Source organism: Peromyscus eremicus, chromosome 3, assembly GCF_949786415.1.
Source record: "Peromyscus eremicus chromosome 3, PerEre_H2_v1, whole genome shotgun sequence".
NCBI lineage: Eukaryota > Metazoa > Chordata > Mammalia > Rodentia > Cricetidae > Peromyscus > Peromyscus eremicus.
Genome location: NC_081418.1, coordinates 70827508 through 70888455, shown reverse-complemented (window position 1 = coordinate 70888455; position 60948 = coordinate 70827508). Strand labels below are relative to the sequence as shown.

Genomic DNA, 60948 nt, shown 5'->3' with positions numbered 1-60948 from the left:
ACTCTCAGCACCTACTCTGACATGAGTATAGAGATTACTCACTATAGGCACACATCCAGACTGTTATCACTGTTCAGGTACAATTGTTTCCCACGTTCTTTGATGTACATGTTATTCAGAAGGCTATCTAAGAATGAGTTCTGCTGTCATTCCTGGTGGCTGATGATAGTCAGAGTTCTGTATGGTGCCTATTGTAAAGGTCTGCTGAGGTATGCTTTATGGATTAAAACACAACTGATTTCTAAAATATTCTTTGTGTACTTGATAGGGAAATGTATGCACTCATTAGACTGAACCACAGGCTGGGGGTGCAGTTCAGTGGTAAAGAATGCAAGGCCCCAAAGTCTATCTCCAGTACCAAGAAATGAGCTGGGAACCAGGCACAGAAGCACAGCCAAAATGCCTGCTCTCAGGAGGCTGAGGAACAAGCTGAGGGCAGTCTAACTACATGGAGATTCTGAAACTATCCCAGATCATGCAGTTAAGAGTCTATCTGCAAAAACAAACAAAACCAAATCTTGGCAAGCTGAAACAACTCAATTTTTCTGTATCTTGACTCATTTATTTATTTAGTCAGGAAAATTTAAAACTTTTCCATTATGATGACACACTTGTCAATTTCTTCTAACAGTTTACATGTTAACACAGATCATCAAGGAGAGTTTTCAGTATTTACCATTATATAGAAACTCTTCTCTAAATAATGCTGCTTCGATGGTTTACTTTGTGTGATGTTGGTACACATTGTTAGTTTGGTTATTATTGCCTGGATATAGTTCTCTATCCTTTTAATTCCGTCCATACCCTTAACGCATGTTGTTTATCAATATCATTCTAATATTTCACCTACTTCCAGTTTATTCTTACAGATAATAATTACTGGTATGTCTGTATTTTATTTTTGTCTCCTTATTTTGAATTATTTACTCTGCTTTATCTATGTTTTTGCTACCCCCTCCCACTCTTAAATAAAATTACACCTTATTCTTTTCCTTGGTTCAAATGCTACAGCTTCCTATTCTTTTTTAAAATTTAAATGTATTTTATTATTATTTCTTTTAATTATGTGTATGTGTGTAGATATGTGCATTTGAGTGCCGGTACCCTCTGCGGCCAGACGTGTTGGCTCCCTCTGCCTATACCCTCCCCCAAAGCTGAAGTCACAGATGGTTGTGAACTGTCTGACATGGGTGCTGGGAACTGAACTGACCAGTATGTGCTCTTAACCCCTGAGCCAACTCTCCAGTCCCTAATTTTCTATTCTTTATGTGGCTACCTCAAATAGTGGTGGTTTTTGCAACAGGGTCTGTCTAGTAGCCCAGAACTCACTATGTAAATCAGGTTGGCCTGTAACTCACAGAGTCACCTGCTTCTGCCTCTTGAGTGCTGGGATTAAAGAAGTGGTATACCTGGCTTTGTTTTTTAAACTAAAAAATTGTTCTGTGTTCTTCTGAAAGCAAGAAGAATGTACAAAACACCAGATGGGCTTTGGAGTCAACCTCTTGGAATTCCCAATCTGTTGGAATCTTGGTTTGCCATTTGCTAGAAATAGAGGTCTGGAGAAACTTCCTCCTATCTCATTTCCCAGCTGTGAAGTGAAGTGGCTGCTAGGCTTACACAGACCACCTGCTGCTAGGTGCAAACACCTGCACCACACTAAGTGCTTTAGAAATGGCAGTCTTTTAGATACAACAGATGTATGTTCAAATTTTATCCGAGCAAAGGGGAGAAAGGGAGGTTGGTGGGTGGGGTATTATTGAGATTCTAAATTTGGCAGAAGAGTTTGAATGAAGAAGAAACTTTTTAGCCCTAACTATAATGTTTGAAACTAAGAATAATCACTTTGCTTTAGTAACAACTTAGTTAAAGTACTACTAAACTTACCCTTTATGATATATACACAGGCAAGGCAGTCGTGCTATGGTATCTCCCTGCTGCAATTCTTCAAGGCATATTGCACATTCCCCAGCATCTTTACTCAGAACATCCTCTGTGAAGAAAACAATGAATTCAGTACAAGAAAACTAGCCATCAAACTGAAAAACAAAACCCACCAAAGAATGACTTCCTCTACCTGTACAACTATACAAAACCCAGCACCTGTAATTGAAGTACTGTTCCCACTGAGTGACGCTCATCAGATCTGCTTCTGGACAGTGCCTTGCATTCCCATTGCACTGAGGCATAAGAGTAAGCCACGACAGACTACCATAGTTCTCAACTTACACAAGGTTCTGATCCCAAAAGATCAACAACTCAGTCATTTGTAATTTGTAGTTAATATTCTTTCTGCTATATATCAATATTAGTGTAGTGTCCAAGATAGTTCAAAAAAGTTTAGTAGAGTATGGCTGAAAAGACATGAATATAAACCACCACTCTAAGGTTTTTAATTAAAGGAAACAAAGAGAAATCACCACAGGAAACTGCTAAAAAGCTGCTTATCTTAAAAAAAAGAAAAAAGAAAGAAAAGGGCAGAAGGCTATCAGTGCTCTTGCTTAAATTCTGAAAGCAACTTTAGAAGCTTGAGAGTTTGAGACTGGGTACAGGAGGGAACTCTTCACAGCCCTTAATGCCACACCAACCCTAGACAGTGATCTGAGTGGCTTCCAGACAGCACTGAGGGTATTTTGAAAACTCTGTGGCGTTTTCAAGGGAAAACCCCTTATTCCAAAGCAGATATGCCTTCAAAGGGTTCTGAAATTGTCATTTAAATTGTTTCAATGTTATTTTATTTATTTGTTTGTTTGTTTGTTTTTTGAGACAGAGTCTTACTGTGCAGCCCTGGCTGACCTAGACTCACTATGTACACCAAGCTGACCTCAAGTTTACAGAGATCCTCCTCCGCCTCTGCCTCCTGAGTGCTAGGAATAAAGATGTGCAACACTACACCCAGACGAATGTTCAATTTTAACCCTGCTTGAACTAGCACGTTAGCTAGATATCCTTTGTGCCCTTTAAAAATGCTGAAAATCATGCCATCACTGCAGAGTACGAATAAGAGACTTGCAGACAATAGTGTGGCTCCCTCTCAATGATTCATTCTGAGACAGCAGATGGAGGGAAAATAGTCTATTTTGGTCCACAGAAAAGCCTGGTAATGAACAACTTCCGTGAGGAGGAAAAAAAAAAAAAAAGGTATCAGCTCTCAAAAGCTAATGCATTATGATCAGCAACAACTACTGCAGAGATAAAGTATTATACCATTTCCTTCACGTTCCTGAACTTCATTGTTTCTCTGTTGACCCTGGAGGGGCCATTATCATCAACCCTTGAGGACCCCAGCCTTTCCCTTTTTCTGTTTTCTCCCTTTATCTCCACTGAAGTCTTAGTGTCTAGCCTATCATTTAAGGACCCATTTCACAGTCAAAGCACTAAATAGACAGATAGCAGGGAGAGCAAAAGGTTTCATCCCCAGCATTGCAAAATAGAGAGAGAAAACAAACACTTCGTAAAGGTCTGTAATTCTAAAAAATACAGTATATTCCTACCACATAGAGTGTATCTGCAAAGATAAATCAAACAAATGTATGAATGAATTTTCTAATAAACTTCAAAAATGAAGCACTATTTTTTTATGCAACCCATAACTGATTATGACATTACTGGTTTTATATAACCCCAAATAAGAAAAATATACTCCCATAAGTTATGACACACAATCCTAGTATACAGAAAGCTTAGGTAGGAGGACTGCAAGTTCAAGGCTAGCCTGGGTCATACAGAGACCTTGTCTCAAAAGATAATTAAAAGCAATCAAAACTGCAGCACACAATGATCTTAAAACATAGCAGTCTCTTCTAGCTAACACTGTGTTCAGACTTCAGTAGAAAACAACTCTCAAGTCTCATCACAAAATAAGATGAATGAGATGAGCATGTGAAAAACCAATGCCATTATCATTTTCCTGTAACTCCACATTACAGATTCACCATGAAATAGAAATATGTAGAACTTTAACACGCTCTGAATATATTGAGAGAAAAATAAATGACTTCTAACACTTCTAGGCTAACCTATAACCAAGGCTCATTTCTTTATTACAATAAGCATTTTTTAAAAAACTTTGCTATGACAATTTTAGTATTTATTAAAGCTAAAATATCTAATTGAAGTTTTTATTTAAAAATAGTATTTTATTCTACATATAAAACTCACACAATAAAGGCAAATCCAACCTATAAAATTATATTAAGAATATAAGGATTAAAAATAAGAATTATATTTTAAGAATTCTATATAATGAATGCTGTTTGTTTTCAACTTGATGGGGGCAAGTATGAACTCTCAGATACTTTCTACCTTAATTCAGAATGCAGTATCAAAGCCAGTTATTTTGATCTTTAATTCTATTCAGTTCCAGTACAATCACAACTGTACTTTCAGTATCAAGACAAGCACACCCACACACAAACACCCCAGACAGCAGCTTACAGCCAAAGCTCGACCTCTGCTGGTAACAGCTTCCTGTAAAACTCCGTCAGACAATTAAAAGCCAATGTTAACACTCCAGCTACTCAATGCTCAAATGTAATCTGCTAAGTGAATAAATTAGAATATATTCATTCTTAAAGTAAAACCTCATAATCACTGTCTCAAGCAAAAAATGCTCAGTTTTTCAAAATTTAAAGCCCCCCTATAAAATCTACCCGAAAATATTTTTACTTAAAAAAAAAAAAAAAAAAAAGTCACCATGCAATGTGAAAACTGAACTGCATTTTTCAAATGTCCACCACAGGGCAAACACATCTGGAGCAGTTAAGAGTGAAATTGGTACAGTGCATACCATTCTACCTCTCTGGCTCCTTATTATCTGTGTATTAATTGTGACATTCAGATAAGGGAAAGCTAAGATGATGACTTTTAACAAGAGGTGGGTACCAGAATCCCTTAGGGGGGCATTCAATCTCAACACAGAAACAGGTATCTGAGCTTCTCAGAGTTTTACAACATACACCTGCTTCAGAAAGGGGATTGGTCATTAAAGAAGGGAGAGGCCGGAACAGCAGGTCAGAGTAGGAAGTTGAGTTGGGCACTGTGGACATTCCTATAACCACACCCATAAGGCCAAGATGAGAGGAGGGTATTCACCGACAGCTAGGATACATGGTGAGAATGGGGGTGGGGGGAGGGTGAGACCACCCACAAAAATTTATGAGTTGCTCATGGTGGCACACTACTCCCAGCAATTGGGAGGCAGAGGTAAGAGTATCTCTCCATGAGTTCAAGGTCATCCTGGTCTACAATAGTGAGTTCGAGGACAGCCCAAACTACATAGTGAGATCCTGTCTCAAAAACAAAAACAGAACTAAATTAAAAAGTTGAAAATTGAAAACTTAATACAGATTTCCATTTTGCTAGTAGTTTAATAATCAACCTCTGAAACATCCTATTACTTGTCTCTAGTATCAACATAGGAAATATATTCAAAATATTACAGTTAAGATTTTAAAGAATTATGTAAAATACTTTGTAAGTTACAAAACACTCCATGAAATTTGTTTTATTAGTAGGAAAGATTTTATGGAGTTCTTCAAAAAACAAAGCCAGTTAGCATCCTGTTCCTTTTCCTCCTCATGCTGATACTCCAGTTGTTCAAAGAAATCCATGTTGAAGGAACATCTGACACACTTCTGACCTAGCCATCTTTGCACACCTCCTGGCCAGACTAGAACAAAAGCATGCAGATGAGTATGCCCAATACTGCCTATGCTGTGGCTTCATTCCCATGAGGCAATACAAACCTCACTTTATTACATTCTTTTGGACATACTTGTATTTTATGTTAATCTTATACAGTAAAGATGGTTATCTACATTTACACAGGCGTAAAAAGCCTCAAGGAAGTTAAGCAACTTAACATAAGCACTAAATTAGCTGTGTTCTAGGACCAAAACTTGGATTTAGGTTGGCTAATTAAATAGGTTTTTGCCTACTTCATGAATTTTGCTATAAGGCATAATTTTCCCTCATTTTTAAAAAGTTTCACATTAAAGTAGCATAAATATTGATGCAAATGAACAATTTTAGACAACCTTAAGTGTGTGACATTCTCAAACTGGAGAGGACCACATATTTAGAGAAAGTATTCTTTTTTTTAAAAAAAACTGTGTGTGCTAGTGCCCTCAGGTCAGAGGTCTTGGATCCCCCAAAGCTGGAGTCCTATGCAGTTGTGAGTGGCCTGATACAGGTGCTAAGAATTGAACTGGGGTCTTCTGTAAGAGCAGCCCATTCTGAACCACAGAAGTATTTCTCTCCAGCCCCTGGGGAAAGTGTTCTTGAGACTGGTCACACATCATCGTTAGGCCTTAACAACACATTGTAAAGGTGGCAGTACAAAGTCCTCACATTCCACTGCTTCAGCAGCTTAAAAGCAATCCTGGCCAACAATATGTTCTATTATAAAAGCAATAGTATTATCTATGCCATCTACAGTGGCCACATACCGACTGGAATCAGCTCTTGAATTTTCAACTTGTGGTAAAATATCAAACCTCAAAATATATGTTAATGAACATACATTTAAAAGCTCATTATAAACTTCTGTAAATGGATATTTCACTTACAGCTTCTCAAGCTCTTTAAGTTTGCATTGTCCAAAGAGATTACTTACAATTCAAGCAGCCAACTATGCAAAATTAAATATTTAGCAGGTCCAAGCACATATCCATATAGTTATTGTGGCTCAAGACAACATGAAGAAAAGCAGACAGCCAAAAATCTCCAAAAGCCAAAACAAAACCAAGGCCGAGTGTGAGGCAGCCAGGATTCCATGCACAAGTCTAAATCACCACAGTCACTTTCAGACAAGCATCCAAACAGGAGGTTCATCTTTCCAGCCAATACGATGCCGAGCACTATCACGGATCAGGCGTTTTACCTGAAGCTTTACTTTTTCTTGACCCCTCAATGATAGCAGAAGAAAACAAAAGCAGCTGAAATGTGAAATAATCCCTAGAAAAATCAAGAATTAAAAAAAAAAAAAAAATCACAATATTAGTAGAAAGCAATTACTCAAATAATGAAAAGTGGGAGCTCTTATTAATATTTTCAGATATTATCTCTTAATTAGTTTAAAGAGTTAATACTAATATTTGACAGTTCAGATCCATAAGCTGTTGTTTTATTTAAACACTGTAACACAGCTTATAAATGATATTTAACAAAGTGAGGCTGATTTTTAAGTTAAATATATCAATAAAAATATGGTATTAACCTTTATTAGTGTGCTTCAAACTGGAAATCCCTGGTGAGTGTTGGTTCTTGACCCATTCAGAATCGTGTTCTGGCTCACCTTGCAATGACTAGCTTCTCTGCCCCAACGCCTCCAAAGTCAGCATGTGTATGCTTTCTTTTGTGTAAATATAACTAAGAATGGAGTCTATTAATCATGCAGCTACCCTTCAACTGTACTATTACAATCTAAAAATAAGATCAACTCCTTAGCTTTCAGTGATGGCTCAGTTCTAAAATCCTAAGCATGCAGGATTGGACGCCAACTTGAGCTACACAGTAATGTAGTCCACATGTCTCAAAGGCAAACAAAAATATTATTTAAAAGCAGAATTTTTAATAACTTAAAAATTATATGCCTGGAAATACTTGGGAAATTCACACTTGACATCTCCAAGAAAATGTGACCAAAGTGAAATGGACTTGGATCTGGAATGGGAAAACTGGAACAGAAAGGATGAAGAGATGGTTTTCAATCACATTTCCATTCCCAAGGTGACCTAAAAGCAAACTCAAAACAAAGTACTGAATAAAACTAAGTTCCTTACAGGCTGCAAACAGCCATGCAAGGCACCTAAGGAATGAGCACCCTGTGGCATTGTTTCCTAATCTTCCAAACTTTTAATCTAGGTTCCTTTTCTTTCCCACAAAAAGAAAACATATAAAATGACAATTATTTGCTATATTGTAATCAAATACTGTCATAAATGGCACTCTATTCGTAAAACCTTAAACTGTTGAAGATGGAAAAAAAAACAACCAACCAACAACAACAACAAAAAAAACCACAAAAAAAAAAAAAAAAAAAGATCAAACTATGCTTTGAACTAAGATTCAGGTTCATCTGTTCTGAATCACTACTACAGAGGGGAAAATCAGTTACTGAAAAAACAAAAATCCATTATTTCTACAGGATTTTCAAGCTTAATTTATTACTGTGTACTTTTAAAATTATAATAATGTATAAAGGTAGGCTCAAAATGGCAATAAATTTGAATACAGAAACAAAAAACCCAAGCTTAAGCCCATTAAAACAAAACTACCACATGTGTATAGCTAAGACAGCTTCAGGTTTGATTCTAAACTTGTAGTTTATTTAGGAGCATTTGGAGGTGGCAGCTACCTCATAAAGCAGTGGCAAGACATGACTAATACTTGACTATTAGTATTGCACCTGGCATGGGGCAGGTTATACTGAGATGATTAATGGTCTACTAAACACACACACACACACACACACACACACACACACACACACACACACACCAAAAACTGTTTTAGATAACCTTAAGTGTGTGAAATTCTCAGGCTGACGAGGACCACATATTTAGAAAAAGTATTTTTTTTAAATGTAATTTCTTAACACTATGTGTGTATGTGTACCTGTACATGTAGAAATGCAACAATAGAAAACAAATCCAGAAAAGAACTTTAATCCCTCTAGGACTACAACGTATGATTATTATCAAGAATGCAAAAGTACATATAACCTTGACTGAGCGTGACTACAAGACATATATAAAAGTTCAGAATTATGTACAGAATGGTCATGTAAAGTATATGTAGAAAGAACATATGAATATGTCTACATAAACATGAATGGGGACATAGATTAGCAGTAGAGAACATTCATGAGACCCTGAGTTTTATGTAAAACAAAAAACAAAAACAAAACAAAACAGACACACACGTAAATACTCTCTATGCTGGAAGGAGTGTAAGAAACACAAGCCATCTCTGGAGAGAACTGGGGCTTGCTAAGGTGAGAGGGGGCTTTTCACTGGCTATTTTCTGTCTCTGCATTGTAACCATGCAAACATACCTATTCAGAAAGAAAAGAACATTTTAAAACAGAGTAAGAACAAAGATGGCAGTCAAAAGCAATCAAAGCAACCCCATTTGGAAGGCCATTCTCCCTGGGTCTTAAACTGGTGCTTCTGTATCCTTAGGGCATCTTCTTAATGGACACCCGTACAGCAGAATCAGTTCCAGAGCTAAGGGAGGATGTGCCTCATACAAGAGGCATGGCTTCCTGGAGCTCCTCTTCATCACAGCCACTCACTGACGTGACAGCCAAGGCTTCAGGACAGACAAAAGGCTTTTCTGTCTGTTGGTATTTCATGAGTAACAGAATCCTTTGATTTTGACCCCAGACCAGAGTTTCACATGTTATACCAGAGTTCACACAACTATGGCAGGTTAACTGGTTATGGCAAGGTAAACAAAGCATTTACAGGTTGAGAAGTGCTTATCAAAATAATATCAAATGACTAGGGTAGAGCACTTGCTTAGTATGCACAAACTGGGCTGTGATCCACAGTACTGCAAAATCATCATCACCATCAAACGATGACATTAAAACAGAATATGGCTAAAACCTTATATGAGACAGTTAAAAAAGAAAAGAAAAAATATATATATGCGGCATTAGGGACTAGAGACATGGCTCAACAGTTGAGAGCACTTGTTCTTAAAGATGACCTGGTTTCAGTTCCCAGATCCCACACAGTGGCTAACTACCATTGGTAATTCCAGTTCCAGAGACTATGATGCCATCTTCTGGCCTCCATGGGTACCAGGCATGCATGTGGTATACATAAATATGCAGGCAAAACACTCACAATAAACCAAAAATATAACAGAAAAGATCCAAACATAGTTGTGTGTAATTGGCCATCTCAACAGTTCAGGAGGTGGATGGGGGGTATAAGGGAAGTTCAAGTTCAGGTCTAACTATACAGAGAATTCAAGTCCAGCTTCAGTTACATGAGACCTGTCTTTAAAAAGTTCTAATACAAAAAGGATGCTCAAATAAACTGCATAATATTTGTGCAAATAACACAGCTATGAAATATATAGAGCCAAAGGCTAGAGGTGGCTCAGTGTGCAAAGCGCTCAGTGTGCAAGCATTAAGAAGCAAGCATAAGGAATGGAGTTTGGATTCCCAACACCCATGTAAAAGCAGAGCCGGCGAGGTGGAGACAGCAGGTCCCTGGAGTTCTCTGGTTAGCTAGTCTAGATGAATTGATGAGTTACAGTAAGAGCCTGTCTCGAAAGATAAAATGGAGATCAAGTAACAGAAGAGAACATTAACTTTTGGACCCTATACATATGCATACATGTGTAAAAACACCTGCACATACATGAACATGTACACATAATCAAAATATATAAAACCAGAAAAATTCCTATTAGGCTATTAGCACCAACACAACTGAAGTGACTTTAGATCCAAGAAAAATTGGTAAAACCAGTTACAGTGGGGGATTTTACTAAAATTTCTAAATCTGTCAGATTTATGTAGATCAAATAATGCCATCTTAGAAAGGCCATTGAATATTTCCATAACACAACCAACTCAATTTATGTATTACTAAGCTGCTGAAGTAGTCAGGTGTGATGGCACATCTTTAATCCCTACCGAGACAGAGGCAGGCAGATCTGAGTCTGAGCCCCACTGGTCTACACGGTGAGTACCAAGTCAGTTAGGGTGCTCAAGGATAGATAGTGAGAACCTATGTCAAACAAATAACAACAAAACAAAAGCGCACAAGACCTTTTCACTCTACAGAAAACATACTTCACTTAGGTTCTAGTTGCTTCAGTTGTTGTGACACATTTTGACTGAGAGAAACTTGGGGCTAAAAGTGTTTATTTAGATTATACTTTCAGGTCACAATCCATCACTGAGGCAAGTCAAGGAAGGAACTCAAAATCAAGTAGGACATGAAGTACAGACCAAGGAGGAATGATGCTGACTGGCTTGTCCACAGGCTCATGTTTAGCTACCTTTTGAAAATTTTGTTTTTATGTATATTAATGTTTTGCCTGCATGTATGTCTGTGGTCCATACCATACCATCCTGGTGCCCGAGGAGGTCAGAAGAAGGAATTGGATCCCCTGGAACTGGAGTTAGAGGGTTGTGAGCTTGCCATGTGGGTCCTGGGAAACAAAGCTGGGCTCTCTGCAAGAGCAGTTAAATATTCTTAATAGCTAGCCCCTCAGCTACCTTTTAATTCAGCCCAGGCTAATGGCACCACCCACAGTGGGGTGGGCCCACTGTATCAATTAGCAATTGAGAAAATGCCCTAGAGACAAGGCCCTAGATCAATCTCATCAAGATAATTCTTCAGTGAGGTTCCTCTTCCCAGGTGACTCTAGGTTTGGGTCAAGTTGACAACTAAAACTAACTATGACAGCTTATAATCATTATTTACAGAAAGCAATGGTGTACTTAACTATAAATAATCAATTTGTGTCAAGTTGACAACTAAACCACAAATAATCAATAGATTTCTGTCAAGTTTACAGCTAAAACTATGACAGCTTATAATCATTATTTACAGAAAGCAATGATGTATTTAACCACAAATAATCAATGAATTTCAAAAACAGAGTGGTATGAACAGTGCTCTATAACATCAAAATCAAAATCAATTCCCACTATATCTCTCTACCAAAATTACCTTTAAAATTAGTAAAAGGAATAAAGCATATTGAGTTGGCAAAGCTATTAAAAATTTATTCTTAAAATGTTTACTATTAAAATATAGAGAATGAAAAGAAATAAGGTATTTGGTACTTAGCATTAATAAATTTTAGCTTTATTTAAAACTATTATCTTCTTGAAAATATCAATTAAATATTTTAGCTTTGCCTGAAGTACAAAAACACATATTGCAATGAAAAAAAAAAATACAACCAAAGATATTTTAAAGAGTAAAATATGTGAGAAACATATGAAATGTACACTGATGAAATATAAAATTTAGAGGAAAATATTATTGATTTTGTGTAGTTGAAGAAGGGTCTCATGTAGCCCAGGCTGGCATGTAATCCTGCTTCTCCTGCCCCCCACCTCCTGGGTATGTCATTATATAATAACTGTTCCACCACACTCTGACATAGAAAAGGATTATTTTCAAACAAAATTCCCAGATGCATTGAGGAAGTGATAAATATGACTGGACTGAAGAACCTGTCAGTCATCTTTAAGAGCGAATGGATTCACCGTTGTATTGTAGCTGATGAGAAGGCAGAACTTCCTGAATTATAGACTTCAGAGCAAAGGAAGAGTGTCTGGTTCATAATCTTTGCCTGTGGGTAACCTCAGTAGCAATGTTTTTAAACACTTCATGATCAAAGATGTAAAAATCCAGCAATATCAGAAATCAATACAATTCAATTAGACCATTAGAAAAATCTACCAACACATTCTAACACCAAACAAAAAAGAAAAAGCCCAGAATCTCAATACTTGGAGAGGCCAAAGCAAGTAGTTTATTAAGTTTGAGGCCAGCCTGGGCTACAGATTCTGTTTTAAAAACAAACCTAACTAAATTTAATAAATTAAGCTGTTTTTTGTTTTAAAAGAGAAGAAAATGACACACACACACACACACACACACTACTCAAGTTCAAAGCAAGCATCCATTCAGCAAGTTAATGCTGAGTAAGAAAAAGCAGCATGCCCCCAGTGCCATGGTTATCCTACAGAAAGTTTATGAGTGTTTCAGTAAGACAAAGACAAACACGCAGAGCGCTTGCTAGGAATTTCCTTTCAGATGACACTTACATGCTCACAAAGTCCAGACCACTAAAGCCAGTACTAGACCTGGTTCTGAATGTCCGTCAGCTGTGTACCAGGGCATGGCCCCCACGCTGTAATACTACAGTAAGTGAGAAGTGAGTCATTGTAGGCACACTCTTGAGGAGTCTAACAGAACCACTGCTACATCTTCTCTTGCAGTAGGAATAAACCTAGACACTAAGGACACAGGTTCTCTGAACCCAAACAAATGCACAGACCAGGTTCCTCGATAGGAGCATGTATAGTATCTCTGTGGGATGAATCTCAAGCTCTGGATCATCAGCTTATATTCAAGTGTCTGGAACTCACCTTCTCTCAGAGTTCCTCTATAAATACAGGTGTCTGAAAATAAGCCTGACTATTCTAATTGCGAATTTTTATAGGTAGTTAATATACACTTTATAAATAAATTTCAAATTTTCAGATCTAGCTACTTCTGGAAGTCTGCACAAGATACAAGTGACTAAGTATTATCATATTGAATAAGAATTCTTGTTTAAGCATTAACGTAATTTAGAGGCCCAATCTAGTTGAGTTGGTGTCAACATTTAGGAATTCAAACACAAAACTATAAGCAGCCTTGTGACCAGAAAGACTCAGCTTCAAAGTCTCTGACTCACCTGCTCTAAACTTTATGATAACATAATATAACAGATGCTTTGCTTAGGCATTAAAGAGGCCACCTCCAATCAGACTCACCATCAATGTGGTAAGTGGTATTCTGGGGCTTTGCCTTTAACCCAATTAGAATTCCCCACACCCAAGATAGATACAAACTTTACCAATGTGCCACCTCTCTGTAAGCCCTAGATCATAATGTACAGCCAAAGATCCTTCTTCACTCACCTGTGTGTCATCACAGCCCATAGGCTAGTTTTAAAATGAAAAACTATCTAAAATTTATGAAAGTTTTGCTTCTTGCTGTAAATGTTTATAGAAAGACCCAGGCCTAGTTATTTTTCAAAATGGCTTTAACTCTGTTTCCTAGCAGAGCAGAGTGAGTGAGTGTGTGTGTGTGTGTGTGTGTGTGTGTGTGTGTGTGTGTGTGTGTGTGTGTGTGTGGGGTCCAATAACCACTAAGTAGAATAGGAAGCATTAGGGGCAAACTGTTAACACTTGAGGAGAAGGCTGTTGTTTTTTAAAGACTGCTAACATGCCTTTCAAGCGGCTTTGTTTTGTTTTGTTTTGTTTTTCTATAGTTAAAACTCTACAGGAAAATTTAGAGGGCTCGCTAAGGCCACAGAGTCACTCTGACTCATTCATTCAGGCAACCTCGAATAAACCTGCCCAGAAGACCCCCAACACCACAAGAGAACAATACTTTGGTAGTAAACCTCGTGCTCTCCTCACTTGCTACCAGCTAAGCTAAGGCTTCTCTCCATTCTTTGTCCTTGGGTTGCACTCCTTGGCTTAGCACTCACCAAGACAAGAGCCTCTGTATTTAGTTACACTTGGAGACAATCTAGTAGACAAATTTAATAACTTAAACACGGTTAAGTCAGGAAATGAAAATCTGTCAAATATCATAACATTTAGATAGTGGTCTAGATATAAAAAAATTAAATTACAGAATACTATGATTATGTGCAAATATATGCTTTTTAATTCAATGAAATGTAGTTGCAATTTTTAAAAGCCAGGGGTTAACATTAAAGGACAGTTATTTTATGGATATATATATATACATATATGTATATATATATATAAACATAATTATGAAGTATAATGGCAGAACAATGGAGCAAGTACAGAAACAAAACTATCAACGTTTAGCCTCAGATTCTGAACTTGAATGAGAATTTTTAGTAAATGAATTTCAACTAGATTATGTAAAGAAGACAATTTCATAAGGCAAAAAAGTTAGGACATAACCAATACATTTACTATTCAAAGTAAAGGCTAGACGTTCTTTCCACTTATACACTGGTAAATGAAAAAAAAAATGCTTGTCACCACTGTGATACTAAGGCTAGAGACACTACCTTCCTAAAACACTTGACAAAGTTATCTGAAGAATATATTCATCTCATCGACTCGATAGGCCGTAAGCTCTGTCTTCTTCGCTATATCATAGCACTTAGCATAGTATCTTATACATAAGTACCCAAAAGAGAGTTGCTAAACTTAGTCTTTCAACAGATTTTGCTAATTACTAGTATTCTCACCACGCACTTTATATCTAAGCCTCAGATGTCATTTCTTCTTTTTTTCTTAATGGCATTTAGGTACGCACCAAGTGCCTCTATTTACTTACTTCTTTGCATCAAGAGACAGGGTCTTACTATGTAAACAGCCCAGGATGAGTTCAGACTCAGCTATGCTAAAGTTATTTACAGGCAAACACCACAAAATCCCACTCAAGTTTGTTTTTCTATTAACCAGGAGGAACAATTTAATTTTTAATTCCTGAATTTATTCTACTTGTTCTGTGATGACACCAAAGACTATATTCCTAGGGTCAGGAGAGAACCCTGGTCCTACACACTAGACCTAAAGCAACTGCCAGGTAGCACAAAAATGAAATTTATCTGTGGGTTCAAAGAGACAGATAACGTTTCAGTCTCCACTTCCTACACTTATTTCCTCCCACAGTTGTCTATTTATGAACAAACCCTATACCTACTGTTAACAATGTATCATTTATTATACATTTGTGTAAGAGTTATTTATTTTTATGTGTACAGGTACTTTGCCTGTATGTATGTCTGTGCACCACATGTGTGCAGTGCCCATAGAGGCTAGAAGAGGGTGTCAGGGCCCCTGGAACTGGAGTTACAGAGTTGTGAGCTACCATGGGGGTGCTGGGAATTGAACCTGGCCTCTCTGGAAAGAGCAACAAGTGTTCTTAACCACTGAGAAATCTCTCCAGTCCTCCACTTATTACATATCTTTTTTTTTTTTTTTTTTTTTTTTTTTTTTTTTTTTTTTTTTTTTTTTTGAGACAGGTTTTCTCTGTATAGCTTTGTGCCTTTTCCTGGAACTCACTTGGTAGCCCAGGCTGGCCTCGAACTCACAGAGATCCGCGTGGCTCTGCCTCCCGAGTGCTGGGATTAAAGGCTTGCGCCACCAACGCCCGGCCACTTATTACATATCTTAAACATTTTTTTCTGAACAAAGTCATGACAAACATTCCTTTTTCTTTAGACCTAACCTAAACGACTGTATTCAGCATCTTGGCCATCCTATTTTTATGGTCACATCATTTGCCTTTTCATTTCCACTCTCTCCTGTGTCCCAGTGGAATTTTCCAGGATATCTGATGTGCCCTATTACAAAAAAAACTAACTGTGGAAAAGATGTAATTCTTTGTTATCAAGCCAGATATTAAGAATTTAAAAAACATAAAAGACAATGCCACTCTTGCCATTAAATTGTCTTGGAAAATGTATTTATTTTCACTTACTAATAGATATAACCTAATTAACATACAAAGGTATCTTGAGATGAGAATTTGAATCCTTCCCTGCCCTTAAATTTTGCTTCAAACATGAAATTCACATTATTTATGGCAATGCGAAATTACAATGTTATTTAAGGCATTGAACTTACCATTATAGGTTATTCTTGGCTTTGTTAAACACATCACAAGATGCAAATCCATTTCATCTGAAGGTACAAATTTTGAGCATACCGGGCACTTAAATCCTAAAATGTAAAGGAAACCCAAGTTATTTAACTATTCTGAATATCAAACTATAGTTTTCAAAAGTCATGGAAGACCAAAAGTATTTAAAACTTCAATATTAGACTTAAGAAATGCATTGTAGTACTTACGTACAACTCAATTGGGGAGGGGGGTTGTGACTAGAGCTCACTCTTGATTTAAATCAGTGTATGAAGATTGTCCCATTACGTTAATAATCATGTTAAACGAGAAGAGTGCGCTCCGTCATAAATTCCCTTATGGATTCCTATCACTTAGGTTATTCTCGTTTCTGATTTTTAAAAAAAATTTAAAATTCTTTCTCTCTCTTCCTTGAGGTTGTCGCCTCAGCATGTAAGGTCTTGGCTACTGCTCCAGGGCCATGCCTGCCTGCTACTGTCATGCTCCCCCACCATGGTCAATGGACTCACCCTCTGAAACTGTAAGCCCCAATAAACTTTTTCTTCTATATGTTGCCTTGGTCATGGCATCTCTTCACATCAACAGGAAAGTAACTATGGCAATACCTTAGCACTATTCTACCCAATCCAATAATTTAAACACACACTGATAAAGAATGCAAAAGCTTTGAGAACAACAAAACAGGTCTATCATCTAAGACTCCTGAGGTTTACATTACCACTTGCTACACTTGGAGATGGTTTGCATTTGCACCTCCAGAGTTCCTATGTTCAAAGCTTCATCACCAACTCATTTGAAGTGCAATCCTTCAGAATGTGGTTCCAGTAGGTGGTTGTTAGGTCACTGAGGACATACATGTGCTCCAAAATATTAAAGCAGTTCTGATGAGATTCCAGAGTAATTTTCCCAACACTAAGTTGTTATGCAAGGCTCAGCCTAAGCCATTAATGGCTCCCTGGCTTCTTGTGTGTCAAGGTAATCCCTCCCCTCCATATCCTCATCCTCATCCCACACCCACCACTGTGGTGCCAATCACCATGAGGCCTTTATCAGTGCCAAACTGATGCCAAGTGCCAAGTCCACGAGCCTCCAAAAATGTGAGCTAAAGCAGCCTTATGCAATCGGTCGTGCTTGGTACTTCATTATAGTAATGAAGAACTGACGAAGAAGTGGCCTTTCTGCCACACCATACTAAGTCCTAATGCAAATTAGGAAGAGCAAAAAAACCAAGAGATGCACTCACAGTCACTTTTAATACTTAAATGCTAGATTCTTTCATACAATATTCAATGTGGACTAATATCTGCCTGAAGTGCTCTATTAAAATCAAACTCGCATACTAAATGGGAAAATGTTAGTTACCTCACTTACAAAGACACAGTCTGGAATGTTCATGGAGACTCAGATGTAAGCTGAATTGAGAAGACAGAAACCAAGACAAGTACAGGAAAGGAGGCCTCCAGGAGGCCCTGGGGTAGATGATGTGCAGAGAGAAGGAAGAGAAGCACTCTGAGAGATGAGTAACCAGCGAGGAAAGAGACATTCTACTTCTAGGATGTGCAGGTTCTTATAGGAACTGTCTTCTCTCAACTGTGAGATCAAAGTCACAGGCAGCCTGATGAGTTAGGCTAGACTCATAGCTCAAACACAACTAATACAAAGCCAGGGGGAAAGAGTTCCCATGCCATTCAGTCAGGAATTCCATTTCCCTAAGTCAAACAGTCTGAACTTAAAAAAAAAAATTTATTGTGGCTGTAGAGATGGCTCAGCAGTTAAGAGCACTGGTTATACCTGTTTCTTTCCACTTCTCAAAATTCACTAAACTGAGAGTAAATAAAACTTCAAATGGGAGAAATGAAGAATCTGATATAAGTCAGCAGCAAAAGAGTAGGAAAATACATGAAAGAGATGACAAGATTGCTCAAACAGTATCTTAAGTGCTGTTAAGGTAGCAAAGTCTCACTCCATAATTCTCAAAGGCCAAGATGGATGACAAGGATGCCCCATGACTTCCTAATAGTAATACATGAGGCTAAAATTTATTGCTGCAAGGACTAAATACAAGCCTTCAGGTTGCAATTCATGGCACACAGCATCAAAAACATTTGAAAACCTGAGGTTTCTCTGAGTCAGTTCTACACAAGAAAGAGCTCCACGGAGAAAAGTGTTTTGCATCTAGGTAGGGAGAAAAACCAGTGAGCCCAGAATATTGTCTGTTCCATATTTTTAAAATGCTTAGAGACCAATACCAGAACAGGAGAGGGGAGTGGGAGATACTTACTACAGAAAGAAATTCAGAATTTCTACTAGGCAGTGGGTGTCATAGTTAGCTTCACCTATCAACCTAGAGTCACCTGTTAAGAGGGAATCTCAACTGAAGAATTGCCCAGATCAGAATGGCCTTTTCCATGTCTGCAATACATTTCCTTAACTGCTAACTGATGCAGGAAGGTCCAGTCCACTGTAGGTGGTACTATCACTGGGTAGGTATAAGAAAGGTAGCTGAGCAAGCCCAGAAGCAGCATTCCTGAGGTTTCTACTCAAGCTCCTGCTTCTGAGTTCCTGCCTTGGCTTCCTTCAATGATGGACTGTAACTGTGAGCTGAAATAAACCCTTTCCTCCCCAAGTTGCTTTGGTCAGTGTTTGTCACAGCAACTGAAGACCAAACTAGGACAGTGAAAAAAGAAGAGAACAGGAATAAAGACAAATCTCACACTGAAAAAGAACCCTCTTCACAGTCTACCTATAGACACACACACACACACACACACACACACACACACACACACACACACACGGTCTATGTATAAGAAAAAACAGACATCAAGGGTTCTTGGTCTACTGTAAGTCCTATCTTCGACATAAAACAGTCAATGGGGGTTTTAAAGGGACCTTTCTATTAGGCACAATACAACAAAGGAAAGGAAAAAAATACACGGAAGCAAATTCAAAAGATGGCAAACAATATTTATATTATCTATCAAAAACAAATGGGCAGTATCATTACCATACAAAGAACTCTTAAAAATCAATATGAATAAAGGCAAATACTGTAGTTTTTAAAATGGGCAAAATTTCTAAACAGCCCCAAGCACTCCTTGATGTGATATACAGAGGACAAAATATACCTATATATACTCAGGTCAAATAGAATTTGAATATAATCATGAGGAATTTAGAAAAGATCTTTAACATACAAATGTCAATCCAGAAAACAGAAGGAAACTTGAACAGTTCAAATCCTGATCCTTCCTAAACTTTTAAGATTTTTGATTCACGTGGGTTGTTACTGGTTACTTTCTTTGATTTCCATCCTATATGTTAAAGACACACAAACCCGCCCCCGTAACTGTTCTCAATTGCTGCTGCATCGGTGAAACAAGAATGAGAGGCTAGAACAGTAACAGCAATGGAAGAAAGGCATTAGGGTTGGAGAGATGACTCAGCAGGTTAAGGAAAGGTCTAAGGAGAGAATGGACTCCATAGAGCTGTCCTCAGACCTCTACACACACCATGGCATATGGGACTCAAATACACATCACACACACACACACACACAATTTAAAAAAAAAAAAACTATAGAAATTAAAAATTCACATAGAAGGATGGGTTCTTCATTTAAGGTAATACTATTGTCAATTAATAATTAACATTTACTATGTATGAGAAGATTATCTAGATACTTTGAATATAACAATTTACCCCTGCATACTTTGAATTTAGTCTTAATACATTAAAGGTAAAAGCAGATGGGCTAAGAACATGGCTATAGCTAGGAATTAGCCACAAGAGGATTCCAACAGCCCTTCTGGCTCCAAAGTCCTTCACCACAACTCTACACAGCCTGAAGTAGGACCAAACTTCAAGGAAGGCGGATAATAAAATAAGATCAGTTCAGGTGCTCTGTTAGCCAATTAAACAGAACTGCAGAACTGAGGAAAGAGGGAATCCAACATAGTCCCAAACTGTAGTTAATCAGTATTTAGAATGAAAGACTAAAAATAAATGAAAACAGGTAGCCATGCCAAAGTATATTACTGTGAAATTAAAAAGCAAGAGACTTAAAGTAAAATGTTCAAGAAGAAAAAAGACAGTCAAAGCAAAATCTAAAGCCCAGGCCTTTTTCGTTTTTGTAGAGAGATAGAGAGGTTTGACTACTTTTCAGAATCTGAATGGCATTAGTCTTCAACAAAGCTGGAAGCCAGAAGACAAGTCAAACAGTAATTCCAAAGTTCTACCAGGCATTTCAGTGAAGACACGCCTACAGTACTCCATGTTTCCATGGGGCTGAAGACACAGTTTTTGTTTCAGACAGGCAAGGCCTTTACTTCCTGTGACTATTGTCAAGAAGCTTCCAGAGCATGCACTCCACTAAATCAAGGGAGTGAAGAACGCCCAGGGGAGGAGATGGGAAGTCTTTGATCAAAACCATGTTGCCTAGAAGAAACTTATGAGGCTGGAAATGTTAAGTGAAAAAAGGGAAGTCCAGAAATTATTCATAGACTAATATAGTTATTAATTGAGATATAGTGTGGGAGTAATTTCATAACTCTTAGAAAAAATGAGATTCAAGAAATATGTGTCTTTAAATATTCAAAGACTCGGGACCCAAGAGATCAAGACACAAAAATCCAAGAATGAACAAGCAAGTGATGGTTAAATACATATATGTAACTCCACTTCCAGATGTCACCCCCATCTTCTACCATAATCAACTCTGAATTAAGAGTGTCATCAAGAGCTTGATAAGGTGTCTTTCTATAGTAATCTTTCTTAAAATATCCCTTCTCTACAGGAATCATGCTTCCTTTTGTATTTTTCCTAGACTTTAATGATTTCAATATCACAGCAGAGCAAGGAAGAGTATTTACTACGTATTTATCTTCTTATTAGCTTAGTAGTCTAATAAAACTTAATTTTGAAACCCCAAAATATTTGTATCTGGGTACCAATACTGGTTGTACTACAAGCTATGATGAGGAAAATGTTGATAATGCTAGGTACACGCTGGACTCAACAGACCTAAAGCACAGAAGGGATTCAGCAAGCAGTGACTGTTCTTTTCCTATCCAAGGCATTCCCTAAATATAAAATCCACACTCCTGTGACATGCCTACTATATCAATTAAACTGTGTGTAAAATGAAACTGTGAACATCATACAAGTATCTACTGTTTGTCCATAGTTGATGACTAAGATTAAAAGATTCTTTTTTTCTCAATGACCTAACCCTATTTTTACTCAGAATGTGTCCATTATTTTCTCCTAGAAACCAACCAATCATAAGTAAAAGAGAACGGATGCCCAACCTTAGCAGGACAAGTAACGGTGAGATTTTCCCTCCCCCCAAAACAAAAATGATGCAAAACTCACCCTTACCATCAGTCAGAACCTATTGCAGAAGGACAGAGGCGGTAAGTACTCAGGCCCTGTTCTTACTATTTGTGCTGTCAGAACTCAACCCCAGGGCCTCCAGCAAAATAAGGCAAGCCCTTTATCAATAGAAAGCCCTAATCTCTAGTCCTTTCTGTGAGATTTACATAGCAATGTACTATTCTACAACTGCAGTAAATTATCTACATTCAACTTGATTAAGCCCTGCTCACCACCACAATGGAGGAGAAGCTGTCCTTCCCACATCATCAGAGTCCAGGCAGCAGGGAAAGAAAGGCAGCCAGGTCCAACGGTAGGCTGGCTGTGTGGATGGCACTGATGCAGTTCCTATATTTTCACCTTTATAATACTTGAATTGGCTAATAATTTCTAGAAGGAACTGATAGATAGGCTTAAGCTTCTCTAAGTATATATGAACTGAATATAAAAACAGTGGAACAAATTAACAATAGACAAATGTGTTTACAAAGTAATCTCCATTTGCTCTCTCTGATCTCCAAATATGGCAGTTGTCCTCTCCCATCTCCAATGGTGGAGCTAGAAATAATAAAAGGAGCCTAGAAATTCACTTGGTTCAGTTGCTCACTTAAAGAGAATATAGGTCCAACTGGAAAGAAATCCAAAGTGGCAGAACTCAGCTCTGCTTCTGGCTTGCTGCGTCTTGGCTCCTGGTGTGCACGATCATTACTGCGCACACAGCCATCTGTCTCTGTACTCGGCTTCTCATACTATTCCTCATTATTATCTTAACATAAATTTAGTGAAACAATTTTGGATCTTTTTCTCCAAGATAGCACTATGCCACCTCTGTGGTTTTGCTCAAGTAAAATATGCTTTGTTTTCTTGTATTTGTTAAAAAACCTATTTCCATCTCTTGAAGTCCAGATCAAATTTTACCATGTAATCTTTCAAGAGCTTAAAACCCAAATGCCCTCCATTGGCCTATATATTCATTCTATATATCATGACTACTTCTATGTAGATCTTATCTCTCAAGTCTGACACCATCTGTGAGACAGAAGTTACACACACACACACTATGCCTATTTCCTCTTCCACCTAGATCCACAGACAACACTGAAAACCTAAATCAAGTTGGCTTGCGTTCTACAAAGGTAAGAGCAGCACAATTAGAGGCCAAACAAAGAACTCTAATTACTGCTAATCATAATTACAAGTAGTCAAGCCCTAAACCTCATGATTTTCCAAATTTATTTAAAAGGAAAAGTTGTTTCAAATCTACCAATAAGAAGAAAAATGAATCAATTTCTGTAAACAAACAAATTTAATGGCGAGTAATACAGGATGCACAGTCAAAGTCTTGAAGTCTAACTTGAGAAGACAGCTGTTTCAGCTGCCAGTGAGACCTGTTCAGTGGTAGGTATGTGTAGGATTATCTGCTAAGAAAAAATTTTCCTAAAAATACAAGCTGAACAACTTACGAAGCCAGGACAAGATGCAGCTCACCTATCTTCTTTCTAAACTACCATGGTTTTCTCACAGGTAGAATTTCAGCTACCAGGGAAAGGGCGCTCAAGAGGCCAAAGGAGAAAACAGGAAATGAAATCTCCAGCTCTGAAAACTGACAGCTACTTCTGTAAAGGAACAAAATATGTCCAACAAAATGAAAACGGCAGTCTGGTGAATGAGCCAACTCCACACTGTAGCAAAATACATTGCGGAAACAAGGTAACTTGTTATATTTTAACCTTGTCCAGCAAGTGCTTTACCCGTCTAAGATCAGATTCTCTAATGAATCATCCAAAGCAGTCCTGGAGGAACATACATAACTCATGTCAATAGAAAAGACTGCATCACAGGGATTCTTAGAAAACTTACTTCATGCAGGTTCAATTTTTAAGTCCATTAAGGAAAGTCAATGTTTTCTATTATCTGCCTGTGTGTGACAATTCTTTGTTCATTCTTTTTCAGGTAGTCTTTATAGAACCATTACTTTTGAGGATGATGCAAACAGGAAATGAATAAAGCAAAGTTTAGGTGACCTATTTTGCGTAGTCCAAAAGTCATTAATAGTGCTTTTTGACACACATTAAGCATTCAAATATCTGAGCGAAAGGTCATCCAAAGAATTGCCGGTTGTTTAGACTTGAGGTACTGAAAGGATTCACTAAATGTCTCACAATCACTTTTTAAAGTAAGTCTTCCACAAGACTTCCATCAAGAAAATGACTTTCCCCGGGGTCAGAAGATTGTTCAAGGTTCCTGAATAAACTGCTTAGAGAAGAGTCTGGCGTCGCGTCGTCCTTGCTGGTCGAGGCGGACGCAACACCCCCCCATCACTAGTGATGAAGGGCAGTGAAGCAGGGACAGGATGACCACTGAGTGTTTACAATCACTGCAAAGTTTCATCTTCTGGAAACTTGGTCCTCAGCTTGGTTGTGTTGAGAGATGATCAAAGTTTTAGGGGGTGGGGCTTCAGGGTGTGTGTAATTCTCAACACTACATAATTCTCAACACTGCATCAGCTCCTGAGAGAGCAAATGCATTAATTAGTCCTTGAATCCTTCTGGATTCCTGCGGTGACTTGGAATGTCTTCTATACAGACTCCTACCACTGTGGCCCACCCACCATGACACCTTCAGCAGAGGCCAAACAGATGGGGCTGCATAGTCTTGGATTTTCATCCTCTGAACTGCAGGATAAACAAAACTTTCCCTTTCTTTATAATGTCCGCAGCCACAGGTTTTTCTGTTACAGGACTAAGGCAACAGGAACATGTGCAAAAGAGATCACATGCCAAGATAGGAAGGCAGAGCATGTGTAGTATTAATGTAATTACTACACAGAATACTAACCACTACAATCATTATACTCTTGGGCTTAAAACAACACTCTAAATCTGTGCCAGTCAGAGCTAAAGCTCTCCATTTTTAAGCTCAATGTCTCAGAATAATTTGCTTCTAAATATAAATACTACCAATTCCTTCCAGTTTCAGACAATATGTGACCAAAGACTGATTAAAAAATCCAGACTCAGATTATCAATCTGAGTACAGAATGCTGGTCTGTAACTGTTCTCACCTGTTCTTAGTTTCCGTCTGAAAAACTCCCATAACTATCATATCCCTATCAAATATCTGTTGTCTTTACATCTTGTGGCTATTCCAAAAAAAATCTGCTCAAGGTTCTGCTGAGATTATCCCAAATCTTAAGTCTCTTAAAATATAAACAAAAAACTCTATTGCTTTTAATAGTCTACTAATAAATTCAGTAGACTTAAAATTTATCAAGAACCACAGGTGCAATTACAGTCTTATTTAAACCAACCAATCAAATGTCAAGACTTCAAATATAAAATAATTAAGCAATTCTAACTAAGAAGACAATGATTTTAAAGCCTATCTTGTGCTTCACAGCAAAATACCCATTTCCTTTATAAAGCTATGCCAAAGCAATGGGTTCAGTATTACTGAATGAACAAACAGGCCCTCTCTCAGAATACCCTTCCATCTTGCCCAGAGTGGAAGACAATGTAGTGTTCACATTAACAAAAGTAGCTCTGGACAGCTAACTGATGTTTAAATGCCATGCCCTGTTCATCATGCATTTCCTCCCCAAAGATGGAGATTTTACCATGCTATCCACAATCAAGACATAACCTGAATCAAAAGCAACAAAATATGTACCATTTACATTTCTAGCAAGTAGGAGGAAGGCGGGAAGGTAGACACTGCAGGATTGTACGGAGAAATTCCAAGCCTTATACTCAATGTAATGTTAACGAGTTATTTGGTGGCCAGTAGCTGATGGCTTCTACTGAAGTTTATCGATAAGCCATGTATTAAATGACTTCATGTAGCACTTACCTACAGGAATGTGAGGTCTTGAGAAAGCAATATAATGAGGCAAAAAATTCTTCTGATAAATGTTTGCAGTATGAATCCTCCTCAACTCATCATAAAAATATAGCTGTTTTCATCAAAATGGGAACAACATAGGAAACCTTTTACAATATATTCTTAGAGGGTCTAGTACCGCTATTAGAGACCCCAACTCCACTTCCTAACACACCTGTACCTAAGTCTGACAAAACCTGTTAGCTTCTCTCCCACAGGGCCTGACCTCTGCAAGTGACTACTGTTAGTAATGTGTTAATTACCTTCCTAGAGACACTGCTCTTCTGGGACTTCACCCTGCTGTGCTGGCTGGAGGTTCCTTGTTTGTATACGGTTTTGTCTCTTGGGTTCCCAAACTCAAATAGAAGAATAAAATAGAGCATTAAAAATAATAATAATTGTAAGGACTTGTGACCCTTAGCGATGAAGGGAATTAGCATCTCAGTCTCCTTACTCTCTCTACCTCAAAGTTTTTTGTAACGAAAATGCACTCAGGGTAACAACTTGTTTTTGTACAGCATCTAAGTTAAGGACAACCTTTACATTTGTAAACGGCTGAATAAAATGTAAAAGGCATCAGAATAATGTGACACATTAAAACTATAGGAAATTCGCCAGGCGGTGGTGGCGCACCCCTTTAATCCCATCACTCGGGCCTGAGGTGACTATTTTAAAGATGACAGGAGGTACCAGGTGGTGGTGGCACACGCATTTAATCCCAGTGCTTGGGGGCAGAGGCAGGCAGATATCTGTGAGTTTGAGGCCAGCCTGGGCTACAGAGTGAGTTCCAGGACAAGTGTGAAGTTACACAGAGAAATCTTGTCTCGAAAAACAAAAACAACAACAAAAAAACTATAGGAAATTCATATTTCAGTACACACTGGTAGTTTTACTCTTTCATTTATTTATTTTCTAGTCCTCACTTATCACAGAAAGAGGAGATAGTCTAAAACATATGCTATGTGGCACTCTCATGCAAGTCTGTATCCTCCTTGTAGAAATCATTAGTTGCTCAGAATAACTGTTTCCAAAGGGGCAACTAGGAAAATCTCTTCAAAAAAGGTTTGCTTATGACATGACTATAAGTTACCAGTGAATGTGACCAAAAGGTTCCCCACTCTCAGGCAGAGTTGAGGACAAGGGTGCATGACAGTCAGGCTTATGACACATGTTGTTTCCCATGGCCACTGTCTATGCTCAAGCACCTCTCCACCATGATAGATTTGACAGCCACCACCACCCTAAATTCAGGCATAATTATCCACTAGAGTACCACTACAAGTGTATGTTACCGTCAGACTATCACTAAATGATGTCTGCTATCCACTGGAGTACCACTACAGACAGATGTCTGCTATCCACTGGACTACCACTACAGACAGATGTCTGCTATCCACTGGAGTACCACTACAGACAGATGTCTGCTATCCACTGGAGTACACTACAGACAGATGTCTGCTATCCACTGGAGTACACTACAGACAGATGTCTGCTATCCACTGGAGTACACTACAGACAGATGTCTGCTATCCACTGGAGTATCACTACAGACAGATGTCTGCTATCCACTGGAGTACACTACAGACAGATGTCTGCTATCCACTGGAGTACACTACAGACAGATGTCTGCTATCCACTGGAGTACCACTACAGACAGATGTCTGCTATCCACTGGAGTACACTACAGACAGATGTCTGCTATCCACTGGAGTACACTACAGACAGATGTCTGCTATCCACTGGAGTACCACTACAGACAGATGTCTGCTATCCACTGGAGTACCGCTACAGACAGATGTCTGCTATCCACTGGAGTACACTACAGACAGATGTCTGCTATCCACTGGACTACCACTACAGACAGATGTCTGCTATCCACTGGAGTACCACTACAGACAGATGTCTGCTATCCACTGGAGTACCGCTACAGACAGATGTCTGCTATCCACTGGAGTACACTACAGACAGATGTCTGCTATCCACTGGAGTACCGCTACAGACAGATGTCTGCTATCCACTGGAGTACACTACAGACAGATGTCTGCTATCCACTGGACTACCACTACAGACAGATGTCTGCTATCCACTGGAGTACACTACAGACAGATGTCTGCTATCCACTGGAGTACACTACAGACAGATGTCTGCTATCCACTGGACTACCACTACAGACAGATGTCTGCTATCCACTGGAGTACACTACAGACAGATGTCTGCTATCCACTGGAGTACACTACAGACAGATGTCTGCTATCCACTGGAGTACACTACAGACAGATGTCTGCTATCCACTGGAGTACACTACAGACAGATGTCTGCTATCCACTGGAGTACACTACAGACAGATGTCTGCTATCCACTGGAGTACACTACAGACAGATGTCTGCTATCCACTGGAGTACACTACAGACAGATGTCTGCTATCCACTGGAGTACACTACAGACAGATGTCTGCTATCCACTGGAGTACACTACAGACAGATGTCTGCTATCCACTGGAGTACACTACAGACAGATGTCTGCTATCCACTAGACTACCACTACAGACAGATGTCTGCTATCCACTGGAGTACACTACAGACAGATGTCTGCTATCCACTGGACTACCACTACAGACAGATGTCTGCTATCCACTGGACTACCACTACAGACAGATGTCTGCTATCCACTGGACTACCACTACAGACAGATGTCTGCTATCCACTGGAGTACACTACAGACAGATGTCTGCTATCCACTGGAGTACACTACAGACAGATGTCTGCTATCCACTGGACTACCACTACAGACAGATGTCTGCTATCCACTGGAGTACCACTACAGACAGATGTCTGCTATCCACTGGACTACCACTACAGACAGATGTCTGCTATCCACTGGAGTACCGCTACAGACAGATGTCTGCTATCCACTGGACTACCACTACAGACAGATGTCTGCTATCCACTGGAGTACCGCTACAGACAGATGTCTGCTATCCACTGGAGTACACTACAGACAGATGTCTGCTATCCACTGGAGTACCACTACAGACAGATGTCTGCTATCCACTGGAGTACACTACAGACAGATGTCTGCTATCCACTGGAGTACACTACAGACAGATGTCTGCTATCCACTGGAGTACCGCTACAGACAGATGTCTGCTATCCACTGGAGTACCACTACAGACAGATGTCTGCTATCCACTGGAGTACCACTACAGACAGATGTCTGCTATCCACTGGAGTACCACTACAGACAGATGTCTGCTATCCACTGGAGTACACTACAGACAGATGTCTGCTATCCACTGGAGTACACTACAGACAGATGTCTGCTATCCACTGGAGTACACTACAGACAGATGTCTGCTATCCACTGGAGTACACTACAGACAGATGTCTGCTATCCACTGGAGTACACTACAGACAGATGTCTGCTATCCACTGGAGTACACTACAGACAGATGTCTGCTATCCACTGGAGTACCACTACAGACAGATGTCTGCTATCCACTGGAGTACACTACAGACAGATGTCTGCTATCCACTGGAGTACACTACAGACAGATGTCTGCTATCCACTGGACTACCACTACAGACAGATGTCTGCTATCCACTGGAGTACCGCTACAGATAGATGTCTGCTATCCACTGGAGTACACTACAGACAGATGTCTGCTATCCACTGGACTACCACTACAGACAGATGTCTGCTATCCACTGGAGTACACTACAGACAGATGTCTGCTATCCACTGGAGTACCACTACAGACAGATGTCTGCTACCCACTGGAGTACCGCTACAGACAGATGTCTGCTATCCACTGGAGTACACTACAGACAGATGTCTGCTATCCACTGGAGTACCGCTACAGACAGATGTCTGCTATCCACTGGACTACCACTACAGACAGATGTCTGCTATCCACTGGAGTACACTACAGACAGATGTCTGCTATCCACTGGAGTACCGCTACAGACAGATGTCTGCTATCCACTGGAGTACACTACAGACAGATGTCTGCTATCCACTGGAGTACACTACAGACAGATGTCTGCTATCCACTGGACTACCGCTACAGACAGATGTCTGCTATCCACTGGAGTACACTACAGACAGATGTCTGCTATCCACTGGAGTACACTACAGACAGATGTCTGCTATCCACTGGAGTACACTACAGACAGATGTCTGCTATCCACTGGACTACCACTACAGACAGATGTCTGCTATCCACTGGAGTACACTACAGACAGATGTCTGCTATCCACTGGAGTACCACTACAGACAGATGTCTGCTATCCACTGGAGTACACTACAGACAGATGTCTGCTATCCACTGGAGTACACTACAGACAGATGTCTGCTATCCACTGGAGTACCACTACAGACAGATGTCTGCTATCCACTGGACTACCACTACAGACAGATGTCTGCTATCCACTGGAGTACCGCTACAGACAGATGTCTGCTATCCACTGGAGTACCGCTACAGACAGATGTCTGCTATCCACTGGAGTACCGCTACAGACAGATGTCTGCTATCCACTGGAGTACCGCTACAGACAGATGTCTGCTATCCACTGGAGTACCGCTACAGACAGATGTCTGCTATCCACTGGAGTACCGCTACAGACAGATGTCTGCTATCCACTGGAGTACACTACAGACAGATGTCTGCTATCCACTGGAGTACACTACAGACAGATGTCTGCTATCCACTGGAGTACACTACAGACAGATGTCTGCTATCCACTGGAGTACACTACAGACAGATGTCTGCTATCCACTGGAGTACACTACAGACAGATGTCTGCTATCCACTGGAGTACACTACAGACAGATGTCTGCTATCCACTGGAGTACACTACAGACAGATGTCTGCTATCCACTGGAGTACCACTACAGACAGATGTCTGCTATCCACTGGAGTACCGCTACAGACAGATGTCTGCTATCCACTGGAGTACCGCTACAGACAGATGTCTGCTATCCACTGGAGTACACTACAGACAGATGTCTGCTATCCACTGGAGTACCGCTACAGACAGATGTCTGCTATCCACTGGAGTACACTACAGACAGATGTCTGCTATCCACTGGAGTACCACTACAGACAGATGTCTGCTATCCACTGGAGTACACTACAGACAGATGTCTGCTATCCACTGGAGTACACTACAGACAGATGTCTGCTATCCACTGGAGTACACTACAGACAGATGTCTGCTATCCACTGGAGTACCGCTACAGACAGATGTCTGCTATCCACTGGAGTACACTACAGACAGATGTCTGCTATCCACTGGAGTACACTACAGACAGATGTCTGCTATCCACTGGAGTACACTACAGACAGATGTCTGCTATCCACTGGAGTATCACTACAGACAGATGTCTGCTATCCACTGGAGTACACTACAGACAGATGTCTGCTATCCACTGGAGTACACTACAGACAGATGTCTGCTATCCACTGGAGTACCACTACAGACAGATGTCTGCTATCCACTGGAGTACACTACAGACAGATGTCTGCTATCCACTGGAGTACACTACAGACAGATGTCTGCTATCCACTGGAGTACACTACAGACAGATGTCTGCTATCCACTGGAGTACCGCTACAGATAGATGTCTGCTATCCACTGGAGTACCACTACAGACAGATGTCTGCTATCCAGTGGAGTACACTACAGACAGATGTCTGCTATCCACTGGACTACCGTTACAGATGCCTGCTTATACCTGTACTACTACAGCTGAAATACCACTAGAGATATCTGCTACCTGTGCCTGCTCTCCTCACTCACAAATTGTTCATACAAATTTGTTCTCTCTCTCTCCTCCATCTCTCTCTCTCTCTCTCCCCACTGTACAAAGACATCCTTTGTCCATTTACTCCTTTCCAACTCGGCTCATTTCTCCTTCAACCCTAATCTACATTTCTATATTTTTTAAATGATTTTATTTTTATTTTATGTGCATTGGTGTTTTGCCTGCCTGTATGTGTGAGTGAGGGTGTCAGATTCCCTGGAACTTAAGGTACAGATAGTTGTGAGCTGCTATGTGGGTGCTTGTAGTTATATTTTAAGATGTGTTACTTTTGTTTATGTTGCATTTGTTTAACTCTGTGAAGCTGTGTTACTGCGCCTGTGTAAAACACCTGATGGTCTAACAAAGAACTGGCCAATAGCGAAACGACAGCCTGGGCTGGCAGGCAGAGAGAATATATAGAAGGAGAAATCTGGGAGAAGGAGGACTCCAGGGACCAGCCACCCAGCTACATAGCGAGCCACGGAGTAAGAGTGAGATTTACAGAATTTAGAGAAAAGGAAAAGCCCAGAGTAAAAGGAAGTCGGGATAATTTACGTTATGGAAAGCTGGCTGGAAACTAAGTCAAGCTAAGACTGGGCATTCATAATAAAGAATAAGTCTCCGTGTGTGATTTATTTGGGAGCTGGGTGTCAGGCCTTCCAAAGAAGAGTAAAAAACCACCAACAGGTGTTAGGACTTGAACCCGGGTCTACTGGAAGAGCAACAAGTACTCTTTACTGCTGAGCCATCTCTCCAGCATAACACATTTATATTTTAAACATACATTATATAGGATGATAGTTAACTTCCTAGCCAACATGACTTAGTATTTAATTCAATTACTGTAATTTTAAGAAAAGTAAGTACTAAGTACCAATCTGAACTGCTTAATAACATAGCATATTACTTAATTTTTGCCTCCCTAACTAAAGTCCTAAAAAGTCCCCAGCTCCCTCTCTCCCTCTCTCTCAATTCCAGTGACCAGCATGGTGGACAAAAACAAATCCCCAACTACCTGCTGCTTGGGTTCTCTAAACACCGACACTATGAACAATTGAAAAGCAAGCCAGGAGCAGGTTTGAGGGGCATCTGTCTGGGCTTCCCAGGAGCTGCTTCTCAGAACTGGGTACTATTTAGTTCTCTACTGTACTCATTAACAAAAGAAGGGAAAAAAAATCACATGTTGAGTTTTAGCAAGTAAGTGATCAACTACACTTCTGTTCTGGAATACTTTCTTGTTCTTAAAGAATTGGGGGGTGGGGGGATGGCCCAAAATAAGAATATAATTCTTTTATATCAATGTTGCAAAGTTAATTACCTTATTTAAGTAATTATTTCAAGAAGCCTAGATTTCTCACTCTGTTGGTGAAACAGGTAACATTCAGCTTGATCATATGACTAGTTAAATTAGAGGTAAAAATTTTTGAAAGAATAATTTTAAGTCAAAACCTCTAGCTCTAAGTATCCAAACAGAAACTGTATCATTATTTTGGAATTTTTATACATGTTAGAATGTTCTAACTCAAGGAAAAAAAAATGGCCCTTAGTATATAAGACATTGTCTTTACATCAAGAAAATGGCTCATTATTTTAGATACTCATGTTTGAGCATACAAGGTAAAATGACATCATACCAGAAAACTGGCTTAAAATCATTCAAAGGTAAGTAATGAACCAAATGTAAGAAAATACAATGAACCGCAGGTTGTGCATGACCTGAAGCTTATTTGTCCAGTATACTCCTTATACTTGAGCGTATGTTTGAAAACTTTCCTAAGATTTCTAGAAAATCCTTAATAAATTTAAGTCAGTTCTTTCAGATTTACTGAAATCTGAAATCTGAAAGAACTGAATTCAACTGTAGTTAAAAATGAACTCAGAAACCATTCAAATTTTATTTACAAAACTCAAAGATTAAAATTAGTTTCCATTACAGGCTGCAGAGGTACAGAGGGCCAAGTACACATAGTGCTAAGTAAAACTTGATACAAGCTCCATGGAAAACTAAATTTCCAATCTGCAATAGCAAGCTACAAGTGCACCCAGTGGTGGCTCAGAGATACCACCAGTTCCAGGTAGGGATCCCAGGGCAGCAGTTTCCCAAGTTGAACTGTGTGGAGATTCATATTGAGAGCCTACTTTAGCTTCCTGGACCTATCCCAGAGATTCTGACTGAAAGGGGTGCTGGGGTGGGGGGACACGCGCAAAGAATCCGCATTTCTAAAATATTCAAAATACTTGGAGAAATATTGTCCTAAAGAAGTATGTGCATGCATGCACCACAATACATGCTAACAAAATAGTAACTTGGTAATAGTTTTCTTAGCAGCAAAACATAAACAAGCCGGGCGGTGGTGGCGCACACCTTTAATCCCAGCACTCGGGAGGCAGAGGCAGGGGATCTCTGTGAGTTCGAGGCCAGCCTGGGCTACAGAGTGATTCCAGGACAGGCTCCAAAGCTACACAGAGAAACCCTGTCTCGAAAAAAAAACACAAACAAATGCCCAATTATTAAATGATTAGATAAAATCTGGTATTTTCATCATTACAGAACACTGTCAGATTAATTCCAATGACCAGAAGTGGTTGTTTAAAAACAAACAAACAACAATGAAAAACAACCATGGGGAAGAAATTATAAATGTAAAAAGCATCTCATGATGGGCATTCTTGTCTCATATTTTACTGGGCCATGTTTATTTTCTTAGTACTCATTAATGTTTTTCTTTTTTTCCTAGAAAATAAATTCTGGTGTATTCATAATAGGAATACTACAGACTCTATAACAGCTATATTCAATATAAATGAGTCTTATAAACAAGTCTTATAAATGTAATATTGGAGGGAAAGAATCAAAATCCAAAACCGGAGTATAAATGCATTTATACCAGCTTGGCAAACATTATTTAGAAATACACAAATAACGAAACACAAAGACAAAAAATAATGATCATGACACCAAGCTTACAACTGCTCTAAGGAAAATAGGAGCTTTCTATCAGATGGCATAGGTGGACATGTCTAGGTACAGATAGTCTCTGTCTGTACACAGTGACAGCTAGGTATTTGGCATATAACTGTATTCTTTTACTAATTCTGCTTAAGTATATTTCACAAAAATTAGACATTTCGTTTGATGACAGAATGCTATCAAAGTTCTTTCCCAAAGTTCACTACAAAGTTTAGTACTCTAGTCCAGCCTGGCACCCTTTCCAATTATATATCATAATAATAAACTTAAAGAATAAAAGATCTGACCTGGTTATAAATGTAAATTTACAGTTCTGAGGTAACTGCATAACATATGGTGTAAGTCTTAAACACGTATGTGTACCTTTAAAAAAATACTTAACAGCGTCTGATATCTTGACATTTCAATGAGTTATAACACAACATAGAATTTGATAGAGAATTTACCAGAGTCAATGACTTTTTTTTTCCTTCTGGAGCTGAGGACTGAACCCAGGGCCTTGCGCTTGCTAGGCAAGCACTCTACCACTGAGCTAAGTCCCCAACCCCCATCAATGACTTTTAAAAAGTATCATTAGTCACTAGGAGAGGTGGCACATGCCTTTAATCCCAGCACTCAGGAGGCAGAGGTAGGCATATCTCTGAGTTCAAGGCCAGCCTGGTCTACAGAGCTAGTTCCAGGACAGCCAAGGCTACCCAGAGAAACCCTGTCTGAAAAACAAAACAAAACAAAACAAAACAAAACAAACAAAAGCATCATTAGCAGACGTAGACTGAATCTAAAGCTCAAAAACACTGGCTATTTTGCTTTATGTCACCACTCAACAGAGGCCTAGACTATGGCAAAAATAGTGAGGATGCCAGCACAGCCTTTCCCTTCCCTCCCTGACCCCCCCAAACAAAAACACAAAAAAGAAAAGGGGGAGGTAATGCAAGCTCCAAGAAAAACATACTATGGCCCACAAACAATGATGCCATTTGACAAAGCATGCAAGGACAGGGTACCTTAGAACAGTTGGATCAGCCTACACACAAACAAGACAACAATGAACCCTGCCAAACCACAGAGACCAGCTGGAGTCTACAAAGTTTTCACCAAGATGTGTGAGGGGAAAAAATCCTCACTAGGTCAAAAACTTTGTAAGGCTTATTTAAATACTTACCATTACACTACTGGTTCCAGAAGGACTAGGGGTAGCAGAGTAGAGAAAAAAAAAAAAAAAAAAAGAGGGAAAACCCAATCAATACTAATGATAGAAAGTGGCGGCTCAGTAGCATCAAATTTAGGCACCTAAAATAACACAGCAGATAAACAGACTAGGAAGCAAGTGGCCCACTTTCTGCAAGACCAAGAAGCAGCAGCTCCTCTTTGCTTCCCAATCCTCCCTTGACTTATATGGAATACAGCTTGCTTAGTTATCCCAGCTAGCGGACTTGGGTAGGCTAGAAAGGAAAGCAGCTGATTGTCCTAACACGGTTGTGCAACCACAATAATAAAGGAACCAAGCAGCATCTTGTTGCCTCACTTCTATCTCCTGTATTCCAGAAAACTCAACACTATCTATCCACAATGGATTCAAAGGGCTCTTCAACATTTCACTGAGCAAAATTAGTAGCTTTATTATTTACTGGTGTGATAATAACCAACTACTATCCTGGGGAAAAAGTGAAAGGTTGAAACTCTTAATCTACTCAAATTGTCTGTATCTCATGCCTCAGAAAATTGCTCCAGGAACTTTTGTGACTTTGAGCTATGTCTCTAACTCATCGCCACCTTTCACATTTGGTATTTAAGGCAAATTGTTGATAGAGAATTATAAATTTGATAATAAGGATGTTAGCCTTCATTTGAAAAAGATTTCACTTGAGCCAAACATTTTGCTAAATGCTACACTATTTCATCTAACTTTATTATTATCATTATTGAGATAAGAGGTTTACAAAGTTCAATTGATTTAAAGCACTCATACAGTATGTCCATATTTTTAAAAAAAGTATATTGCTTCTTGTTACAATGAATTCTAATGATTTATAAGAAAGGTAACTTGGAGGTGGTTATTTGTGATAAAGATTTTTCAGAGATCTCTTTAAATAACCAATGTTTGAAAACTAAGGAGCTAGCTGTAGCCAGGGTAGGAGACTTAACTAGCATGTTATGTTATTAATGAGAGATGAGTTCAATCCCCAGCACCACACACACAAAAAAAAAAAAAAAAAAAAAGAAAAGAAAAGAAAAGAAAAGAAAAGAAAAGAAGAAAAAGAAAAAGAAAAAAGGTCTAAAATTGGGTATTGTGCACACTGTAATTCCAGTGTTTAGGATATGATTGCAGGAACATTTCAATCTCAAAGGAAGCCTAGGCACAGAATGAGACACTGTCTTAAAAGACCAAGGGCTAGAGATACACAGAGCTCAGTGGTTAAGCACTTGCCAATCATGCTCAAAGCCCTAGGTTCCATTCACAGTAGAAAAGGCTAGAAGAATAAATTAGCAAAAATGAAAAAGGTATATCCCCTCTAATTTAAAGTATCTTTTGAAATATCTGAGGAAGAATAAAATAGTTTCATATTATCATGGAATTGCCTAAGCACATTTGCTGGGGTGGTAGATAAATGGTATCTAAAAACCAAGATGCTCTATCTACCAATCAGGATTCTGGTGGATACAGACCAGCTGCTCTAACGTTTCTGACTAAGAGCTGCCAGTCACTGTTCAGTCTCAAGGAAGACAAGTAGTAAGTAGCACAATGTCCCCACCACAGACACACAGTGACAAATACCCCAAGAACAGACACAGACTGAGCACCCCTACTCCAAAATCCCAAGTGTGTCAGGTGCAGTGGTACGTGCCTGCAACCTGGCACTCAGGGGGATTAGGAGTTCAAGGCTAGCCTATTATATCACAATTGGATTATAAAACCCTGCCTCATAAAACCAAAGCAAACCAAAATCTCAAACTTTTAAAGTAAAAAAAAAAAAAAAAAAAAAAAAATTCCACACTATGACAGGTCATAGTCAAAATGTAATAAGCTAAAATGGCTGTACAAAATTTCATTCAGGTTATGTGTTTATGTATGTATGTGTTTGTTTGAAACACAAAGGAGAGCTGGGATGGAGAGCGGGGATGGTGTGCACACCAAATCCAGCACTTGGGTAGGTGGAAGCTGAAGGGTCAAAGACTGAAGCTGGGCTGGTTGCTCAGCGGATGGATAAGGCACTTGCTGTACAAGGCCACACAAGCATGAAGCCAGGAGTGTGGCTCCCCAGCACCCGCATCAAAAGTGTGCAAGTGTGGTGGCTCAGCTGTCATGCAGAGCTCTGCGAACATTAGCAGTGGATGCCTGCCTTTTGCTTGTTTCCCTCAACTTCCTATACTTTTTGAGTTTGCAAGAAAGGAAGTCATAATTGTCCTCAATCTCTTAGAAAGATTTCACCTTAAGTTTAATATGAATGTTCCCAATATCACCCACAAAGCGTGACAATGTTGTCATCATAGCACCTTAGTTTGCATTTTCCTAGACAGAAAGCTAGTAAAATCTACTCAATTTAACAGAGAAAGCTATCCCAGAAATATAGTAGAATAGGTACCTGGACCTACCCTTCTGATAGAAACTAATTCCATATCCAAAATTTAAAAAAAAAAGAAATCAAGAGCATCAAATGAGCTGGCAAGTGTGTTACACATTCCCCAGGCCAGAAAACAGAGATGGAAACCCACAGAGACAGAGAACAGCAGCGGTCTTTCTGCTAGAATGATGCCCTCAAAGGGCTTAGCCTTCACTGTTACCACAACCTAGACTAGATTCCTTTCCACAACCTCCAGCATCACCCAGCAAATTCATGAGACTAGGCAGGGAAGGGGTAAATGGAGAATTACAAACAAGTACCTGCAGTTTTTGCAGGCTGGATCATAATTCCTTGGTAGTCTAACATTGGCCATCAAACTGACATTCCTATATTTGAGCATGCATCAGAACCACATGAGGTTCTATTAAAACAGACTAGGTTTTCAGTGGCGGGGGGACAATAATCTGTGTTAACAGCCAGGTGACGCTGACACTGCTGGTCTGTGGGGCACACTCTGCCAGAAACACAAGTCAAGTGCTCCACTTGCCCCCCAAGCTTCAGACAAAACATTATTTTATGAAAAGGGTGCACTACAGATGATTGACAAATGGTGCTAGGACAAATGGTGCTAGGTATAAAAATGCAGACAAAGTTTTAAAAAGATTGAACTCTCTACCTTGCATCTTATACAAAACTCAATCCCAGGAGCAGTAAAGTCTGAACATGAAAGGCTAAAGTGCCATGCTTTCATTTTAGTCACTAAGAGCCCCTTTCAGACGGAAGAGAAGGCAGACATCTAAAGAGCAGGGAAAGACAACCAACATTAAATAAATTACTATGTCCACATTGGAAACAACATGTCTGGGACTTGCTTGGGAGTGAGGATGAGGGGTTGGAACAGATAACATATTCATGGACTTTGAATGTGTGTGATAGGGTATAAGATGAATTACTAAATGGTCTTATTAATAAAAACCCAGAGCCAGATATTGGGGTTAAAACTGAGAGATCAGAGGAATAGGACAAGCCACAGCCAACCTTACCTCACCAACACTTCAGTCTCCAAAGAGACCTAATTCCTGTATACCCATGCCTATATGCCTTTCTGTCCCTGTAATCTCACTTCCTCTCTCCGTCTAGCTACATCACTTCCTCTTCCTGCCTAGCTCTGTCACTTCCTGTCTGTCTGTACAGACCTCCAGACCTTTATGGTTAACTAATGTTGGAATTCAAGGTGTGTGCCACCACACCTGGCTCTGTTCTAGTGTGGCCTTGAACTCAAGAGATCTGGATGGATCTTTGCCTCCTAAATGCTAGGATTAAAGGTGTGTGCTACCATTGCCTGACTTCTGTGTTTAGTATAGTGGCTGGCTTTTTCCTCTGATCCTCAGATAAGCTTTATTAGGGTACATAGCACATTGGGGGACACAATATATCACCATAATAGGGGGTTTTGTGATACTGTTTTTCTCAACTTTTATGTATATTTTTCCTTGTAAACATGGAAACAAGCATCAAACTCAGATATTTAGAACATAAGTAACAAAAAAGGAAAACAGACTACATTTAGAAATCTGTGAATCACTAAGTAAAATACTAACAATTTAGCAGAAAAGTAAGCATGATATGGGCCTTTGAAAAGAAGAAACATGGGATCATGGAAGAAGAAACTATAATTGGTCAACCAGCCATGATGTTAAACATCTACAAACAGGACTCAAGAAGCTGAGGGAGGAGGATCAGAGGTTCAAAGCCAGTCAGGGTCACATAACACTATCCTGTTGAAAGAGAGAGAAACAGGAGAAAAATAAAAGAACAAATATGAACATGAAATAGCATATCTTCCCACCACTCCTAGTTAGCTTCAGCTGTCAATCAGCTGCCACAGCCCAGCATTACCTGAGGAAATTGCCTGGATCAGACTGGCCTATAAGCATGTCTGTGGGGCACTCTCTTGATTGTGACTTGATGTAAGCAGGTCAAAGCCACTGTGGATGGTCCCACCCCTGGGCAGGTGGTCCTGGGTTGTCTAAGAAAGCAGGCTGCATATGGGCCAAGGAAGTCAGTAAGCAGCACTCCTCTATGGTTCTTTAAGCTTCTGCCTTGAGTTCTTGCCCTCACTTCAAGGATGGACTGTAACCTGTAGTAAAATCTAAATTAACCTCTTTCTTCCCAAGTTGCTTTCAGTTAGTATTTTATCACAGTAACAGAAAGCAATTGGAACAGCACTTAAGACTAGAAAATCTGGGGCTGGAGAGATGGCTCAGAGGTTAAGAGCACTGATTGCTCTTCCAAAGGTCCTGAGTTCAATTCCCAGCAACCACATGGTGGCTCACAACCATCAGTAATGAGATCTGGTGCCCTCTTCTGGCCTTGCAAGGACACATGTAGGCAGAATACTGTATACATAATAAATAAATAAATCTTTAAAAAAAAAAAAAAAAAAAAAAAAAAGACTAGAAAATCTGACAAAAGCAGACCTGTAACTTACTCACTGCCAGTAGAGCACTGTACATGGATAAACTGATCCCATAGAGTGAAGGGAATATCACAGCGGGGAGGATCTAAAGACTTTCCAGACTATCAGTTAAAAACTATACAATCTCATACGGGCCTCCTCCTTCCATGGTTTAAGAGCATGGAAGTGATCCAGGCTCCATTTCATTTGGTCTTCTCCCACTTTATAAAGAAAGCCATACCTCTCACTCCCTGCAAATTACGTTTTAATATACCAGACAGTAATAACAAGGAGAAGCAAACAACGACAAAAAACATCTGGCACCAAAGAAGCATTGGACATTCTGACACGTTCTTTAATCATATCACCCTATCACTCCATCCCCTCGCCTGTATCATTAAGAAACACATGCATGAGGCCTTGGAGTCTACTTCCAGAATTGGGAAAACCAAAGAAATGCATTTCCAATAAAATCTTATTTATGCTAAGTATATATTAAATTTTGAACAACTTCAATTTTATTTTTAATTAACTGTGTACTATTATTAAAGTAGCAATTAATGTTTACTATGTGGAGCCTGATGACAATTAAAATTTAATGAAATTTTAAATATCTGAAATCATATGTTTATATTCATATTTGGACAATTTAAAGGAGTATTTTTATAGATCAGTATTTGTAATGGACCTAAAATTTTAATCTACTGAAATATTCAATTATGACAAAAACTGAAAAGAGAACACTGTGTAAAGCAGTCAGGTTTTGCTGTATTGATTCAGAGCTGTGGACTGAATGCAGAGCATCAGGCAGGCTAAGCAAGTACTCAATCACTGACCTACAAGCCCAGTACCCAAAGGTGGTATTAAAACTTACTTTGAGAATGTTAAAAGTGTGAAGACCACTGCAAGAGAGCAAACATACACCCAAACCCACGTCTCCAAATGTTCTCACAGCACTGTTTATAATGCAAAACCTGAACAATCAACCAGCAACTGTGGCACATTCATCAATGCAGCATTATCAATATGAAAATGATCAAACTACTTAAGGGTAACAAGGACATGGCATTTAAAACTAAAGCCTCCTGTTTGATGTCTGTGCTGGGATGCACCAGTGAGCAATAAAACCATAAACTTCAGGAAACCTATGCTTACTACAGGAACACAGGAAATACACCAAAGGAATGTTGGTAGTGGCCAATTTTTGAGCAGTTAGCTGGTACATGAGGATTCATTATCTGTCTGTCTGTCTATCTATCTATCTATTTATCTATCTATCTATAGGTATATCTTTCCTACATCTATCTATCTATCTATCTATCTATCTATCTATCTATCTATCTATCTATAGGTATATCTTTCCTACATGTAAAATTCATTGTGTAATACAAATAATTTAAAAAATTGTCCTATCCAGAAGTCCTATAGAGATGATAACCATCAGTATACAAGACTACATGAACAACTGACCACCAACAAAAAATTGTGAAATGTGTCCAACTTTCTTACCATGGACTATCATGCAGTTATTAGTCAAAGGGCTGAAGATACTGCTCAGCAGTTAGGAGCATTTGTGCTCTTAGAGAGGACGAAGGTTCAGTTCCCAGTACCCACACTGGGTGGCTAACAATCATCTGTTACTCCAATTCCAAGATCTGATGCCTCTCCAACCTCTGAGAGTACTGCATGTGGCACACATACAAAGAAGTACACACATATACACATAAAGTAAGCAAAAAGCTTTAAATGAACTTGGAAGTAGATAAAGTGAGACAAGTAAGATGTTGATGAGAGTCTATAACATAATCCCATTTCTGTAAAACAATGACCACAAAATCTCTCTGCGTATTTGTAATTATTAAACCCATGTGCATACTGCACAATGAATCGAGCAAGCATCTGGCATATGATGATGTGAGGGATAAAGGAGGAAGCAAAAGAGAGCAAGAAAGAGAGAGACAGCGAGAGAGAGAATGAATAAAGAGATATTGTTAGACCCTAAGTTAACCTGTAAGCCCCACTTACACAAGGACCAGGTAACTTCCTGGGATTCTGGGAGTTGTAGTTCTTGGAAAATAACAACAAAGCCTCATAGGAAAGTACAGTGGACTATGCATTTTGTCCATATAAGCCCCGCTAACACGTGAAAGTTTCCAGATGGTGGTCCTGACCAAATTCCATCTTTGTCAATACTTAAAATTTTAGTAATAGCTTGCTTAAATTCAGCCAAAATGGTGGAACTGTATTTTTCTGGAGAATTTCAGGATTAACAATATACCAGAGTTATTGGTTTTAGTGGTAATTTATCTTAGATAATACACTTTCAAGCATGTTTCATCTTTATGTGTTATTTCAAGGCTTACAATAGCATGTACTGTTCTATAGTTAGGGAACACCAAGAAAGACACTATCAAAGTACTATGGGCTCTAGAATAAACAGTACATGTTCTAATTGATAACATCAATATAGACATGGGCAACCAGCCAGTTTATAAAACAGATCAAAGTGAGTCACAGACTGAACCAACCAGGAGTTGCTTTTTCCCAACATGGCAGCTACACTGATGCTCTTCACGAGGCAATGTACACACAAATCTCCTGGACATTCTCCAAGTGCAGCCTTGCAGCAGTGAGTCTGGAGTATGGCCTGAGATTCCACGTTTCTATGAAGTTTCTAACTAAAAGAATGCCACCTGACCCCCTGATTTGCCATTTGCTCATTAAAGTTGTAACTGGATGTGATGCATCCTATACTGTGGTAAATACATCATTTAATCCTTAACTACAATCTTTCCAAATAACTACAACCTTTCATCACTTCTACGGACAGAGGAACTAGACTGAAGGTTACAGGGCTAGAAAAGACTTAATCAAAAAGGAAAATAATGTTACCTAGGGTAATTATGTTAATTAAGACCACTTGCCCTAGGCCCTCTACATTAAATAAAGAAGAAAACAAGGATTTCCTATTTTTGTGTTTATGAAGCAGTCTTGAAATGCATGCAACCCAGGTTGGCTTTGAACTTAATCCTCTTGCCTCAGGTTCTCTAGCTCTGTGATTACAGGTGTGCATGGCCACACCTAGCTTTCCAAATTTCAAGATACTGTCTTAGTTACTTTTCTATTGCTGTAACAAAACACCTTAACCAAGGCAAATTATAAAAGAAAGCATTTCATTTGGGGGCTCACAATTCCAGAGGGTTGGAGTCCATGACCATCATGATGGGGGCCATGGCAGTAGGCAGGTATGGTACTGGAGCAGCAGCTGATGAGTAACAACCAGGAAGCATAGAGAGCACCCTGGGAATGGTGTGGGCTTTTGAAACCTCAAAGCCCACCCCCAGTGACACACCTCCTCCAACATGACCACACCTCCTAATCCTTCCCAAACAGTTCCACCAACTGTTCAAATATATGCGCTTACAGGGAGCCTTTCTTTTTCACATCACCACAGGTACCTTCTTTCAGCAGGGAAATAGTTAAGATGATGGCCTATCACAGTTCTAGGAACTAATTATCTCAAGGGAGCATGAGGTAAAGGCAAACTTGTCAGAAATGCAAATTCCCAGTCCACTCCAAATCTACTCAAACAGAACTGGGTGGGAATGGGGTCCAGCCCTGATTCTCTACCATCATGAAAGTTTGAGAGTCATAGAATAGAATTAAATAAATAAATAAAATGTAAAAGTAACTATAGAATTAATTGGGGAAATAGTGACTTAAAATAAGTTAACTAGATTTCTTTACTGAAGAACTTCAGTAAGTTATAGATTTGTGTGGCTACAGAATTCATTTTTCCAGAAAAATTTAGGAGGCCAGTCTTCTACAAACTAAGTTTTCAGTGGTGCCATCCCAATTGTGTTCAGAGCACACAGATGAAATCAAGTACAAAAGACCTGAGTATAAACAGTTCTAGAAGCATTAGCAGTAAATTAGTATTACCTTCTCTTTTCTCTTCTCTCTCTCTCTCTCTCTCTCTCTCTCTCTCTCTCTCTCTCTCACACACACACACACACACACACACACACACACACACGGAAACAAAGTTGTTGAAATAAACAAAACACAGTACTTTTTTATACTGGAACAATTTCCAAGGTTTTTTACCTAGTAAGCATATATTTCCTAAGGACAAAGATCTTTCTTCAACTTTATATTCCAATGCCAAAAGCCTACCTAACTTATTGCAGTAGGCACTGCAGTATTTTTATTGCTTTACACACAGCAATAAAAATGTGATACAGATTAAGCATGGCAATTAGTACTTAAACATTTCCTCCATGCTCAAACTGAAGTGAGCTAAAACACAAAGATTAGCTAAGTCTTGTGATGTTTTGCTTATAAAAGTCTACCGTATCACGTTTTCCTCTCCTCCTTATACATAATTTAAAAGGAAGTCTAAGACATTGGGTATGTAGACACATAGCTACAGCAAGAGAACAGGGTAGACAACTAACAGATCTCAACCTCCAGTGCAGGACCTGTCAGTTTTCTCAATTTCTTTAGAGCAGTAGTTCTCAACCTTCCTAATGATGCGACCCTTTAGTACAGTTCCTCATGTTGTGGTGACCCCCAACCATAACAGTGTTTTTGTTGCTACTTCATTACTGTAATTTTGCTACTGTTATGAATCATAATACAAATGTCTGATATGCGACCCCTGTAAAGGGTACTTGTCTCCCAAAGGGGTCAGTCATAACCCATAGGTTGAGAACCACTGCTCAGAGAGTTTCCAACTCTCAGCAAGAAAAACTGCTTTCCTCACACACAAGGCTACAGAACTAGCTTTGCTCTCAAAGGGAAAAGGAGGTGAAACTCCCTCCCTCTTCTGACACGTAGCAGAGGTCACTCTGCACAAGGGTCCTTCTGGCACAATACCCACAGGAGCACTTTTCTCCTAGGCACACACTGTGCATCCCACCAGCTTTGTGGAACTAACTGCACCAGTGGGATTTTCCCTGCACTGTGTCATTAAAACAACCAAAACATGGACATTTAAAAATAGGCCAGCTAGGACATAGAAACTTCCAAAACTGAGAAATAAAGTTCTGACTTCGAGTAGAATGATGTCTCCTTATATTTAAAAAGTAGTATGTCAAAAGTGCATACAAGTAGCATGGGTGGCCCATTTAGGAGGCAGACAGAAGCAGGACTGCTCCAAGTTTGAGGATGGCTTGGTCTACATAGTGAGTTCTAGGCCAGGCAGAGCTACATAGCAAGACCCTGTCTCAAAACAAAGCAAAGTGCAAGAAAATGACCATGGCCCAGATTCCCTTTAGCTGAGACCCTTGCTAGCCTTTCCAAAGCATCCTCTCTGCCCCAAATCAAAACAGTATATTTGATTCATTTATATTTCATTGGCTTCTATACAAACACACAAAAGACTACCAAAAAAAAAAAAAAAAAAAAAACCCAAAACCAAAAACCCCTGCCATTGCCTATACCTGATTTTTAAAAAACTTCAGATCAAACTGAAACCATAAATGTCTACCACGCAAATCTTTGCTCTCTCTGTTGCCTCTGTAGTCCTTGAACAAGTGGAACTTCTCATACAGTTTGAAAACTAAAGCTCCCCAACCACTACATCCCACTGCTGTAGTGAATTATCTGAAAATGTAATAAAAACCTAAAATTTAATCACTAGCTGGAAACTGAAGAATGGATGAAATGGGAATGGATTAAATATGAAATTTTGATTGTTCTCTCACTAGAGATGTGCACACACTTCAGTTAAACACCCTGGGTGTTCTCACCTGTGTCCACAGATCACAGAACACTGTTACAGCACACAGGCAAAGAGTCATGGTCCTTTCCAATGACTCAATTCTAACTGTTCCTACATCACATTAGCCAAAGTCAGTGAGTACACGTAGTATGACTTCATTTATATGAAGCTCTGTTTATGGTAACAGAAACAGAAGTATTAACTGGCCTCTCAGAAGGACACGCCATGTTAATGACATGATCATGATATAGTGTATGTATCAGTCAAAATCTTCAAATCCTGCACTTAGGATCTTTGTATGCACATGAATCTTCCCTTGAAAAATGAAAACTCCAGCTGCTTACTTCCTACAGAGCTCAGCAGACTCAATAAAATTAGAAATTGCTCAGGAAGAAAGCATTTTAAAAGTTTTCAAATAAAGTTTACAAGAAAATTTGACAAGCATGAAGCTCTATAAATATAGATTTTTCTGCTACTACCATCTAGCACTTAGAAACTTACTAAATCTTCAAATATTAAATCACACAAAAACATCAGAATATGCCCCCAGATTAAATGGGCATATCCAATGTAATTACAAAGGTCCTTAAACTGTAGAGGAGTCTGGTAGAATTAAAGAGAGAAATGTCAGTGTGAATTGGCCTGATGCACGTAGCTGGGAAGAATAGGAAGCATGCCATAAGCAAGGAAAGATTCCTCTGGAGGTCTGCAGCAGCAATCTGCCCACTGAGAGAGTGAGTTACTGTAGACTTCTGCCCACTAGTACTGTAAGATCACAAATGTGTGTGGTTTAAAGCTGCTACATTTATGACCATTTGTTACAGCATCAATAGGCAACTAACACTCAGTGAAATGGAAAAAACAGCACTGGATTGATTCAGTCATTAATATTGCAGAGCCTTAGTTTCTGATGGGAGATTATATCATTTTCTTTTTGAAAAGTGTTACTTGGAGCATAAGTATGAGTATATCCATATACTTTAATAACTGAAGTATCTATAGATATAAAACAATACCCATAAGGACATATTAAAATGTTATATGAAGCTGAGAGTTATAGAAACAAAATTCTGCTAGTGTTATTGAAGCTCATTCTAATATATATTTCTCAGTTTTATGGCAAAATATTTCAGGGGTTTTTTTTTGTTTTTTTGTTTTGTTTTTTAGGAAATCCATTAGAAATAGATAGATTTTTATATTTTTCTTAAATATGTGTGTGGGTATGTGCAGGTGAGTACAGGCAGGTGCCTGTGGAGGCCAGAAGTACAAGAGCCCCTGGAGCTGGAGTTTCAGGCAGTTGTAAGCCACCTAAAGTAGGTGCTGGGATCTGTACACAGGTCCTCTGCAAGAAGAGTACTCACTCTTACACTCTGAGCCATCTCTCTAGCCCCAAGCATCAATTTTATTGATAAGAATCCCCTCTTCTAACATATATTTCTATATGAAATACACTATACTACACAGCTATTTACAGAAATACTACCCAGGTTATGATAGTTACTAGCTTTCACTTCTCATATACTACCACAAATAGTCTCTTCTTGCTGTTCAACTCTTCCTTACTCTCAAACACAAATGTCCAAAAAATGAGACATACTAGCTTCATATAATTTAAGTCTCTATGAAATTCAACATTATACATTCTAAATTGTAGTAAAATACAAAAAACAAAAAACAAACAAACAAAAACAAAACCCTCCTCAAAACAGCCATACAGGCAAATCTCTGTGACTTCAAAGCCAACCTGGTGTACATATCAAGTTCCAGGCCGGCTGAGACTGGCTGCTACTCAGTGAGACTATGTCTAAGAAAAAGAAAAAGGGGAAGAAGAAAAAAAGTAAAGATCTTTTCTTCAGTTATAGGAACAGATTTACAAATGTCAATTTCATTTAAATTCATAACCCTGTATCATTAAAGACCAATGCAGTGAACCTCATTCATAAACCTTATAAACCAGTGGTATGAGAAGAAATATTTGAAATATGTATATACAAAAAACCACTATGTATTTGCATTATACAATGAACCACAAAACAATATAAACATATCAGACAAAAAATAGGCAAAGCTAATGAACAAGCAATTAAAAACATATATGCGGGGGCTGGAGAGATGGCTCAGAGGTTAAGAGCACTGACTGCTCTTCCAGAGGTCCTGAGTTCAATTCCCAGCAACCACATGGTGGCTCACAACCATCTGCAAACAGATCTGGTGCCCTCTTCTGGCCTGCAGTCATACATGCTGTAAACCTAATAAATAAATAAAATCTTTAAAAAAAAAAAAAAAAAAAAAAAACATATATGCATGGCTAACAGTAAGCACATGGAAATGCTCATTTTCACTAGTAGCCAAAAATTCCAAGTGAAAAAGTTATCAGCAAAACAGAAGAAAAGTAGAAGTAACCTAAAAAGAAGAAAAACATCTAAGAGCAAAGATAGCAGAAATTGTACTAGTAGCACAGAATAAATTAGTATGCCTTTGGGGAAGGTTAATATCTACTGAAAGTTAAAATGCGCACTCTGTTCAACTAGAAAATTGTATTTCTCGGCAACTGTTGTGCAACAAAGAACGTGTCTGGGGCTTTTTTTGTTGTTGTTTTTTTGTTTTTGTTGTTTTTTTCTCTCAAAATTCTGGCAGAACTTCAAAAATGTTTTTAGTTTCCCAAGTGACTGGCTCACATCTGACAATCCTGAAGAGACATTCAGAATGGGAGCTAGAAAGGACTCCTTATGATTGGAGGATGGGGAGCTGAGTCAACCTCAAGCTCCAGGGAGGTTGGAGGGAGCTTTGACATAATGAAGTCCAAATAAGCAGTGTGGCTACAAGACCTGGAAGAGCTCTCTGGTGCATGTACACAGAGCATGAGCGCTGCTGGAACCACAGCCAGATCCCATGGGGAAGGGACGCCAACTGCTTTCTAGTGCTCAGCAATCTTGCCCCATGGAGTGCTCCATCTTTATAATAAAGCAGCAATGATAACTGTAGTGTTCTCCTGAGCTTTGTAAGTAAGTCCCAGTGGTGAATTACCAAACCTGAGAAGTTTGGTGTGGTGTCATGGGCCTACAATCCCAGCTGCTCTAGAAGCTGGAACTGGAGGATCACAAGTCTGAGGCCTAGGCAACTTTAATAAGATCTTATCACAAACAGTAAAGAGCTGGGGCTACAACCCAGTGGTAGAACACTTGCCTAGCATGCAGACAGCCTTGGAGTCAATGCTAGTATTGGAAAATAATCAAAAACCAGAGAAGTCATGGCCTTCTTCCCCAAATCTGTAGTCAGGTGGGAAGCCATGCACATGTCCTGAGAAGCCCTAAAGCATGGCTTGCATATGCGTGTAGCTTTCTTGAGAAAGCTTATACCTGAGTCTAACTTAATCTTAAGTGATTAGTACCACACTATAGTATACCTACTGCTGTCCAAATAGTATCCAACTAGCAAAGTTTGTGCATGTAGAAAGACATTCAGTGGTACTAACTACAACATTGGAAAGAGCTGGGAGCTCAGCAGTAGAGCTCTTGACTAGCTTATGCAAGGTCCTATTTGATCTGTAACACCACAAAAACCAGAACCTTCCTAAACGCCCAATAAGAGGAAAGGCTTAAGGAGCACAATGCATTTGTATCATGGAAATACAAACACATAACTAGCTAAAAACAAGAGCTGGGTTTATGTTCTCTCACACAGAAAAATCCCCTAAACACAATAAACAGAAAAGCAGATTTTGAAACACTAGGACGACATTCTTGCCAATTAAACACTGTATTGCTGCTGTGACGAGACACCATGAGCAAGGCAACTCATAAAAGAAAACATTTAATTGGGGACTTGCTTACACTTTGGAGTGGGGGAGGGCAGAGAGTGAGCTCTGACAGTTCTCTCCTTCTACCTTGTGGGCCCTGGGAACCAAACTCCGGCTGTCAGGGTTGGCAGAAAGTGCTCTTATCTGTGATCCATCTCACCAGCCCAAGAAATACATAAAATTAATTACAAAATTAATGTAATGACAAAAAATTAGTATTCAGTCTTTGGAAAGCATATAAATGAGTGATGATTTTCATGTCAAATTAGGAAAGCAGAGGCACAACCTGATTTACCTCAGACTCAGCCTTGCCGGAGTGAGGGCAGGCCAAGGGCAACACTGCTTGACAGGCTAGGCAAAAAGTTGTTAGCTGCCCCAGCTGTGTTCCCTGTCTTTGAAGGGCTAGGACACCCCAATTCTATTAGAGGTTTTGTGTCTGGAAGTCCCTTTCTGGACATGAGACAACAGAATAGCCGAACACGGAGATACCTTATCAGGCACCAGGCACGCATCATGCAGTGCACTTTCATACACGCAGGCAAACCACTCAGACACATAATAGTAAATTTTAAAAAACAATACAAAATATGTCTCCCACAGCTGGAGAGAGCTCTATGGTTAAGAGCACCTATTCAGATCATGAGGAACACAGCCTGGATCCCAGGACCCATGTAACAAGCAGGTATCACAGCTCTGAGGTGTTGCATACCCCTACACACTCAGCACCCACTTGAATATACAGTTACCCAGACACAAATAAACATATACACAAAATAAATCTATCTTTTAAAAAAAGGTCTTCACCTTCACCAACCCCACATCTGACAGAGGACTGATCTCCAAAGCATATAAAGAACTCAAGAAACTAGACATCAAAATACTGAACAATCCAATTAAAAAATGGGCTAAAGAGCTAAACAGAGAATTCTCAAAAGAAGAATCACAAATGGCTGAAAGACACTTAAAGAAATGCTCAACATCCTTAATCATCAGAGAAATGCAAATCAAAATGACTCTGAGATACCACCTTATACCTGTCAGAATGGCTAAGATCAAAAACACTAATGATCTCCAACACTAATGTTGGAGAGGATGTGGAGCAAAGCGAAGACTCCTCCACTGTTGGTGGGAATGCAAATTTGTACAACCAATGTGGAAATCAGTATGGTGTTTTCTCAGAAAATTGGGGAATCGATCTACCTTAAGACCCAGCCATACCACTCTTGGGCATATACCCAAGGAAAGCTCAATCATACCACAAAGATACATGCTCAACTAAGTTCATAGCAGCACTATTTGTAATAGCCAGAACCTAGAAACAACTTAGATGCCATCAACTGAAGAATGGATTAAGAAAATGTGGTACATATACACAATGGAGTACTACTCAGCAGAGAAAAACAATGACAGCATGAAATTTGCAGGCAAATGGATGGAACTAGAAAATATCATCCTGAGTGAGGTAATCCAAACCCAGAAGGACAAACATGGTATGTACTCACTCATAAGTGGATTCTAAATATAAAGCAAAGAACAATCAGACTGCAACCCACAGAACCAGGGAGGCTATATAGCAGGGGGGACCCTAAGATGACTGTGGCTTATAATAAGTTTTGGTTTTACATAATTACTGGGCAAGCCTCAATCAAACACTTCACTATTAGGAGAAGAATTTATACTGTATCAAGCTGATAATAGAAAAATAAATAAATAAATAAATAATGTGATGTTAAAAAAAAAAAAAAGTCTTCAAAGCCAGGCATGGCAGTACATACTTATAATTCCAGCACTCAGGATGCTCGGGCAAGAGTATTAATTACAAGTTTGAGGCCAGTTTGGATGCTTCTTATATGTAAGAAAAGTCATTTCCAGAAAACATGACTAAGCCCAAGAGAAAACAATTTACCATTCCTTAAGGCTTAGAAAGGTGAATGCATGTGTAGAAAGCTTCCAGTTAGCTCAAGTACCCCGATAAGTGTTTACATGACCAGTCAATACCAAATATTTGAGGAAAACACCCCCCAAAAGACTAAAAAAGATAAACAAAGAGAAAAAGCACCCAGAAACTGAATAATCACAAAAGGAGAAGGCATACACACCTGCATCATATATATAAAAAAAAACACAATGTAAGTACATTATCAAGAGTCTCAAGGGAAAAGATATTGTATCTCACAATAAAAAATTAATATCAACTAAAAATTAGAGAAATAAAAATCAACACACAAGTTACAATTTTTTTTTTTTCCAGATCACCCAAAGAGAACAAAGCATGGATATGGGTAGAGAAATGGCTCATCATGTAGCTTGAGTTTTCCTTCCTGGCCCACACTCAGGACAAATCTCTCTCACCCGCCAGTCCCAGAGCCACTCAGACCCAACCAAGTAAACATACAGAGACTTATATTGTTTACAAACTGTATGGCCATGGGCAGGCTTTTTGTTAACTGTTTTTATATCTTAAATTAACCCATTTTTATTAATTTATAAGTTGCCATGTGGCTCATGGCTTACCGGTATCTTAACATGTTGCTTTTCATCATGGCGGCTGGCAGCGTCTCTCTGCTCAGCCTTCTTGTTCCCAGAATTCTCCTCTCTGTTTGTCCGGTTTATACTTTCTGCCTGGCTACTGGCCAATCAGCGTTTTATTTATACAGAGCGATATCCACAACATCAGCAGGTAAGCCCTTGCCACCAAGCTTGAAATCTGAGTTTAATCCCTGGGCCCCATACTGGTGGAAGGAGAGCCACCATCAAGTTGTCCTCTAACCCCCACACTCTAGTCACAGTGTGCACACTAGCATGTGCAAACACATACACACACATGCACACACATATATGAACACACAAATGTTTTTTTAAGAGTCAACAGACTGAGTCTACCACATATGCTAGCTACACAGGAATAAAAATAAGTTCATCACAAGTATTAGTAACAATGAAAACATGTAACTCTGGGGAGAGAGTCCTAAGAGGCAAGGGCTCACACAACACATCAAAAAATCAGAATTAGCATCTGTGCGCTTAAGAGCAACAGAGAAATCAGAGGTAAGGATACTTTTACAGTTCTGAGGGCAAGTAATTCCAGCCTGAATTCTATATCAACTCAAAGTACCAATCAAGAGTGGGGGTGGAAATAAAATATTTTCATAGACTGAGAGGCCTCAAAGTTTTACTTCACACATATTTTTTCTCAGTAGGACATGGTAAATTGTGCTCCACCCCAAACAATGGAGACTATCAAGAAAGACAATGTCAGGCGATCAAGGAACCTGGAGATGAAACAGGAAAGAGACAATCTCCTGGGTAGTAATGAGTAAAGGTCTCATATGGCATGACCAACTCGGACCAGACAGAGTCAGAGGCCCCAGACAGACTTCACAAGATGCAATGTGGAGAGCTGGGTTTGGGAGCCATGCTTGTAACCCTGAAGAGATGGTGGAGACAGGAGAATCAGGAGTACAGCCATCCTGGACTACACAGCTAATCAGTTCAAGGCTACCCTGGACTACATAATCTTTCGGAAACACAAACAAAAGTAAAAAGAAAGCTAAAAATAAAAATACATACAGAAATTTTTAAAGATGAAACTCAGTGGCTAACTTGTATAAGCTGAGATAAGACTGACAGAATTAGCAGGCTGGTGGTGGCGCACGCCTTTAATCCCAGCACTCAGAGGCAGGCAGATCTCTGAGTTAGAGGCCAGCCTGGACTACAGAGTGAGTTCCAGGAAAGGCTCCAAAGCTACACAGAGAAACCCTGTCTCAAACAAACAAACAAACAAACAAACAAACCTGAATTGAACAAACTTAAAAACAAAACTAAATAAACCTTTTAAAACACAAGGGAGAAAAAAAAAAAAACAAAAAAACCACAAGGGAGAAATAGGAAGTTGTGCGGAAAAAGAAAAGAAGCCATCCTAAGCAGGCTCTGATTTCTGAGACAAAGTTATTAGGTTTTATGAGCTGAACAGCTGAACTACATAATCAATAATATCTAAAATGCTGCTACTGCAAACAGGTCTCTCCCGAGTCTTCCCCCCAACAAGTGAAGACTCTGCCATTCCTATTTCCAAGTCAAGAGACCATTCTCATGAAATCACTTTCCCAATACACACATTATTATAATAAAACCATGGCATTGCCTCACCATTTTAAAAGAAAGGGGCCCATCACATCTTGATTTAAGCTTTTGAGTGTGTTTTAAGAGACTAGACAGAAGCCTCTGGAAACTGCTGTGCACTGAGACAGAAATGAGTATGCAGAGAGCAGTTAAAGAACTAGCCTTCAGGATAACCACGGGGGGTGGGGGGGCTCCCTTTTTGAGACAGGGTCTCACTGTGTAGCCCTGGCTGTCCTGGAACTTACTATGTAGGCCAGGCTGGCCTCAAACTCAGAGAGCCACCTGCCTCTGTCTCTTGAGTGCTGGGATCAAAGGCATGCACCATCACATCCTGCCAGAGTACATCATTTTGTCCTAAGACATAATTGCAAGAACTGCAAATCAAGACCTCCCAGATCTAGGCTGCCGACAGCAGAGTGCCAGCACACAACTGAGCTGCTTTACTGAATGCCAGGCTGTGCCAGCTGCCTGAGGTGCACTACCTCACACAGCTGGGCAGATGTACTCAATAGGGGAGCATGTGCACAGCACAAGCCAACTCTTCCGGCTCTGTCCTAGAGAATCACACTTCAAAGACTGGCTGCCTTACCTCCTACCAGTCACTGTGACCATCTCAAACACACATCCAGATGGCCTAAAAATAGTCTGACACAAATTCAAATGGTCATACAACAAGCCAAGCTGTAAGCACAGTGTACTTCCCTTTCCTTCTAAGGCAACTAACTCTATGTCTGTCTCATTTGTAGACAGTACCTACAATAGAATCTACTTTCATTGTTCAAAGTCAAGGGAACATATTTACATCAGCCACATACTGCTTTTTTCTAGAGCAATACATTTTTGTAGATTTAAATATGACAATAGTTTTGGTGACCAATAATCTTGTTTAAAAATATAATAATGTGACCTTCATGCACATTTTAGAAATCAATCAATATTTACAAAGTTTTTACCACAAGCCTGGCACAGTGAGTGTGCTATGAAGCATAATTCAATAGTTTGAAGAAATTAAGAACATATAACAAGTAGAGACTAGAGAGATAGGTCAGTCAATACAGTGGCTGTTGCACAAACATGGAAGACTTGAGTCTGGATCCTCAGCATCCCTGGAGTTTGTGGGCATCCAGTCTAGCCAACTGGTGAGCGCCAGGTACAGTAAGAAACAGCCTCTAAAAATAAGCTGGGAAGATGGCGTGAGTTCAGATCTCTAGCACACAGACCAGTCAGATATGCTTCTGTCACTCCAGTGCTTACAGGGGAGACAGGCAGATTCTGGAGTGCTGGCCAGTTACTACAGTACAGACACAAAGCTCCATGTTCACAGAGAAAGACATCCAATGTCAGCCTCTGGTTTCCACATGTATGCATACTCACATCCACACATGGTACCCACCCACCCTGCTCTGCAGGCATACCCCCACACAATATGGTAGAAAAGCAGTGACAGAGTCATCCAACAACAACTCTGGCCTCCACACACTGCAGGCACATGCCACCCCACCCCCACCCCGAGACACACACACACACACACACACACACACACACACACACACACACACACAAGCTGTTGTGGCACAAGAGGTTAGATAAGAAGGTGGACTGTGTTCTTCTAGTTCTTGCTATCTTGAGCTATGTTTCTACCGTTTACAGGTTCTTAAGAGTTTCTGACCACAGTGCAACCTACTTCCAGATTTATAGTGTTACTTCTGTGATCAAAAAGGTAGCAAAACAAGCCGGGTGGTGGTGGCCCACACTTTTAATCCCAGCACTTGGGAGGCAAGGGCGGGCAGATCTCTGTGAGTTCGAGGCCAGCCTGGTCTACAGAGTGAGATCCAGAAAAACTCCAAAACTACACAGAGAAACCCTGTTTCAAAAATAAGGTAGCAAAACAATGATAAATCTGCCACCTGCAAATGTTAAAGCCACACTTTCAATAGCCTCTAGATGCAAAGTACCAAACTATGTCGCTAACAAAATTATTCCTCAAGATTTTTTTTAAAACAATGAGTGTGTGACAAAGAAACAAGGAAGCATCCAAACGTTATGGGGAGGATTAGATGTACTGAGAGGTAAGTGAAGCCTAATTATGTCCTGAGCATTAGAAAATACATGAAAAATAAAGCAGCTACAAAAACAAATTTAACTCTAAAATGAAAAAGAAAGCAATAAACAATAGAGTGAAATGAAAATCAATAAAAACAAAATGTATTGTTCAAACCAAGAACAGACATAAATCACATATAATAACGCAATATGTATATATACATTATATATACACATATATTGTATTTATGCCCCCACTCCATTTATATGTATGCAAATAGGATAAATTAATGAACTGTTCAGGCTAATCATAATCAGGCTTATATTCAAGTTACAGTAAGGATTGATTACAGTTGGAACTTCAATTATTATACTTAGCTTCAGCCAGGCGCTGGTGGTGCATGTCTTTAATTCCAGCACTTGGGAGGTAGAGGCAGGCAGATCTCTGTGAGTTTGAGGCCAGCCTGGGCTACAGAGTGAGTATGTATTTCGTAGCTTTACTGTTCTGAAAAACATACAAGATGTGTTTACTATTCTGTATTTATATACACCTTGACCAAGTAAATGCAGATCTTGGGTTCTAATATTACCATGTCTCTAATGAATTTCCAAGAACAGGAGCAATGTGAAATTTGGTTTGGCAGGATGTTAATAATAATATGTGCTGTATAATAGCACAAGCTACAAACTTAAGTACTCAACTGTTAAACTCTTTCTCATCTCTACATCACCTTAGCTCTACTTTTAAAAGTATCAGAAGCATGCCACCTCTTACTACCTATGACGCTACACCTAGTCTACAGTCGTCTTTAACTTGGATTGTTGTCTACTCCCACAGAGGGGCCACAGTCTTTTAAACCCCACCAGGTTCCCTCAGTTCTCTACTCAAAACCATTCTAAACCTCTGCACCACTCTTGAGAGCGAAGCCAAGAATCTCGGACAATGTCACAAAGTATTCCACCCTCATGCTCACCCAACCCACATGTGCTCTCATCTTCTACAGCCTCTGGACTCCAACTACCTGGGCTACCAGGACCCATGGAACAGCCACACTAGCTTCCGTTCCTGGACTTGAGTGTGTTCTGTCCCAGTCTCAGGGCTTGCTCTTCTCAATTTTGGCTGGAATGTCATCAGGACATTTCTAAATCCCTATTTGAAAGAGAAGCCATAGACAAGCCTCTACCTGACAACCTCTCTCCTTCCAGACTTCAACAAGCAGTCCAATGCTCTACTCTTTCAGCTTACTATGCTCACTATGCATTCCTCCAACTCCACAATCCAGACACACCCTACCCAACTTCAAGCTTCCGCAGGCTTTTACATAGTCTATAGTGCCTTCCCTACCAAAAAGTCTATATCCTTCAAAAACAATTCATATATTATTTCCTTTTAAGTATTCTCCCCACACCCCATGCACCCACAGCACATATTTAACTAAGCATTTTGCTTAATGTCCTATTACGGAACTTGTTACATGGTATCACAACGGTCACCAGACAGTCTTCTCAGCTTCCAGGAAGAACTATGCAAGGGCAGCCTCATGTTTGTACCCTTGACTACATGCACAGCCTCTTAAAGGGACTAAAAGTCAAGGCCACTATTGCACTCGCCGCATAAATCACCACAACTTTTAGAAAGTAAATAAAAAGAGAGGTTTATTTAAATTAAAAGTTCTATGTTAACCTGATCAACCTAATCCTATCTCAATGTGGAAAACAGATTTTAAGGTGGTCACTTTTGATTCCCACTTTCTGGTGTTTAAACCTTTCCCTCTCATCGAGTGTGGACCAGGCCTATATGCATCTAACCAATGAAAAGTGGTAAAGGCAATAAGCTGAACCTAAGATGGAATGGATGTGGTCTCTGCAGGCACGGAAGCTAACAAGCCACTATGGAAATCTGTAGGACAGCTCTTCAGAAAACTAAAAATAGAACTACCATATGAGCCAGCAACACTACTCTTGGGAATATACCCGAAAAAATCTAAGTCAGTACATTACAGAGATATCTGAACATTCATGTTCATAGTGATACTGTTCTATACTAAGGTATAGAACTGGCCTAGGTCTCCTTCAATAAATGAATAAAATAGGGTATATTCACTAACAGTGGAGTTCTATTCAGCCATAAAGAATGAAATCAGGGAGCTGGAGAGATGGCTCAGTTGCCAACATCCACACGGTAGCTCACAACGTCTGGCTCACAACTGAGTTCCAGGGGCTCTGTCATCCTCTTCAATGCCTTGTGCAGCAGGCACAGGCATGGTGCATATACATATACAAACGTGCCATCAAAACACTCCCATAAAATACAATCTTTTTAAATGACATTTGCAGAAAGATGGACAGAAATGGAGAGTAGTATTAAGTGAAACAAGCCACACTCAAATACAAATACTTTATGTTTTTTGAAACCTAGGTTTAAAAAGAGAATGAAACTAAAAGGAGAACTAGTTGGGAAGAGGAAGAAGACGGGAACAAAAGGGGTTAATGGTGGAGTGGACGTGACCAAAATACACAATATAAATGTATGAAAATGTCACAAGTACTTGGGAGGCGGAGGCAGGTGGATCTTTCTGAGTTCGAGACCAGCCTGATCTATAGAGCAAGTTCCAGGACAGCCAGGGCTACACAGAGAAATCCTGTCACAAAAAACAAACAAACAAAAAAGGGGGGGAGGAAATGTCACAACAAAATCCATTTATTCAGTGCAATGACTCCCCACTAAGAATTAGGAGGTGGGGAGGGGAATAAAGTGCTGTGAGCCTAACCACCACAAGGAGATGAATTATGCCAGTCCACCTGAGGGAGTCTGGATGCAGCTCCTCCTCAGGTGAGAGCAAGCATTGGTTGCAGTGCCCCCACCAACACCCTGACCTGGTAAGCTTGTGCCCAGACTCTTGAACCACAGAAGCTGACGAATGTGTACTGCATCAAACAGCTATATTTGTAATATGCTGCTAGTGAGCAGCATAGAAAACAAACACTCCAGCCAGGCGGCAGTGGCACACACCTTTAACCCCAGCACTGGGGAGGCAGAGCCAGGCAGATTTCTGTGAGTTCGAGGCCAGCCTGGTCTACAGAGCGAGAGCCAGGACAGGCACCAAAATTACACAGAGATACCCCATCTCGAGGAAACAAAAACAAAAACAAAAACAACAAAAAAAAAAATATTCCTACAACACACAAGTTTTTTCTGAACCTTTTGTTCACACAAAGTACCATGGTTTCTCCAATTTCTAAACACGTTAATGTCAAACAGTTCAGAACCTACAAAAATTTAAACAAACTGGCACTTAAAAATGCTTAGGAATATTTACATAAGAAAGTAATCTTAGAAAGTACTATATTACATACAACAGTTCTTGCACTTTTCTCTTAGCCCATTTGCCAATATCATGGATTATATGTACAGACAGTGAATCTGGTAAGTAGAACATTAAGTCAATTCTCCATATAATTATGCACCAGATGAGTAAGAGGCAGGTGGACAGCCAGCAATAAGAACCTACTTACTGGTCAATAGGCAAAGCAACCAAGCAGAAGGGAGTCGGCAGGCTTGCTGGTGCGAGCACACAACAGACAGAAGCTCTTCCACCAGCCAAGTCATGCAGCTCTCAAAGGGCCGGCCTGTGCAACTCAGCCCACTCCTCCTTCAACCTCAAGGTTACTTCCCAACAGTTCCCAAAGCAGGATCGTCCAGGACAGAGGCCACACTTCAGTAAGCCACAAGGCATCGCCTGTGATCTTTAAAGACAGATGATGTTACAAGTGAGAAACATTAACCATCCAAGTCCCTTGGCAGGATGGCAGGAATGGCAGTTAGAAGTATGGCTTCCCCTACACAGCAACATCTCTTCCGCCCCTCCCCAAGAAAACTATCAACTGTATAAAAGAAAATCCAAGAATGGAGAGCAGATTAACTAGTTTCCCAAATTCAAACACTGACACCTATTGTAAGTAATAACTGAGAACAACTCCATAAAACCTCACATCTGTGCTGAAAATTAATTTAAATAAATCTCCCTAGGAATACAAATCTTATTTAACACACTCAATTTTAAATGATGGCCCAGGCTTTTTCACTGTAAGTAACAGGAGACACCTGAATTACAGGCTGCTGAAATAATCACAGGCAAGCCACACCCAAACGAGCTCAAGACAATTAAGCAGCCAAAGCAGCAAAGAACTGTGGTTCAATGCCTTAAGTGAATTCGCTTCACAATCCCACTGCCAGACACACAGATCCATGACTGAAGTCCGTAGGATTTCTCCAGATGAATCTTCACTCATTTGGGTATTTAAAGAGTCTAATTCACCTGCTTTGACAGCTGCATCAGTGAAGCCTAGTTTCCCATTCCTATGACAGCTTTTATGAACATCAGCGACTTAATGGGAAAATGCAGGCATAAAATAAAGTCAAACAAATTCTCCTTAAGATACCAAGGCTTTCAAATATTAGATGATGCCCTTAGAGAGCAGTTTCAAAGCAAATGGGACCAGAATATTACCAGCAATCAAGAGATGACTTCTGTTCACTATATATACAGTAGTTGACTCACCACAAAGAGTAAAGAAAAACAAGCAAGCCTACTTCCTCTAAGATCTTCATAGAGTCTAATCATATCCTGATCTCCAGGAGAACTCAATGCCTACAAGCTGAAATATCTAGGTTATACACCTCCCTTCTAGTTATTTAATTCTCTAGAGAGAATTAAGAATGTATGCAGCCTAGCTTGGTCTACATAGTAAGTTCCAGGACAGCCAGAGCTACACAGAGAAACGCTGTCTTGAAAAACTGAATTGTGCAGCCAAAATATACATC

At 39.6% G+C, this 60948-nt stretch overlaps 1 long non-coding RNA gene across 1 annotated transcript; it reads right to left on the bottom strand.

The window, feature by feature from the left end:
• Positions 1-1884: 1884 nt before the first annotated feature.
• On the bottom strand, positions 1885-26952 carry LOC131906981 (uncharacterized). The gene is made up of 4 exons (XR_009378264.1): positions 25904-26952; positions 16373-16468; positions 6881-6954; positions 1885-1990 (listed from the first exon to the last, which is right to left on the bottom strand). It is a non-coding gene; the product is annotated as an uncharacterized LOC131906981 (long non-coding RNA).
• Between the last annotated feature and the right edge of the window lie 33996 nt (positions 26953-60948).